Source organism: Delphinapterus leucas, chromosome X, assembly GCF_059928025.1.
Source record: "Delphinapterus leucas isolate spDelLeu-1000000601 "Yukka" chromosome X, BTC_Dleu_Yukka2, whole genome shotgun sequence".
In the NCBI taxonomy this organism is placed as follows: domain Eukaryota; kingdom Metazoa; phylum Chordata; class Mammalia; order Artiodactyla; family Monodontidae; genus Delphinapterus; species Delphinapterus leucas.
In genome coordinates this window covers 31,988,735-32,060,823 of record NC_143150.1, presented here as the reverse complement: position 1 = coordinate 32,060,823, position 72,089 = coordinate 31,988,735, and positions in this window count along the sequence as shown.

Sequence of the window (72,089 nt, the reverse complement as noted above, 5' to 3'; positions counted from 1 at the left end):
TGGTCCGGGAAGATCCCACATGTCGCGGAACAGCTGAGCCTGTGTGCCACAACTACTGAGCTTGCGCTCTAGACCCCGGGAGCCACAATAACTGAGCCCACGTGCCACAACTACTGAAGCCTGCACACTCTAGGTCCCTTGTGCCACAACTACTGAGCCAGTGTGCTGCAACTACTGAAGCCCGTGTGCCTAGAGCCCGTGCTCTGCAACAAGAGAAGCCACTGCAATGAGAAGCCCACGCACCAAAACGAAGAGTAGCCCCCGCTCGCCACAACTAGAGAAAGCCCGTGCACAGCAACAAAGACCCAATGCACCAAAAATAAAATAAATAAAATAATTAAAAAGAAAAAAGAGGGCTTCCCTGGTGGCACAGTGGTTGAGAGTCTGCCTGCGGATGCAGGGGACACGGGTTCATGCCCCGGTCCGGGAGGATCCCACATGCTGCGGAGCAGCTGGGCCCGTGAGCCATGGCCACTGAGCCTGCGCGTCCAGAGCCTGTGCTCCCGCAACGGGAGAGGCCACAGCAGTGAGAGGCCCGCGTACCATAAAAAAAAAAAGAAAAGAAAAGAAAAGAAAAAAGAATAGTCGAATTGTGACATATAATTGCAAAGTGACAAAAACATCTAACAAATTTCATCTTCCCCAGAAGCACAGAAATACGGACTTGGCTGGGATCACCTATATAAATCAAGTAGAAAAATGATGCTTTACAAAATGTTGATGACTGAACTGCACTTTGGCTATGCTGAAAGGGCATTGTGACCCACTTTCCTATCAACAAATCCACCTGGGTATCTACTACAGCCTGCCTTTCCTTGGCATGGTAAATAGAAGTATACCTTTAATAAGGAGGCAGCCCCCATTCAAAGACCGTATGTACTAATTTTGATCACAGTAGATATTTTATGACCAGTTGGCTTTACACTCATGGACAGTGAAGACAAAGTATTCCCCTTTCTTATTCTATCATTTTACAAATGAGGATTTTGAGCCTTTAAGAATTTAAGTATGTTCTTGCCCAAGATCATACATATATTTCAGTTAAATTTTTTAATGTTTATTTACTATTTTTATTTTCCTTTTAATGACTGTCTCTTTATGTGCCTTGCCCTCTTTCTATTGGGTAGTGATATTTATATTTCTCTAAATCATTTTTTAGTACTTATATTTCCAAAATGATAATAGGTTTCAATTATAAAAATCAAGTTGGGAGAAATAATCACCTATGTTTTTCTCTGGCTTTTTTTTTTTTTTTTTGATGTGGACCATTTTTTTTTTTAAGTCTTTATTGAATTTGTTACAATATTGCTTCTGTTTTATGTTTTGGTTTTTTGGCCATGAGGCATGTAGGATCTTAACTCCATGACCAGGGTTCAAACCCAAACCTCTTGCATTGGAAGGTGAAGTCTTAACCACTGGACCACCAGGGAAGTCCCTCTGGCTTTATAACGTATTTGTTGTTTTACAGTTTATTTTTTAGTCTACCTATTATATAGTTTAGTGCTATGAAATCAGATTGAGTTCAAACATAATATTATTTTCCAAATCAGTTGTATCAGGAAAATTAATTGAAGAATTCATCATTTTACTCTTATTTGAAATAACATATTTACTTTATTCCACATTATTTTTATATTAAAGTTTTTTTCAGGCGTTCTAGTCTGTTCTATTGATTAGATATTCTACTTTTGCAATAATGTTACGATATTCATTTTCTTAGATTTGTGATGTGTGTTTTATCTGATAGGATAAATCTTTCCTTACTACTCTTTTTCCACATTTTCCACAGATATTCTCACCCTTTTATTCATCTTGGTACCCACTTATCAATTCAAAAAAACTGAATTTACTGAGTGTATACACAAAACAGAAACAGGCTCACAGATATAGAAAACAGATTTGTGGTTACCAAAGGGGAGAGGGAAGGTAGGAGGGAAATATTAGGGGCATGGGATTAATAGATACAAGCTACTATATATAAAATAGATAAGCAACAAGGATATACTGTATAGCACAGGGAATTATATCCATTATCTTGTAATAACCTATAATAGAGTATAATCTGCAAAAATATGGAATCACAATGCTGTACACCTGAAACTAACTCAGTATGGTAAATCAACTGTACTTCAATAAAAAAATAATAATAATTGAATTTAGTTGATTGGAGTTGATTTACATATATTAATTAGTTTGGCAAGAATTAACAAATTTACAATTTTGAATACATAAAATGTATGTCTCAATGTATTCGTCTGTTTTTCTTTTCTGCTGTACAACTATGTCTTTTTAAAAAAGATCTGGCCAACATAACTGAACTCTCTGTTCTACTTGAAATGTATTTTCTTTGATTTTTAGGCATATAATACTATTGTTCACAAATAATGTTAATTTTGCATATTTTTTTCTATATATCATATCTACTCAAAATCTCAATTTCTTTATCTGTAAAATGGAGATAAAATAGAACTCATTTATTGTGAAGACTGCTGTGAAAATTAAAGGGAATAAGTCACATAAAATAAACCATTGTCTTACATATGGTAAATCCTCTATAAATGTTTCTATGGCTGTTCTTACTATTATTGATGTTGTTACATTTTTTGGCAACTTGAAGAAAGATATTGAAAACACTGGGATAATCCATTTTAGGGGGTGTTTACAGTAGATAAATTACATCATCTTGAGAAATCATGCCTCTATACCTAGTTTATTTGGAAATTTCAAAGTCAGTAATAGGCCTTTAATTTTATCAAATACTTTATTTTTCCATCTTTGATGATATTTATCTCATTTTTCTCATTCAGCTTTTTAATTTAATGGATTAATCCTTGGGATCTATATTTCCCTGGGATTGTCATGGTACGTTTTGCTTTTAATATACCAATAAATTTGTTTTATCATTATTTTAATTAGGACTCACATCTATATCAACAGTGAGATTTATCTCTAGCTTTCTTTCTTTGAGCTATCTTTATCAGATTTTATGCATTATATTCTCTTCAAAAAATCATATGGGAAGCTGTTCATATTTTTCTGTGCTTTGAAATAGTTTATGTACATGACAAAATTTTTGTCTCTGTGTCATGTAAAAGAACTTCAATATATTTCCACAGAGCAGTTATACTTTTCTTTTGAAAAGTAAATCAGATTCTACCCCTCCTCAATTTAAAACTTACTGCTCTTGGAATAAACCCGCAAACCATTGCTACAGACTATAAGAACCCGGATGATGTGGCTGCTCCTGCCTATCTCGTTAGCATCAAGTCTCAATCATGCTTTCTCAGGCTCACTCTGAGAGAAGATAGTGAGGCTGTAGCTTGGTTCTCCCAATGTGCCATGTTCCTTCCCACCACAAGGGCTTGTGCGCCTGTCATGACCTTCACCCATAGCGCACTCTGCTCCTCTCACTCCCTACTCATCCTTCAGGTATTTCAGCTTCAATGAAACATCCTAGGAAAGTTATTCCATGAAAGTAGGTTACCCAGTTATTTTCCATCACAGCATCCTATTTCTTTCCTTCATAGTATTAATAGCATTTATAATGATTTCTTTTGTTTATTTATGTATTTGTTTATTTATGTGCTCAATCATTTCCTTATTAATTGTCCATCTCCCTCCATTAGAGTTTAAGATCTAGTGTTTTGGTATGCCATTATGTTTTTCTCATCATCGATCTCTTATAATACAACTTTTTACCATTTGCATTCAAGTTTTACAATCATATCTATATCCTTTGGGAGGCTCTGTGCTTTATTCCATTCAGTGAGCAATGACAGTTCTCTTAAGGTAGGAATAGCCTTTGCTTGACTTATCCATCGAGCTTCATTGCTAGGTGGTCTGGAGCACCATGTGGTCAAGTATTTTGCTTGTTTGCTTGTTTTAAGAAAGGCTTTTGGTTGGTGCATTTTTCAGGCTCTTTCATATCTGATATGAATAAATGACACCTTGTCTGAGTATACAGTTCTTGTTGCAGAATGTTTCTTCCTCAGAATTCTGTATATATTGCACAATTATTAACATGTTCTTCTGAGTGTATCAAGGAAGACTTGTGACATCTGAAATGGCTGATTTTTATTTCTATGTAGATAATTATGTCCCTACCCATGCATGCCTCAAAATTTGTAGGATATTTTTAATTATTGTTAATAAAGTCAAATCAAATATTTGTGAGAATATGTGTAGCTGTAGATCTTTTTATTAAAAAAAAACCAAAAAACTTCTTTTGCTGGTATTCAGGAAACCCTGAGAATTTTGGACTCTGGTATATATTCAGCTCAGAGAAGTTTTCAATTATTATACTCCTTGTTATTATATCTGTTCCATTTATTCTAGTCTTTTGCTCTGGAATGACAATTATCTGTGGTTGAATCTCTCTTTTTATTTTTCCCATTGTTTTTGACTGTCTTCTCCTCGCTGCTACAGTTTCTCAGCTTGCCCTCTGTTTCATGGAGTTTCCTTAGTGTCAGTTCTGTTGTTTTCTGCTTGTAGAGTGTGTTTTATTCATTGTTTGCTATTTTAGTTTCTTCAGAATCGTTTCCCCACAGAACTTCTTTTCAGCTTATCTAGATGATTTTGCATAGCATTGTCTTATCTTTTATTCATTTTTCTCTGTTCTTATTTCATAGAGACCACGTCTTGTTGAATTCTATTTAGAATGCTAAGAAGTTTAATTTCTTTTCTCTGTTTCCTGGGACAAATAATTGTCAAAATCCGCTTCTCCACTAAGCCTTCAAAAACATCACCTTTCCTCTGTTCTGCAGTATCCTTTCATAGACCCCATGTTCATCATTTGTTCTCCTTCTCCTGGAACAAGAAGAGCTTTAGTCTGTCCCAATGTCATGAGGTATGAGAGGCATCCCTTTTCCCCTCATCTTTTCCAATATATATACAGAGATAAAATCTTATTCTCAAATTCAGTTGATATTTCTGTTCCTCTCTCAATTTACATTGCTAGCAGGCATTTATCTATTTCAGGGTTCCTCAGCTTCTTTGGGCCAGATAATTCTTTTTTGTGTTTTTGGGGGGAGTGGTCCTGTACATTATAGGATATTTAGCAGCATCCCTGGCCTCTACCCACTAGATGACAGTGTGACCACCAAAGATGATGTCCTCCCCTAGTATAACCACCAAAAATGTCTCCAAACTGACTAATAGCCTTTGGAGGCCAAAATTGCCCCTGGGCTGAGAACCATTTATCTAAGCAGATTTTGTTAGAATGATGTGGGATCCCCATTTATGTTTTAGTTTTCTCTCCATGCTCATTTCTCTGACACTGAACTAAAGAAGAAAATGAAAAACTCTAAGCTTCAGCATCCACCAGTGCTGGTTACGCTTCCACCCCTTCCTCCAACTACAGCCTTTTACTTCCTGGGACCCTTCAGAGCTGCTGAGTGTGGTTGTGCAGGTTTGGCTCTACACAGGGTCATCTGGTTTAATGCAGGGTGTAACCCAGCATGTACTTCATTCTCCAAGATGTGCGTGTATAAGGCTGGATCCACTAAGAGGGAGTGTCTCTTCCTAATTCAAACAAAGCTAGTGAACTTGGGTCTATTCCTTGCAGAATGCAGTATATCACTGCCAGTTCCTAGTTCACTTCATGTTTTCTGTCACATTGTTTTCTTGAGTTATAGGCACTGAATGAATGAGAAAGGTAAGACCTGATAGGAGAGTTTAATAGTACCTTGGTCACCTAAAAAAAATACCTGCCTTGTATTGGTTGGCCTGCCTGTTTTTCTGAATGGTACCTACCCTGGGGCCAGGCAGTGTGGGAGGGATGACGCCTCTCCCCAGTGCTAGCAGGACAACAGGTGTTTTTCATTTCTGCTTGCAAAGCATCTGCCAACTTCCACTTGCCATTGCCAATTTCATTGTGGATGTCCTATAATTAGACAAAACCTATTCCAGGTTCTGACAATTACTTGCTTGTCAATCTTTTTTTTTTTTTTTTTTGGTCTTTTTTCCTGTCTTCATAGGTATTATTGTAGGAAAGTGGGTGCGTGTGAAACAGAAACTACTAGCCCGCATCACTTTAAACCTGAAGTTCTGAATCAACTTTTCAACTTGGAAGACAAACTCTCAATCAAACACATAACTTTTATAGTATCTACTCTGTGGTGAGAGCGATAAAAAGATGAGCACATGATCCCTGCCCTTGAAGAGTTTATAATCTCTTAAAGGCAAGCTAATTATACAAGAGAAAGGAAAAAGGCAAAGTAAGATAAATGTCATAAAAGAATTACAGGCAGAATACTCTGGGGGATTAAAGGAGGAACGATCTTTTCCATCTCCATCAGGAAATGTTTCCTAGAAGCTATGATATTTGACCCGGTTTTTAAAGGATGAGAAGTGGCACCTCAACAGGAAAATATGCATTACAGGCAGGGCTAACAGCATAGAAATAAGCAGAGTGTGTCAGCCCCTGCTTCTCCCATCCCTGTTTAGCTGTAGGCACTGAATGGCTTCAGCCTACAAGCTTGGACCCATGCATATGGGTCCATATGTGACAAGTCAGTCGGGTGTTTATGATCGTATTCATTATCCAGGTTCTAGTATTGGCTGTGAACAACTATGACACTTCAAGTTGCCTAAGCTGCAGCCTTCTCCCAATACTATTATATTTGTCAAGTCTGTATCATGTGATGTCTGTCTTGATTCCCTAATTTGTACACCAAGCTCCTTCTGGAACTCCTAGACTAATCGAGAGGGTCCTAGATTCCCTGACTATCTCTTGATAGCTCCATTTTGTTTGAGGCTGGGTGTTGATGCCCTTCTCACCTTACACTAGCTATGATTGTTCTCTTATTGGATAAAAATGGAACATTAGATAAAAATGGAAGGCGATGCTACCCATCTGGTTCTGAGCATTGTTTCGGTTTATGAAGACTGCTGCTACGATAAATAGGTCTTCTCCTTAGCTAGTTAGACCAACCTATATTAGCCCAGTTTTACCCATCTTTTTTATATTGGACTTTACACAGCAGACCATTTCATTTACTTCTTTTTTCCTTTGGATCTAGTTCATTAGTAGGGTGAATCCTCTTAGCTTCATCATGACCCTTCTTACACTTGCTGACAGAAGTTATCCTGATGGAATGTAGGAAGAGGACACCGAAGGATTTTTTTTCAACCTTTCCCTAAGTGTGGACTGAGGAAGAAAAATCAACTATTTTTTTCTTAAAGACTGTGGTATATATTATAGAATAGATCCATCTGCCATTCTCTCTTTTTAATGAGATTTAGGCAGGAGACACTAAAATGGTTACAATGGAAGGTTTGATAATGAAATATTAAGCCAAATTTTATTTTCTTATTGATAAACTTCAGGCTGAAGTCTTGAGGGTCTTACCATGAAAAATTTCAAACATACATGAAAGTTGAGTGAATAGTATAACAAATCCTCATACACCCATCATTCAGCTTCAACAGTTATCAATTCATAGCTGATCTTATTTCATTTACACCCCAGCCACAGACTCAGGATTATTTTAAAACAAATGTTAGACATAATATTATTTTATTTGAAAAATATTTTGGAACATGTCTTTAAAGTTAAGGGCTCTTTAAAAATTATTCCTAAAAATAAATGAGAATTATTCTTTAATATCATCAAATAGCCATTCCTCAGTAGTTATCTTTTTATAGTTTGTTTGAATAGGAATCCAAATAAGGTCCACCTAACATATATAAATTGTTTGATTTAAACATAAAGGATAAAGAAAAGATCCTAAAATATTCCACCAAGGGAAAAAAACAGGTAATCAACAAATAAAATTAGTCTGACATCAGATTTTTTTCATTGACGAAACTAACTACTAGAAAATAATGAAGGAATGCCTTCAGAGTTCTGAAAGCAAATGATTTTCAAAGATTCTATTTTCAGCTAAATAAATGGACCAGTTAAGCATAAAAGTAGAATAAAAACATTTCTGGTTTAAAAAAAAACCCAGAAAATAATAAAGTCCATATATTAGAATTAATGGATATAGCTCTTCAGTCTCTTTTAATCTCTAGGTACTCAAATAACTGATTTTTCTTTGTAATTTTTTTTGCTGAGAAACTAATTTTTTGTCTGTGGAAGTACTCACAGTTTGGTTTTGCTGCCTGCATCCTCATGGTGTCATTAACGTATTTCTCTGTCCCTTGTATTTCCTGTAAATTGGTCATTAGATCTACAGGCTTGATCAGATATGTATTCAATTTGGGGGGTCAAGACTACATCATAGATGGTGCAGCATGCTTCCCTTAGAAGTACCTGATATCTGGTTGTCCTTTTTTGTGATGTTGTCAGTCATTGATGATTATTGCCCAGAACCATCACTTTAATAGGGATTACCAAATGCTGATATTCTCATTCAATTATATTTTCTTCATTTATTAGCTGGGATACTTCCACAAAGAGAAACTTTCCCTAATCTGCTCTTTAGTAACCATGATGTGTAGGTCATATAGGAAAAGCAAGAAAAATGATTATTTCTCCTCATTTACCAGTTTTCAAAATAATGGATTTCTTTCCTGGCATCCTCCAAAAGTGAGCCATGATTCTTTTTAGTATCACTATGAAGTTATGGATACCAACATATTTAAAGTATGTAAATTTACTTAAATTTTTTGTAACTCATATCCTTATTGATGCTCATATGATCCCACCTTAAGCCATTCTGAGTTTATTCAGATTTTTTCTTGAGTTCTTTTGACATGACTCCAGAAGTTTTTGATGGTGTTCTTGTTTTATGGTATTAACACATGTTCCAGGCTTATTTTGTACATTCCCTGCACCATTGTTGAAATTAGTCATTTACCCAAAGAGCTGTGGTTTCTTTTAAGTAAGAAGTTGTATTTTGAAACCATAATTTAGACACTGGAGTGCTTAGTGCTAGTGGAATAGTCACTGTTTCTAGTCCCTTAAGTGTTCAGAGCTAGGGAATATGTGTTGTTTTCATTTATTTTTAAGGTAAAATGTATTACAAATTCATGCTAATACTTTCTATTCCTATTCTAATTAACCTTATTGATCTTATACATGTATCTCCTTTTAACTACACTGAAAAGCATGCTTCTCAATGACCACTCTATGAATGCCCATTTGATTGAACCTCAGGATAATAATGCCAATATTACTAATATGATATGATTACTGGAAAAAAAACAAACTGTAAGATGCTTTCTGCAGTTTATCCATAGGCCACATCCCAGTAAGTCAATACCACCAAATTACTGTGATTTACAGTTGCTCAGAATTCTTCCTCCTTATGTGATTATGTCATGGATACATGGTTAGGTTCATTTGTTTACATTGTTTTTTATTTTAGGATTGCTTTTCTAAATGGAATTTTGTTTTATAATTATAAAAAATATTTGCATTGTTTTAAAGTCAAAGCTACAACATAAGGTATATTCAAACACAAGGTGTATTCTACTAAGCAAATCTACAAACCAAGAAGCCTAACTTCTATCACTGTTCATTTCTCCCTACTCCTTCTCTTCTGCTAGTAACCATTACTTTTTCATTTTGTAATTTATCCTTTCATTTTTCTTTTTAATACAGCAAATACATTTTAGATAAATAGTAGATAAATGCTAGAATATTATGCAGCCGTTTCTCCACCTTGCTACTTTTCATTAAAAAAAATCCTCATGATTACTTGACAATTGGATGTACAAATACTTTCCAACCCCGTTTCAAACTGCATAATACTTCATTTTGTAGATGTACTGTAGTCTGTTCATTCAGTCTTCTTTTGGTGAAGATTTGAGTGATTTTCCAGTCTTTCGCTGTTACAAATGGTGCTACGGTGAACAGTACTATGCTCACATCTTTCCATACTTTTGCCAGCATGTCATTGAGATCAATTCCTACAAGTGAGATTGCTGGGTCAAAAGCTAAATACGTATGTAATTTTCCTAGATATTGCCAAATTCTCCTCCACTGAAGTTATTGTTTTCTGCATTCTCAGCAGCAATGATTTTGATGGCTCTTTCCCCATGGCCTCACCAACAAAAGGTATATTGTTAGATTTAGAGATTATTTCCAGTTGGGTAGGTGAAAATGGTATCTTAGTACAGTTTTAATTTGAAAGTTGAGGCTAATATTTTAAATCCAACTTTATTTCACAAACAGTTGATGTGTACCTATTTTGTGCCAGGTGTAGTTCTGTACATAAAGAGTCAGAGTTGAACAAGACCCAGCTCTTGCTCTCAAGAAATCCACAGTCCAAGAGCATAAACATAAGAAAATCAACTCTATCTGTACATCATGATGAATGCTGCAATAAAAGTATGCACAGAGTATTATGGTAATATAAAAGAAGAAAACAGAGAGGGGAAAGCAAGCTAGGTGAGTGAGGAGAGGTGTTTAGGAAACTGTAAGGTTGAAGAGATGCCCAAATTCATATAGACCTATGAAACAGTAAAAGTTAGAAGCATAGACAGAAATACTACAGGAAACCTGAGTTCTAGGGGCCACATTTCTCATGATTATTAATTGTGACTTTTGATAAGTAATTTATTTTTTGTGACATTTAGTTTCCATATATGTAAAATGAGGGTGTAGAATAGATAATTTTTTTTAATTGAAATATATTTGATTTACAATGTTGTGTTAGTTTCTGGTGTACAGCAAGGTGATTCAGTTATATATGTATGTGTATATGTGTGTGTGTTATACATATATATATGTGCTTTTTCAGATTCTTTTCCATTATAGATTATTGCAAGATATTGAATATAGTTCCCTGCGCTATATAGTAGGTCCTCGTTGTTTGTGTATTTTATATGTAATGGTATCTTTCAGTCCCAAGCTCCTAATTTATCCCTCCCCCTTCTTTCCCCTTTGGTAACCATAAGTCTGTTTTCTATGTCTGTGAGTCTATTTCTGTTTCGTAAATAAGTTCATTTGTATCATTTTTTTAGATTCCACATATAAGGGATATCATATGATATTTGTCTTTCTCTGTCTGATTTACTTCACTTACTATGATAATCTCTAGGTCCATCCATGTTGCTGCAAATGGCATTATTTCATTCTTTACTATGATTGAGTAATATTCCATAGTTTATATATACCACATCTTCTTTATCCATTCACCTGTTGATGGACATTTAGGTTACTTCTATGTCCTGGCTATTGGAAATAGTGCTGCAATGAACATTGGGGTGCATGTATCTTTTCAAATTAGAGTTTTCTCTGGATATATGCCCAGGAGTGGGATTGCAGGGTTATATGGTAGCTCTGTTTTAGTTTTTTAAGGAACTTCCATACTGTTCTCCATTACATTCCCACCAACAGTGTAGAAGGGTTCCCTTTTCTCCACACCGTCTCCAGCATTTATTGTTTGTAGACTTTTTGATGATGGCCATTCTGACTGTAGACCAGATAATTTCTAAAGCCCCTTTAATCCTTTCTGATTTATAAGTGCTTCTGCTTCTGCTTCTCTCTGTGTGTTAGCTTCACTCTCCACCTCTCACCAAGTTGATGGACAAATTAAAATAAATCATTAACACAATGTGGTTAATCTATATGTAGTGATTTCAGTTGTCAGGAAAGGATTACAGAGGTGAAACTTGGGTCTAGTGAAAAAATGTTAGACATATGAAGGAAAGGTCACCAATTTAAGAGTGGCCAGAATGGGTCGGCATATGACAGAAGCTCATAAGGATGTGGTTGGATATAAAGTCAGTAAAAATTTGAGTCAAAATTGAAAATCTTTTTACTTGGGAAACTGAAGAGTTAGCATGCATTCTTGTGGGTCAGTTATCCAAGTTGCAAAATAAGACCTTGTTACAGGTAGATCAGTTGAAATGAAAAGTTTCAGTAATGGTAAAATTCTGGAACAGAAAATGACACTTGCAAAAGGTTTCCCATAGTTAGCAGGTCATCACACCTTTTTTTAGGTGACACACCTCTAAGGACAATGAAGTCTACTAAATGCCCTTGATCTTCAGAGAAAGACACTTGAACATATTTACTGAAACAGCCACGGTACATCAAACAGAACTTTATTCCAATAATGAAAGGATGTAATTAGTGAGATGGTATTTTCATTTTCCAGCTGGGACAGCTTTCTATAGTCTGGGTAAATGTAAAGCTTCTTTGAAATGTGTTCTTTGCAAATAAAATCCCCCAAAAGCCTTTTAGGGACCCTCATTTATACAGATACAAAATAATCTCTTTAAAATAGATGACCCATTTTTTCCCAGGCAACATTCATAAGCAAATACATAATACTTGACTAAAGTTGAGTAGGCAAATTTTCGTTTGATTCTGCACAGGAGACCAGAGCAGACATTAGCTTAAAGATTCACAAAGAAATGTCAGCTTGTAGATCAGGTGCACCCTGGGAATTATGTGGAAGTAAAATCAGCATACATCATTTATGGGGATTGGGAGAGATGCACAATTCTGCCTAGAAAATTCTCACCGATATTTGCTTCATAACATCCATATTCTTTCTCTAATGGAAAAATAAATGAAGAATGATGGTTATTCTGAGCTCTGTTTTTTGTTGTCATGTAACTTTGGACGTGATTGCTGCTTTTCTTTTCCCAGTTAAAAGTTAGGATTGGAAATTATTATAGAGCATACTCAGCAGATAAAGCTTCTTTATGTTGCACGAGACAAACAGAACAAATGTCAGTAAGCACAGTCCATTGGGAAAGCACGTTGGCATTTCTGCTTCGTTGCCACGCTTCTGTCTGACCAGCTTTGCAGAGCTGCATCTGTTGACAGCCTTCACCTCTAGGTTCAGGTTTAACATAGCTCCTGAGGAGCTGATTAAGGCATGAAGAAATTTAAAAGCTTCCGCGGCGGCGGGGAGTGAGGAGAGGAGAACTCAGCTTTGAGCAGAGCTTGAAATTATCATGTCTCGTGATCTGACATTTAGTGGTTTATAATAATCACTGTTCTGCTTCTATGTTTCTTCCACTTCCCTGAGTTTCCATCATTGCCAGCAAGATCCAGCACTGAAAGTAGCTGTCTATGAGACCTTGGGCCAGTCACTTAATAGTTTTCTAAAAATTTGTAGGTAACAATGATTTTTTTATATAACAGCTTTATTGAGATAGAATTCACATGCCACTCCATTTGCCTATTTAAAGTGTAACGATTCAATGGCTTTTAGTATATTTGCTGAGTTGCAGTCACCTAATTTCAACCTCAGTGCCCTCCTCTGCCCATGGGGTTAATACAACCTGAACCTCCTACGGTACAGGTTTCTAGGAAGAATAGAATGAGAAGATACAATAAAGTAACACTGGATGGTTAAAATACCTCTGGAAATATGAGTTGCTATAGTCATTTATTAATGAGATGCTAGATGTGAGTAGAGCCTTGAAGAAGACCTGGAATCCATTGAAGGGAGTGGGGCAACGATAATAGTACCTTCCATTTATATATCGATTTAGAGTTTCAAGGTGCTTTCATATATGAGCTCTCATTTGAGACATTATTGTTGATGATCTTGGAGTGTCACAGAACCAGTCTCGTTCCCCAGGATAGGAGGAGGGGGCCCATTTACTTTAAAACTCCGAGAGACTCTTCTGTAAGTGAGGAAAAATATCTGGCCAGCAGTGTTTTTGTAGTCCCCAAATTCGTCTGACATTAAATACTTTTAAAAAATGGGCTCACCTCTTTGCAATTCCTGTTATAGCCCCTATTTTCCAGGACCCTGTAGAGGGATTTGTAAATGCCAGTGTTAACAGGACCATCTGAAGGCTTTGTTCTCCCAGCCAGCTGCATAATGTTGCCCAGTACTCAGAATTTTTAATGTTAATCACCATACTCTACGAAATGGATGTTGTTAAAGATAAACAGGATGCTCATAAAATATTCTATTGAACATTGCTGCCATTAAAGCATATTCTAGTTTGGCCTATGAAGGCTTAATGATCATTTTTACCTAAGAGTTAACAAATGTTCAATAAAGGAAAAGTCAAATCTAGCAATATGAGTATCAGCAGAAACTTCTTAATATGACAACTGGCTTTGCTGCTGTAAAAAAAATTACCCCAAACTTACTGGCTTTTAAAACAACACAAATTTATTATCTTATAGTTCTGTAACTTAGGAATCTCACCTGGGTGTCACTGGGCTAAAATCAAAATGTCACCCTGGCTGTGTTCCTTCTGAAGGTTCTAGAAGGCTTCTACAAACCATCTACATTCCTTGGCTCATGGCCCTCTTCCTTCGTCTTGAAAACCAGCAATGTTGCAGCTCTCTGACCCTGATTCCATCATCACATCTCTCTCTCAACACCGGAAAATGTTCTCTGCTTTTAAGGACTTGTGTGAATAGATTGGCCACCCTCGGATAATCCAGGATAATCTCCCCATCTGAATGTCTGTAACCTTAATCACATCTGCAAAATCCCTTTTGCCATGTAAGGTAACAGCTTATATTCACAGGTTTTGGGGATTAGGGCATGCACATCTTTGGGGGGTCATTATTCAGCCTACCAAATTTCTACAGAATATTCGCTTCACATTGATGTTTTCTTCAGAACTAAAATCTGTGCAAAGTGTTGATTGGTGATTTGTGGGTTACATATAAGGATACTTCCTGGCATGGTTTTCATACTTCATTACCATGAATACCGGCTAGTTCTGATTTAACTCACTGGAGGGAGGGGTGGCAAATGTCTGTGTCAGATGGATGTATTTATTCATTAATTTATTCAACAAATATTTAGTGAGCATCTACTATGTGCCAAGCACTGTGCTTGACATCATGCAGATTGAAATGAATAAGAGTGTCCTCAGCACTCAGTCTAGTAGAGGAGATGGACAATAGGACTATGATAGAGTTTTATAGTGGGTGCAATTGCACATAAGAATATAGTCACCTCATAACAAACCTATGGTTATCAAAGGGGAAGCAAGGAGGGATAAATTAGTAGTTTGGGATGAACATAAACATACTACTATATATAAAATAGATAACCAACAAGATTCTACTGTATACCACAAGGAACTATACTCAATATTTTGTAATAACCTATAAGGGAAAAGAGTCTGAAAAAATATATATGTATAACTGAATGACTTTGTTGTACACCTGAAACTAACACAACGTTGTAAATCAACTATACTTCAATTAAAAAATTAAAAATAAAAAACATTAACATGTCAGTGAAAAGAATAAAGAATGTAGTCACTTAATTCCTTTTAATTTCAACTGTTGATAGTGGGAAACCGGCAACCACTAGAGCAGTAAGTATTTCAGGAAGCAATGTCTTCCAAACAGGACTTAACCTGGAAGATGTTCTTTTCCTTCCCTACAGTCAGAGAAGTTACAGAGAAGTCAGAGAAGTTACAGCTCCAAAAGCTATTTTGCAGAAGCCATTAGCAGAGACGACTGTTATTCTGAGGTCATGGCACTCTGCATTTCAGCACTGACCACATTGAACGGTAGTAAATAGGGAAAGAAATAGCTAGAACAACAGATACCCAGCAGATTTTCTTTATAGTGCAAGACAGCGTTTTAAATTTTAAAAGCTGAACGTTGAGCAAGAGCTAATACTAATCCAAAGATTAGTATGAGCTATTAATATTAAGTAAGATACATTGACTGATAAGAGAAGTAGCATGTAGGATGTGAATTCATAGGGTCTAGATTAGCGCCGGATATGGACATAAATGTGCCAATAAGGCCGGTGGAAGAAGTAATACAGATGAGAGCTGGGACAGACACCATCCTAGCCACTTCAGACCAAGTGCTTCTGCTAATATCCTGTAGAGGAGGGTTGGCAGCCAGAACAGGATCCAAACTGGCCAACAACGGGCCACATTTGACTTACAGACATCGGGTGATTTCAAAATTGGGAAACTAATACAAATCCAAATTGCCAACTTCTTTTGAAAACTCAGAAAATCTGGCACACCCGTGTTTGCATTTCCACGTGGCCACAACCTGTGTTAGATAAATAATAGCTTCCCTATTTAGAGTGAGCGTGTATTCCCCAATTTCCCAGTTTCTACCACTCTGTTTGTTTATAGCTGGCCCACTTACTTGTGTTAACTTCCTGGGCTTTGCAGGCAATCTATGCTTTAAAAAGTTCTATCAATATTTTATAATTCACTCTATGTTTATGATACAACACAGGCTTATGCTTATGAAAACTGTTGAACGTCCAACATATAGTTTGTTCCACAAGGTGGATACAATTTTATCTTTATGATGTCTTGAGTTTCAGCCCTATGCAGGTATTGTTAAGGAGACATGCAGCACTGGGTGGACCTAACCTGTATTGGTAAGTGCTCTTTTGTTGCCCAGATGAAGCAGATCTAGTAATAACTGGCACCTCTTAACAGAATAAAGTGAACAAAGTCAATTTCTGTTCGGTGGCCATCTCTTACAAAAAGTACTTGCTTCCTATATGGACACTATTGTCTATAGCCCCACTATCCCCCAAAGGAAAATAATAACAGACCATAGAAAATTAGGTTTGTTTGTTTGTTTTTTCCAACCAGGACATTCTTTGAATTTTAAAAGGCTATTGTTACGTGTCATTTGTAGAGCTCTCTTTATACACAGGCAGAGTGGCTACTGCTTACCTGGTACGATTCATCAAAACACTAGAAAGTAAGACCTCTTCATTATTGACGTGTACCTCCCCTACCTCCAGAGGCCTGAAATTCCTATAACAGGGACAGTGTTCTTTTTTTTTTTTTTTTAGGCACAGTGTTCTTATCTAAACTCTTAAATACGAGAATCATCCAGAAGGGAAACAATCATAAGTATTTCGAGTATCTCTCAGAATGAGAACATACTTAAATTCATTAAAAAATATAATTATTGGTAACAGATATGATAACTATTCTAAATTATAAAACAAAGGGGTATTTTTTCTTCTGCTACATATGCAGATTAAAATATTGGCACGCACGGTTTCTGGTGGTGGTAGTTGATGTCCTAGTAATGGTTTACTAAAGCAAAAAACATTTCCTTCCATCACATTTTTCTTCTCTTTTACAAAGATAAACTAAGAAGTTAGGCAAGGTCAAGTTTATCCAATTCAAAAGATTCCAAAACAGAAGAAACAATGGCGTATGTTGAATACTCTTTTGAAACACCAAACAAGGTAGTCCCTGGGTCCAGAGTAAAATCTGATTTGGCTAATCAAATAGAGGAAAAATGAGATCAGAATTAACTATAATAGTCTCACCAGCTTTCCAAAAGTCAGGCCCTTCTTTGTCTATCAGCAAGAGGTGGTCTGACATTTTTTCCTGCTAATCAGTGTTAGTTGCCTATTTTCACAAACTCAGCTGAAATTAGTTACATGCTTTTAAGATGTGCTGCAGTTTACTGGCACTATATAATCTTTGTTCCTAGTGCAGTGCCTGAGGCCTCTGAATGCAGGTTTTAGAGGTTTTCTTCCTGAGGGCTGGTGAGAGGTGGGAGAAAAAAAAAAAAATACTGTATCTGCAAGTCACTATTTCCTTATCTAGGGTGTTAGTCTCTTGACATACCCACCAATGTTCTATTTTTTGGGTATTATTATTCCTGGACTGAGAAATGAGTGTTTTCCACCTTCAGCCATATTCTTGACAAGGTTTCTAATGAAAGCTCTACTTTCCACTGGAAAATTCTTAGGGGAATGAAGCCTTGAATAAAAAGGGCTAATGAAATCCAGCATTTCCTCCTAGCCCAAAGCTACCCTGGGCCATACCTCACATGAGCCTCCTGCCTCCTACTTTCATAGTTCCAGATGCAAGTATCCTAGCTATGTTTACTGTAGCCATCTTCGTAGCAAGGCATCAATGATTCAAAAATGGTCTAAGTGTCAAGTTTACATGTTATCAAGAAACTTGTGTTATTTGCCAAATTATGAATTGCCCAATCAGTGTTTCCCAAAGTATATTCTGTGCAAATGAAGTACTGGAAGGTGTTTAGAGGAGTCTGGAATAGTGTTTATTGATCAAATATATTCAGCAAAATCTGGATTTAAAAGTTCAACAGACTACTGTAGAATTTCTCAGGCCTTCAGTATGAATCCAAGATAGTCAAGAAAAAGGATAAGCAGTGCTCTCCAAACATCTTTTACCATAGAATTCTTTTCTTGAGGAGAATTTTTTATAGTATATCTTAGGAGTAAATTTGAGAAATGCCCATCATTTCAAATTGCCTTATTTTTTGTGTCTATTTCCTATTTGCCCTTTGTTAGCCTTTATTAGTAGATGATCCTAGGATTCTATTTCGTGACCAAATCCAGTAAGGAAAGCTTTGCCATTTATTTTCAAGGATCAGTAGGATGAAAAGGCCTGCTTATTATTCTTTCAAGGAGAACAGATATGATTCAAAATCAGAAGCATTCGATTCATTTAAATTGTCATATTTCCGAGGGCAGGACATTTGCCATTATCTTCTAAATTGATTCCTGTCTTCATTTTAAAGTACATATTGCTATGTTCATAGACTAAGGACATAAAAACCACAGAAAGCAGTAACAATTTGGTTTTAGACAACTGATGTAAGATTTTACTAAATTATTTTTTGCAATCCACTTCTATTTAATACCACATTATATACTCACAAGGTTGTACAATGGTCACCACTAATTCCAGAACATTTGACCACTCTAAACAGAAACTCTGTACCGATTAGCAGTCACTCCTTGTTACCCTCTCCTCCAAACCTCTAGAATCACTTATCTACTCTCTGACTTTATGGATTTGTCTATTCTAGAAATTGCATATAGATGGTTTCATATAATATGTGTTCTTTTTATGTCTGGCTTATTTTACTTAGCATAATGTTTTCAAGTTTCACCCATGTCATTACATGCATCAGTACTTCATTCCTTTATAGGGATGAAAATATTCTACTGTATGGATATATCACAATTTGTTTATGCATTAATTGATGGATATTTAGGTTGTTTCCCCTTTTTGTACTATTATGAAAAATGATGTTTATATACATTTTTGTACACGTTCTTTGTGGACATACGCTTTCAGTTCTCTTGGGTATATGCATATGAGTGGAATTGCTAGGCAATATGGTATACTCTGTGTCTAACCAGTTGAGAAACTGCCAAACTGTTTTCAAAAGTGGTTACACCATTTTAGCATTATTAATATTGTTAAAAATATCGTTATTACCAAAGTGATCTACAAATTCAGTGCAATCCCTATCAAAATCCCAATGGTATTCTTTACAGAAATAGAAAAAAAATCCTAAAATTCATATGGAACCATACACACACACATACAAACCTCCAAATAGCCAAAGTAATCTTGAGCATGAAAAACAAAGCTGAAGGGATTACACTTATTGATCTCCAAATATATTACAAAGCTACAATAATCAAAACAGTATGGTACTGGCCTTAAAACAGGCATATAGACCAATGGAACAGAATGGAGAGCCCAGACATAAATTCACACATGTACAGTAAACTGATTTTCAACAAGGGTACCCAGAACACACAATAGGAAAAGTATAGTCTCTTCAATGAATGGGTGTTAGGATAACTGGATATCCATATGTAGAAGATTGAAGAATGAAATTGGACCTCTATATCACACCATAAACAAAATCAACTCAAAATGGATTAAAGACTTAAATATAAGACTTGAAACTATAAAAATACTCAAAGAAACATAGAGGGAAAGCTTTTTTACATTGGTCTGGGCAAAAATTTTTTGGCTGTGACACTAAAAGCACAGTCAACAAAAGCAAAAATAGACAAGCAGGACTGCATCAAATTAAAAAGCTTCAGCACAGCAAAGGAAATAATCAACTGAGTGAAAGGCGACCTCCATAATGGGACAAAACATTTGCAAACCATGTATCTGGTAAGGGGTTACTATCGAAAATATATAAAGTACTCATACTTCTCAATAGCAAATATATAAATAACTTGATCTAAAAATGGACAAAGGACCTGAATAGACATTTTTGCAAAGGAGATAAAATGGGTAACAGGTGTATGAAAAGGTATTCAATATCACTAATTCTTAGGGAAATGCAAATCAAAGCCCCAAACAGATATTACCTTATATGTGTTAGGATGGCTATTATCAAAAAGACAGCTATCACAAGTGTTGGTAAGGATGTGGAGAAAAGAGAACACTTGTGCACTGTTGGTGAGAATGTGAATTGGTACAACCATATTTAAAAGAGTATGGAGGCGCCTCAAAAAATTAAAAATAGAACAACCATACAATCCAACAATACCACTTCTGGGTAAATAGCCAAAAAAATGAAATCACTATCTCAAAGAGATATCTGTCCTCCTATGTTCATTGCATCATTATTCACAATAGTAAAGACATGGAAACAACCTAAGTATCTGTCAACAGATGAACAGATAAAGAAGATGTAGTTAACAGTTTCAGCAGAAACTCTACAGGTCAGAAGGGAGTGACAAGATATATTTAAAGTGATGAAAGGGAGCAACGTACAACCAAGACTACTCTACCCAGTAAGGATATCATTCAGATTCGAGGGAGAAATCAAAAGCGTTACAGACAAGCAAAATTTAACAGAATACAGCACCGCCCAACCAGCTTTACAACAAATGCTAAAGGAACTTCTCTAGGCAGGAAACACAAGAGAAGGAAAAAACTTACAAAAACAGACCCAAAACAATTAAGAAAAGGGAAATAGGAACATACATATCAATAATTACCTTAGGGCTTCCCTGGTGGCGCAGTGGTTGAGAGTCCGCCTGCCGATGCAGGGGACAGGGGTTCGTGCCCCGGTCCGGGAAGATCCCACATGCCGTGGAGCAGCTAGGCCCGTGAACCATGGCCGCTGAGCCTGCACGTGCGGAGCCTGCACGTGCGGGAGAGGCCACAACAGTGGGCACGCGTACTGCAAAAAAAAAAAAAAAAAAAAAAAGATATTCCATGCAAATGGAAATCAAAAGAAAGCTGGAGTAGCAATTCTCATATCAGACAAAATATACTTTAAAATAAAGACTATTACAAGAGACAAAGAAGGACAGTATATAATGATCAAGGGATCAATCCAAGAAGAAGACATAGCAATTGTAAATATCTATGCACCCAACATAGGAGCACCTCAATACATAAGGCAACTGCTAACAACCATAAAACGGGAAATCAACAGTAACACAATTATAGTAGGTGACTTGAACACCCCACTTACACCAATGGGCAGATAATCCAAACAGAAAATAAGGAAATGCAAGCTTTAAATGACACATTAGTCCAGATGGACTTAACTGATATTTATAGGACATTCCATCAAAAAACAACAGAATACACTTTCTTCTCAAGTGCACATGGAACATTCTCCAGAATAGATCAGATCTTGGGTCACAAATGAAGCCTTGGTAATTTAAGAAAATTGAAATTGTATCAAGCATCAATTCTGAACACAACGCTATGAGACTAGATATCAATTACAGGAAAGAAACTGTAAAAAATACAAACACATGGAGGATAACCAGTATGCTACTAAACAACCAAGAGATCACTGAAAAAATCAAAGAGGAAATCAAAAAATACCTAGAAACAAATGATAACGAAAACACAACGACCCAAAACCTATGGGATACAGCAAAAGCAGTTCTAAGAGAGAAATTTATAGCAATACAATCCTACCTTAAGAAACAAGAAAAATCTCAAACAGCCTAATCTTACACCTAAAGCAATTAGAGAAACAAGAACAAGAAAACCCAAAGTTAGCAGAAGGAAAGAAATCATAAAGATCAGATCAGAAATAAATGAAAAAGAAATGAAGGAAACAATAGCAAAGATCAATAAAACTAAAAGCTGGTTCTTTGAGAAGATAAACAAAATTGATAAACCACTAGCCAGCCTCATCAAGAAAAAAAGAGAGAAGACTCAAATCAACAGAATTAGAAATAAAGAAGAAGTAACAACTGACCCTGCAGAAATACAAAGTTTCATGAGAAAATACTACAAGCAACTATATGCCAATAAAACGGACAACCTGCAAGAAATTAATGCACAAATTCTTAGAAAAGCATAAGCTTCCGAGACTGAACCAGGAAGAAATATAAACAGACCAATCACAAGCGCTGAAATTGAGACTGTGATTAAAAATCTTCCAACAGACAAAAGCCCAGGACCACATGGTTTCACAGGTGAATTCTATCAAACATTTAGAGAAGAGCTAACACCTATCCTTCTCAAACTCTTGCAAAATATAGCAGAGGTAGGAACACTCCCAAACTCATTCTGTGAGACCACCATCACCCTGATACCAAAGCCAGACAAAGATATCAGAAAAAAAGAAAACTACAGGCCAATATCACTGATGAACAAAGATGCAAAAATAAAAATCCTCAACAAAATACTAGCAAACAGAATCCAACAGCACATTAAAAGGATCATAAACCATAATCAAACTGGGTTTATCCCAGGAATGCAAGGATTCTTCAATATACTCAAATCAATCAATGTGCTACACCATATTAACAAACTGAAGGATAAAACAATATGGTAATCTCAATAGATGCAGGAAAAGCTTTTAACAAAATTCAACACCCATTTATAATAAAAACTCTCCAGAAAGTGGGCATAGAGGGAAACTACCTCAACATAATAAAAGCCATATATGACAAACCCACAGCCAACATCATTCTCAATGGTGAAAAACTGAAAGCATTTCCTCCAAGATCAGGAAAAAGACAAGGTTGCCCACTCTCACCACTATTATTCAACATAGTTTTGGAAGTTTTAGCCACAGCAATCAGAGAAGAAAAAGAAATTAAAGGAAGCCAAATCAGAAAAGAAGTAAAATTGTCACTGTTTGCAGATGACATGATACTATACATAGAAAATCCTAAAGATGCTACTAGAAAAATACTAGAGCTAATCAATGAATTTGGTAAAGTAGCAGGATACAAAATTAATGCACAGAAATCTCTTGCATTCCCATACACTAACAACGAAAAATCAGAAAGAGAAATCAAGGAAACACTCCCAATTACCATTGCAACAAAAAGAATAAAATGCGTAGGAATAAACCCATCTAAGGAGGCAAAAGACCTGTATGCAGAAAATTATAAGACACTGATGAAAGAAATCAAAGACAATACACACAGATGGAAAGATATGCCATGTTCTTGGATTGGAAGAATCAACATTGTGAAAATGAGTATACTACCCAAAGCAATCTACAGATTCAATGCAATCCCTATCAAATTACCAATATTATTCCACTTATAAAAATGTCTCCATGTAGTTAAATATTACTACTTTATATGATTTAATAGTTGCATAATATAGACAGCTCTCTATTGTTCAACATTTGTCTATTTTTCAACCACAATAAAAATGCTTTACTGAATATCCTTGTCTCATTTGTTATGAAGTGCAGTTTGTAGGTCAAAGGCCATTAACCTTTAAGATTATGTGATGCAAATTTTCCACATGCCTTCCCCAAAGTATGTTTACTTGCCCTTGACCTCTATTAGACTGGGATCTTCAAATATGTAGATCCAACACTTAACCTGGTACCCGTCACACAATAGATGCTTAATAAATATTTGTTGAATGATCAGGTAGACAGATCATGAGAAAAGAGAAAAAAGAAGACTGAGAAAAAGAGAGAGGGAAGGATGCATGCCCGACCTTGAACTGTGCTGAGAGTTGGCCCCCAGGCTACCTCTATGGTATCTTTTTTTTTTCAGTTTTAATTTTTTTTTTATTGAAGTATAGTTGATTTACAATGTTTTGTTAATTTCTGCTGTACAGCAAAGTGAGTGGTTATACATACATATATTCTTTTTTTTATATTCTTGTGGCATCTTTACCTACTAATGTACGAAGAAATGAGTGCTTCATTTAGTAGATCCTTTCTGGCACGCGTGGAAACAAACAAAACTTGTTTCTCTGGGTCTGATTTCCTCCTACAATCAACCCTTATCTTATTCTTCCCCATGGATGCCACTCCAAACCTCCAAATTCCTCTCCCATATTAACTCTCAAGTTTTGTCCCTGACTAGACCTACTTTTGCGTAAACAAAAAGACCTGATAATGAGCATTTTCAAACAAGAGCCATTTGCCTCAGGACTGTATCTTTAGCAGCTCAAAGGACAAATGGAAATTTGAAATGATGGTTTTTCTTTAAGTAGAACTAGATAAGTATTTCAGGTATGGCTTTCTAGCCCATGGCTACGACAAATCTTAGGAATATTGTTTTCTTTTCCTTCCACTTACATGCAAAAACACCCAACGCTTTATTAAACAAGCAAGGTAGAGCAAGGTATATTCATCTTTGCAGTCAACCATGTCAAAAATTCTGTGCAATTTCTACTTGTCCCACTTAGAAGAGGTAAATAGGAATAATTAGTGTTCAGCATCTGTAGCCTCCTTTTCTGTTTTTTTTTCGGTACATGGCCTCTCCCATTGTGGAGCACAGGCTCCCTCTCACTGTCGCGGCCTCTCCCATTGTGGAGCACAGGCTCCAGACGCGCAGGCTCAGCGGCCATGGCTCACGGGCCCAGCTGCTCCGCGGCATGTGGGATCCTCCTGGACCGGGGCACGAACCCGTGTCCCCTGCATCGGCAGGCGGACTCTCAACAACTGCGCCACCAGGGAAGCCCTGTAGCCTCCTTTCCTTGCATCCTTTTCTCTGCCCAATGTCTTCCTGCTCTTCTCTCCCTCTCTCCCCAACTGGATCAAGAAAGGTTTCAGTGATGGTACTGACCCTTGATTATTTGAATGGCTGATTTCCATTTTAGCTCCTTTGCTGCCTCAATCAGGCATTCAAATTTTAAGTCACTTAGCTCCATTTGTGGCCTATCAGGTTTTTCCACATTAAAGGAATGTCAGGCCTCAGCAAGCAGATGAAGAGATGCATTTTAGATAATTGGGGACCCATAGACTCAATGAGGCCTACCTCTTAGGCTGGCTCTGTAATGGGTCCTCTTAGAGAACTAGTGTAGGGGAAAGAATTCAGAAATGATCACTTATGATCTCTCTCAGTATGCCACACCCAGGAGGGAATGAGCTCTTTGTCAGCCCAACCTAGAACCCTCTGCCTGGTAGGTGCTGGCGCCAGAGAAGCTTGCAGCTTTTTGTCCTTGGCGTTCAGACCAGTAGCCTGCCTGAGGATATTTCTATCTGATAGCATCTGGGTGAAAGTCAATTATCCCTTATTGCCCTCTTCTCTAAGACTCCCAGACACATATTTCATATTTTCTGGCATTTTGATATTTAGTAAGTATTTAACAAGAGATTTATACTAGAACATTCTTACCTGATATCTTTAAAGGAAACCTTCACTTTGTATATGTTACATGCACGTCTGAGAATGCAGTTTCTGACAAACTGAGCTATAATCTTTCTAATTAGATTTGTGGCCATAGTTTTGCTCCTTAAATGGTGGGATGAGTGTATGCAGCTCTAGTGGTTTCTGGAGGTAGATGGGCACTGAGAAATAGTCAAAAGTGGGGCTTGGGCCAAGGTTGTGGACTCCAGAAAAGAACCATTTTATTGTTCCTTGAGTGGTACCAGGTTGCGGACGAAAACTGCTGCTTTCTGTTTGAAAGGACCATTGCGTGTGATCTTTGAAACTTACTCTGCAGCCCGCTGCTGAGGTGGGAGAGGTGGCCAGGGGAGCTAGTCACCCATGGGATTTTTCTGGAAAAAAAAATTACTGGCGATGCCTTTGAAATGTTTCCTGTGCTGCTTTGTATTCTTTTCTTCACACTAGATTATCATAAACGGATAGATGGGAGTGTTTTATTGTCTTGCTGCTGCATGCATTTTTTTACCTGTAGGAATAAAGATAAAATCTAAACCATTAGGCTGTCTTTTATATGCTTCTGGTCTGAGTACTAGGACTGGGGTGTGGGAAGGTAGACACAACACTAACACTTCAACCACGTGTTTCTCAGAAATGTTTTTCAGTGTCCTCTGAAATTCTAATTAAAAGGCCACTGAGCTAAGAGTCAGACAGCTTACAGGGGTAAAATTATGCTCCTCGCAACAATGGTATTAAGATCTACCATGTTGGGCTTCCCTGGTGGCACAGTGGTTGAGAGTCCGCCTGCAGATGTAGGGGACACGGGTTCGTGCCCCAGTCCGGGAAGATCCCACTGTGCTGCAGAGCGGCTGGGCCCGTGAGCCATGGCCACTGAGCCTGCGCGTCCGGAGCCTGTGCTCCGCAACGGGAGAGGCCACAACAGTGAGAGGCCCGCGTACCGCAAAAAAAAAAAAAAAGATCTACCTTGTTGATTAGGAGTTTCGGATTAACAGATATACGCTACAATATGTAAAATAGATAACCAGCAAGGACCTACTGTATAGCACAGAAAACTATACTCAATATTTTGTAATAAATAACCTGTAAGGGAAAAGAATCTGAAAAAGGATATATATATATATATATATATATATATATACACACATATATATATGTATAACCGAATCACTTTGCTGTACACCTGAAACTAACACAACATTGTAAATCAGCCATACTTCAAAAGAAAGACAGATCTACAATACTGACCAAATATCTTAGTGGAATCCTCCACCAACATAGCAATTACTGCCTTTGTTCATTCATTCAGCAGATGAATTGAACACCCAGTGTGTGCCAGGCACTGTGCTCGGGATTCAAAGTGAGAGGAGGACAGTGCCCATGTTCGTTTTCTATGACTGCTGTAACAAATTCCTACAAACTTAGTGACTTCAAACAACACGGATTTATTATCTTATGGTTCTGGAGATCAAAAGTCCTAAAAAATCTGTTGGCAGGGTTATGTTCCTTCTGGAGGCCCTAGGGGAGAATCTGTTCTCTTGCCTTTCCCACCTTCTAGAGGCCACCTATATTCCTCGGCTCATGGCGTCTTCCTCCATCTTCAGACCTAGCAGCAACACATATTCTCTCCTACCTGACCTCTGCTTCTATCCTTACACCTTCTATTTATTTATTTATTTTTGGCGGCATTGGGTCCTCATTGCTGCACACGGGCTTTTCTCTAGTTGCGGCGAGCGGGGGCTACTCTTCATTGCTGTGTGCGGGCTTCTCACTGTGGCAGCTTCTCTTGTTGCGGAGCATGGGCTTCAGTAGTTGTGGCACGAGGGCTCAGTAGTTGTGGCGCATGGGCTTAGTTGCTCCGTGGCATGTGGGATCTTCCCAGACCAGGGCTCGAACCCGTGTCGCCTGCATTGACAGGCGGATTCTTAACCACTGCGCCACAGGGGAAGTCCCCTTACACCTTCTTTCTATCTATATCTGACCATCCTGTCTCCTTCTTGTAAGGATGCTTGGTCCCACTTGGATAATTCAGGATAATCTCCCCATCTCAAGGCCCATAACCTTAAATGTATCTACAAAGTCCCTTTTGCCAGGTAAGGTAACATATTCAAAGGTTCTGGGGATTAGCCTATGGACATCTTGCTCTTGAGTTAGTTCATAATATAGCATAAGATGATAGACACTAAACAGATTTTCATAATTAAATGTGATAAATTATAAGATAATCTCTATACAAGTTACTATGGGAACACAGAAGAGAAAACATCAGACTGCCCTGAGGAAGTGCTTTACACAGGAGGAGATGTTTATATTGAGTCTTAAAAGAAGATAAGGAGGGCTTCCCTGGTGGCGCAGTGGTTGAGAATCTGCCTGCTAATGCAGGGGACACGGGTTCGAGCCCTGGTCTGGGAAGATCCCACATGCCGCAGAGCAACTAGGCCCGTGAGCCACAACTACTGAGCCTGAGCGCCTGGAGCCTGTGCTCCGCAACGAGAGGCCACAACAGTGAGAGGCCCGCGCACCGCGATGAAGAGTGACCCCCGCTTGCCACAACTAGAGAAAGCCCTTGCACAGAAATGAAGACCCAACACAGCCAAAAATAAATAAATAAACAAATGTGGGGTTTAAAGAAAAAAGAATATTAAAAAAAAAAAAGATAAGGAGTTCAGTAAATGAAGGAGGAAAGGCTATGGGAGGCGGAGTGAGAACCAGGTTTGAAAGAGCATGACTTTCTCAGGCAGCGAAGACCAATTCAGTGTGACTGAGGTGTAGGAGGCAATGACAAAGGATGGGGCCAGAAAGGAAAGAGTTGGGGCTAGATGAAGAAGGAATTTGCACCCATCTGCCATAATAACAGGTTTGTATGTTATTTTCCTTTAGGCAGCAGGGAGCCATGGAAATAATAAGTGTTTCAGAAAGACCACACTGAATGTAATGTGGACAGTGCTTGGCTGGAGGAGGAAAGGAATCACTGAAGGCAGGGAGGTTACTGTTCTTTGTAGTAAGATGTCTGTGAATAAATTGGCTATATCACCAGTATAAACATGGTTAAGGGCTTCCCTGGTGGTGCAGTGGTTGAGAATCCACCTGCCAATGCAGGGGACACGGGTTCGATCCCTGGGCCAGGAAGATCCCACATGCCGCAGAGCAACTAAGCCCGTGCGCCACAACTACTGAGCCTGTGCTCTAGAGCCCGCGAGCCACAACTACTGAGCCCACATGCTGCAACTACTGAAGCCCATGCGCCTAGAGCCCATGCTGTGCAACAAGAGAAGCCACCACAGTGAGAAGCCCACACACCGCAACAAAGGGCAGCCCCCGCTCGCTGCAACTAGAGAAAGCCTGTGTGAAGCAACGAAGACCCAATGCAGCCAAAAATAAATAAATTAAATAAATAAATTTAAAAAAAAACAAACATGGTTAAATCAACAAGCTGCCTTATTTGACTACTTTTCTATCTGTGGTAGGTTGAATAATGGCCCCCAAAGTTATAAAGTCCTGATACCTAGAACCTATAAATGTCACCTGATTTGGAAAAAAAGGGTCCCTGCAAATATGATTGAATTAAGGATCTTGAGATGGAGAGATTTTCCTGAACTATCTGGGTGGACCCTAGATGAAATCACATGTACCCTTATAACAGGGAAGTAGAGGAAGATGACAGACAGAAGAGGAGGAGACAATGTGACCATGGGGGCAGAGATTGGAGTGATGTGGCCACAAGTCAAGGGACGCCAGCAGCCACCCGAAGCTGGAGGAGGCAAGGAACAGATTCTACCCTAGATGCTCCAGGGGCCGCATGACCCTGCTGACACCTTGATTTTGGCTCAGTGAAACTGATTTTGGACTTCTGGTCTTCAGAGTTGTTAGAGAATACATTGAGGGTTTTTTTAGCTACAAAATTTGTGGTACTTTACTCTGAATGGACACATCCCCTGATGCCCTAGATAGTCTTAGGGCACCATCACGCTCAGAAGTTTATCCCAACTTTAGTTTAAATGATGTACCTCTCCCAAATAGCTACCCTTTAAGTCTTCATAGCTAAGAGGTTAACGGGGGGATATATGTTTCTATTTTACACAAATGGAGAAATTATTTTTTAGCTTTTAGTACAAGCCTTGTTATGCTCTATTTAAATATGTATTTTTAGAGTTTTATCTTAAGAAATCGAGATGATGTGTGAAGCAAAAACAAACAAAAGTATTAGCTGAGGTTGACGGATCAGCAAGCTTTCCCTGAAGGGTGGCACCATTCTGAGCTGACACTTTATTAGGAGAATATTTTGAAAAAGAACTTTAGCTCTCATCGTCCTTTGAAGAAGTTGCCGTTCTTACAGGGGCAGCTATAGTGCCATTCAGAAGAGAATCTTTCATGTGTGTGAAGTTTTCATGTATGCAAATCAGATTCCTGCTATATTTTATCTAATGGGTTGTAATTTTTTTTTTTTTCTTATTAAAGTAGCACTGAATGGAGTTAAACTGTGAACGAGAGGCAGGGAAGCAGATTATAAGGAGCCAGCGTCGTCAAGTCAAACAGAAGTTTTTCCAACTTCAGGGCTACTATTAACAAGTTGAGAACCTCAATTTATTCATCTGTGAAATGAGATTAATAACAGTACCTGCTTCACTAGGTTGTTGCAATAGTTAGGTGAAAAATAACATACACAGCACCTGCCATAGCTTTCGACACACACGAAACACTCAATGAATATTTGAGGTTATTAAAATTAGAGTCATAATGATGGTGATAGCCTTATGTTTGTTATCTGGCTAAGTGGGAAGATGACCGTTAGGAGCAGCATCTTGTAGAAAATTCTGGAAAAGTACAGATACTATGTTAGTAACTCAGTTTTTTTTTTCTCGATTCAAACTTTATATTATATATATATAGATAGATAGATATAGATATAGATATTTTTTTTCTTGCGGTACGCGGGCCTCTCACTGTTGTGCCCTCTCCCGTTGTGGAGCACAGGCTCCGGATGCGCAGGCTCAGCGGCCATGGCTCACGGGCCTAGCCGCTCCGCGGCATGTGGGATCTTACCGGACCAGGGCATGAACCCGTGTCCCCTGCATCGGCAGGCGGACTCAACCACAGCGCCACCAGGGAAGCCCCTATATTTTATATTTTTAAATGAGGACATATAGGCATTGTTGTATAGAATTCAAATTACTGTGGTGACAGCAATCCTCGTGCATTTACTGGCAATTCAGAAACTCTGAGCCACTTTACCAGGAGATTTGATTTTCCAAAATGTCAGAGAATTCTTGGTAAAGTTCTGAATAACTGTGAGAACAAGCTTTCCTAGAAATCACATCGTTGTTCTATTCCTGCAAAGTTCAGCATATCTTAAAGCCATATAGAAATAACTTGTGTGTAAAACAGAACAGAGTCAGATTCTCAGCTCTGAAAATCAGGAGCAGGTCCTTCCCAGGAAAGGCAGGCAGGCACAGGACAGTGTCTAAAACAATTGTCAAATACATAGTTCTATAAGATGAGTGATTGTAATAGTATAACTCTAGACATGGGAAGATGCTACAAGAGGGAACCATTTCCTGGACCATAACAGACTAGTAGGACAGATGACCCAGAGGCTTTGGGCTAACTGAGTAACTCAGTTTTTTTTTGTTTTTTTTTTTTTTTTGCGGTACGCGGGCCTCTCACTGTTGTGGCCTCTCCCGTTGCGGAGCACAGGCTCCGGGCGCGCAGGCTCAGCGGCCATGGCTCACGGGCCCAGCCGCTCCGCGGCATGTGGGATCCTCGTGGACCGGGGCACGAACCCGTGTCCCCTGCATCGGCAGGCGGACGCTCAACCACTGCGCCACCAGGGAAGCCCAGTAACTCAGTTTTGAAGGTGGTGTTAAGCCCTGAGCTGATAGCCCTTGTGACTGCTTTGGTTCCAGGGGGATGCAGACCAGTCAGTAAGAACACCCTGTCCCTGATAACAAGAAACACATGAAAAGAAGTAGGCCTGGCCTTTAATGATTAAGTTAACTTTACCTTGGAGGTGGTAAAAGCCAGCCAGCAGGGACTTGGTATGTTCATGACCAGTATAACAGGTATAACTATGAACAATACAAGACAGTTGTTCATGAAGTGCTAAATGCTAAACACATATTAAAGGCTATGATTGATCAGAGAAGGCCTGGAGTCATCAAAGGAAACCTAAGGAAATAAAAAATTAAGCTGATTATTGAAGGAAGGGGAGGAATTGAGTGGAGCAGGGGAGTTTAGAAGGAAGGGGAACACTTCAGCCAGGGACCATGACATGAGTCAAAGTAAAGCATCACAATGGTCCTGACACCACTAGCTTGTACAGGTACTCCACTAACTCCCTCCAACCCAATTCCTTTCTAGCCAAAATAGTCATTAGTCTCTGAATTCACCCTTAGCTTTCCTGCCTCTATATGTTTGCCAACACTACTCTGAAATCCTGTCCATCTCTCAAAGTCTGTTGTCAGTCCTGCTTCTTTTGTGAAGGCTTTCCTTATCACAAGATGATGTGTTCTTACTATCCTTACTATGAGGTCCCCATAGTATCTTGGGTGGTCCTGTCTAATGCTACTAATAACACTTGGCTTCAAATTAGAGCTCTTTGTATAATTGTTTATGAGTTCCTTGAGGGCAGGGATTGGAACTTGTTCATCTTCATACACTTTGGAGCAACATGCAGAGAGCTTGGGCATACTGATGCTCTCAAATTTTTAATACTGAACCGAAGGGTGTTGATCTCTATGTTCCTTGAGAACTCCCCAAACTGGAGTGGAAATGATACTCACTACATATATCTGAATAATGTTGGAACTGGAGAGCCCTGTAATTTACCCAAATATTTTATGTCTTCTACCCTACTTCCAGGTTTGCTTGTTTATGATGAAGTGTAGCTCATCGCTGGGTATATAGTAGGTGCTTTAATAATATAATGAAAAAGTGATAATTCTCAACTGATCTATTTACAAACTGCTACCAAACATGACATGTACAAACACAGATAAAAATTCTTTATTCAGTGATTCAAATTATGATGGCAATTAGAATTTTGTACTAAAAAATCACTTTTTGTATTAAGCTCTAAAACTTCCTTTCTTTACACTTAAGCAGGTGTTGATTAGAAATTTACAGATCTTCTTTAGAAGCAGGTTAGGTTCTCCATATGGGCAGTAATACATACATTTATATATTTCTGGCATGATTGTTTTTATTCATTTTTCTTTCTCATTGATTATAAAAGCTATCAGGGCAACCGATCCATCCTCCACTTTTTTATAACCAGCTATACTCAGGTGTATAGCGACCCACCTGCTCGTTCTCAGCACTCAGTAAATACTAACTTACTAAAACACAGTGACCTTAAGAGGGTTATGGTGACAGAAACATTTGGTGAGAATTGTTAGGCAGTAGAGCCTGGTTCTTTTAAAGAGAGAAAGTAAAGAGCGAGACAATTTTAGAGGATTGATTCTGAAGCCTAGTTGTCTGTGTTGTAGATAAACTGGCAATTTTCTTTTAATCTCATTAGATTCTATCAAATAAAAACATATTTCTCACAGTTCTTCGTGTTTGTTAATGAGAGTTAAGTAGAATCATCTCCAGTCCCTCTCCCTGATTGCTGCTGTTTTCAGGCTACATAAATCCTGCATTGATTACTTGTCTATGGCTTGGTCCACAATTATGGAAGTTTTTATCTTGCATAATAAGTCTAGAAAAGGGCCTTAGTTTTCTTTATGCATTGGATTCTAAATGACTAAGCAGATTATCCCTCAATGATAGTTATTTCACATAGTTGACTATATTATTTTTCAAGGATCTGCTGTTTTGCCCCTCAGCAAAATACATAATCCCTGCCACCCAATAAAAAACTTAATGGGCAAAGTACAAATTCCATTTTATCTTTGGAGACTTCTAACGCTGAATACATGAAGCTTAAGAGAAAGGTCAGTAAGAAAATATCTATCTCAAAAAAAAAAAGACAATTGCTGTGTCTATATAGAAAAGCATCATATGAACCAATTTCACTGAAAAGTGAGCTATTTAATAAGCCAGAAGATGTATCCTCAGTAAAAGAAAACACACACTTACTCACAGCTGTTCATTGTCATCAGTTCTTAAACTGGAGTATCATTCGTGACTCTCCATGTTTTACAGATTAGTTAGATAATAAAAGATTCCTGCTGATATCTTCCCAAGTATTTCTTTTTACTTATATCCCTAACTATGGTTAAACTAAATGAAAATAATACATTTGAAACTGAAGTTTTATTAATTGATTTTTAATAAAGGCAATTTCTGGATGATACCAAATGCAAAGACCTAAATCTCATCTCACATCTCTCTCTCTTTCTCTCTCTCTCACACACACATACGCACACACACACCGTGAGTCTATATATTTTGTCTAACTAAGACTAACCACCAAATTTTCTAATTGGAGTTTTCAGGTGACAACTGAAATCTGAATTGTGTAGAACCAGCATTTGCCAGTGAACTGTATTCATTTTTACTTTGCAACGGACAGACCCGTGGAGTGAGCGTTGAGGCATATTTAGAAGAGCATACTAGTCTCTACTCCACTTTCTGCCTCTTGGCATTTCTTACTATAGGTTTTAAGGGCTCCAAGTATTCAAAGTGGTGAAAGAAGGCCAGAATCCACCTAGGAATAATACAATAGGACTCCGATTCCAATTTTTTAGGATTTGGGGATGGGAGCTGTGATTGAAAGGATTAGCACTCTAGACCATGCTTCTAGAGTTTCTTCAGTGACTACAGACCTTCCTACTCTTACCAAACAGAAATTGCCCTTGCTCTCCACGGGGACTCTGAGCTCCTGAATTGCCACCCTGGTCTTTTCCTTTGGAAGGTAACATACCAGGCTTACTGAGAAATAATCACATCAGTCTGGTAGCAGAAGAAGCTGTCATTACTCACTATGCTAATGAAAATTATGATGACACCAAGACAGACTTCCTGGAAAACCGAATTATGCAACAGCAGTATAGCAGAAAGCAATTTGAAGGATAATGTTTACTGTCAAGCATCAGGAAACAAACGGTTTCAGCAGGTGATTGAATGCTCCCTAAGAACTGGAAACATTTGATCACCATAAAAGCACCTTATTGTAAATATTCTCAACTCTGAATGGTATTACATCCCATGACACAAAAAAGAGCATGCAATAAAATACACTTAAACCTTTCTTTCAGTCCATTCATGATCCAAGGTTGAGTTCTATTTTCTCAACCCTGGCTCACGAGTCACTGACTAGCTATAAAAACTTGGGCAAATTGGTTTGAGTCTCAGCTTCATTATCTGTAAAATGAGGATAATAACAATGGTTCTACCTAGCTGGCAGTTTTATTTTTAGCATCAAATAAAAGAATTGATGTAAAGGTACTTCGTAATAATACCATGATGGAATTACTTTCTTTACAGCTGAGCCTCATATCTGTGGCTGTGAACCCTCCTTTATGGAGAAGGTGAGGGAAAGGAGGCTTATTCCCCCTCTCCGCTGATATCCCCATTTTCAAGTTTATAACTGCCTGCGCAAAGGAATAGAATGAGAATACCTTGCGAAATCTGATTGTAATAATCAGCAAATCAAGAAGAATTGGTTCGTCACTTAATCTGAGATAGCTCTATGGAAATAAAGAACAATGGTAAAATACAATCTCTATTCTTAAGACGTTTGCAGTCTCCATGGGGCGGGGCAAAAGGAACGCATGCTAAGCTAGTGGTTCTCAAAGTAGGGTCTAAGGACCCCTGGAAACCTCCAAGAACATTTTAGGGTATCTAAAATGTCCATGCAATTTTCATTATAATACTAAGACATTATCTGCATTTTTCAATCTTGATCTTTCACGAGCGTACAGTGTAGTTTTCCAGAGGCTACATGACGTGCAATATAGATTGCATGCAGAAACATATATAAAAATCCAGCTGCGTTCTATTAAGCCAGATGTCAGAGATTTTTTTAAAAATGTAAAACAATGCCATTCTTCTCACTAACTTTCTTTCTTTTGGAAAATGTTTTCATAAAAGATATGTTATTTATGTTAACATGTAATGTGTTTATTATTGTTACTTGAAATAAACATCTTTTAAAATTCCAGTTTTAATTATAAATATGGTAAATATTAAAAGATTCAACCCATATAAACAAATCTTTTTTTATCACATTTTTAAAATTAATTTGTACTGGAGTATAGCTGATTTACAATGTTGTGTTAGTTTCTGCTTTACAGCAAAGTGGATCAGTTATACATATTCATATATCAACTCCTTTTTAGATTCGTTTCCCATATAGGCCATTACAGAGTATTGAGTAGAGTTCCCTGTGCTATATGGTAGGTTCTCATTAGTTACCTATTTTATATAGTGTGTATATGTCAATTCCAATCTCCCAATTTAATCCCTTCCCCCTTTCCCCCTTGGTAACCATAAGTTTGTTTTCTACATCTGTGACTCTATTTCTGTTTTGTAAATAGGTTCATTTGTATAATTTTTTTAGATTCCACATATAAGCGATATCATATGATATTTGTCTTTCTCCGTTTGCCTTACTTTACTTGGTTTGACAATCTCTAGGTCTGTCCATGTCACTGCAAATGGCATTATTTTGTTCTTTTTTATGGTTGAATAATATTCCATTTGTACCACATCAGCAAAGCTTTACTGCGGGGACGGGGCTCTATAATTTTAAGAGTTCTGAGGGGTCCTGAGACTAAAATATTTGAACACTACTACACTAAACAATACAATCTAAGCACTAATCTATGCGCTGCTGACTGTGAGAGTCCCTTAGGACATTGCTATTCAAAGTATGGTCCATGGACCACAGAGTTAGCCTCACCCAGGAGCTTATTAGAATACGAATTTCAAGTTATCTGCCTTTTAACAAGAGCCACCATCCTCCCAATGATTCATGTACACATTTAAAGTTTGAGGAGTATTGGGCTAGATGATACAGGGAAAGTTTCAAAGAAGAAGTGGCTTTGCATAAACACAGGCAGAGGATCAAGTCTACAAATTCAAGCTTTGCACACTAGCCAATAGTCTAGACCACTGGTCTCTAATCCTGTCTGATCATTTGCATCACTTGGGGGATTTTGTAAAAATCTACAATTCCTAATGAGAATTGGCATGTTTTTTGTAGAAGGGTGTTTGGCAATATTCATTCAAATAAAAAATTCACATACCTTTTGATCAGAAAATTCAATTTCTAGGGATTTATACTATGTAGACACTTGCACATGTGCAAATATCTTAAGTATGAGAATATTCACTGTAGCATTTTGTAATTGCAAAAACATGGGGAAGAAAATCTAAATCTCCGGCAGTGGAAAGCTTTTTAAATATATTGTTGCTTATCCAAACAATGGAATGCAGTGCAACTGTAAAAAAAAAAAAAAAGTGGTATTCCTTTATGTAATAATATGGAACAATTTCAAAACATGATGGGAAGAGATAAAGTGCAAAGTGGTATGTATAGCTTGTTACTCTGTAAAAAAAATGATATATACCCGCATATTTCCTTGAATATACAGAAGTTGTTTTCATAAAATACTCAAGAAACCGGTACCCGTATACTCACTAAACTGGTAACTGTGGTTTCCTCAGGATAGGGGGGCTAGAGGAGAGGAGTGGACAAGATTACTTTTTATTGGATACCAACAATTGTATTTGTATCTTGTGAATTTAGAACCATATTTATGCATTGCCAATTACAAATAAATAAACAAATCCCTAGGTGATTAAATTCTGATTTAGCAGGGCAAGGTGGGGCTCATAAATGTGTATTTGGAGGAAAAATACAAGCTCCTGGAGTGATTCTGAGGGACAGTTCGGTTTGGGAAGTCTTAAACTTATTGACAGTCACTCAGAACTCTCCTCCCCATGAGCACATCACTGTGGGAAATAAAAGGGAATGTGCATACTTTTCCCTTCTCTCCCTATCAATGGTAATGCCCATCTCTCCCAGAAAATAAGAATTTTAGCCCAACCCACTTTGAAAACAGGGACTGGTGGAGGGTAGGAAGTAACCACCAGATGTGTTCTATTTGAATTTGTACAAGCTTTTATTGCAATTTTTTGGCCCCTATCTTCAGGTGTAAAACAAAATATACTATTTTGTAAAAGTTGTTTTCTAATAAAAAAATCTAATATTTATTACGCGTAGAGATGTAAAGACTTGGGAGGAAAGAGGTTACTTTTTCAATAAATTGTCATTGTACAAAACATTTTTCAGATGTTTTTCCCCTCCCTCCCAGTCCTTACATTATTCATTTCACCCACCTAGGAAGAAGGATACCAATGTACTTTTATTGAGACAGAGGATGAATGTATGGGGAATTGGCTTAAGTCTATGCACCTATGTGTTTTTATGTGTATATAAGCATATGCATGTCAAAGTTTATAACTTTCAACTCAGAGGTACAAGATGTAGCTTTATTTTCTATAGCACCCCTTCTTGCTCTGGAAGCCCCATCCCTATAACTATAAAGAGAATGACTTCATTTGGAATCAAGGGTGGTAGACTGTTGTCCTCCCTCAAACCGTAGGAGTCCAGATGCAAACTTGCTCAGTTTAGCAAAGCTTCCCCATTGTTCCCTAAGCTTGGGTCACGTTATAGCTCATCAAGATTTTCCTATTTCATTAAGTTGAGCGGCTATCAGTAGACATACTTTATTATCACTTTAAAATGCCTCTCACTTTTCTCCCAGTTTATAAGTAGGATCTTTTTAATCTGGGAGTATTTGTCTGATCTATTGATTCTTGACAAATGAGAGAAATGCAAATGGAAGGATGTTCAGCAGATTGTTAACAAGGTGCTCTGAGTGCACAAGGAGATAAGAAGGGTCCCCCTCAGGACTGACTGTCCAGATTGAGGTCATAGTGGAAGGTCATAAATTCTCATTACCTCTCTGGTTGTTATGGTGATAAGAAGGTGCTGACCTGGAAAGGGGTTATGCAATTTTACAATGGGAACATGAAGTTTTCTCTAAGCCTTTTGAAAATTTTGTTTTGTTTTTTTATTTAAGTATAGTTGATTTACAGTATTTCAGGTATACAGCAAAGTGATTCAGTTTTATATATATATATATATATATATATATATATATATATATATTCTTTTTCAGATTCCTTTCCATTATAGTTTATTACAGGATATTGAGTATAGTTCCCTGTGCTATGTAGTAGGACCTTGTTGTTTATCTGTTTTATATATAGTAGTGTGTATCTGTTAATCCCAAATTCCCAATTTACCCCTCCCTCCCCCCCTTTCCCCTTTGGTAACCATAGTTTGTTTTCTATGTCTGTGAGTCTGTTTCTGTTTTGTATCATTCTTTAAGATTCCACATATAAATGATATCATATGATATTTTTCTTTCTCTGTCTGACTTCCTTCACTTAGTGTGATCATGTCTAGGTCTATCCATGTTGCTGCAAATGGCATTATTTCATTCTTTTTTTTATTAAGCCTTTTTTTTTTTTTTTTTTTTTTTGCGGTATACGGGCCTCTCACTGTTGTGGCCTCTCCCGTTGCAGAGCACAGGCTCCGGACGCGCAGGCTCAGCGGCCATGGCCCACGGGCCCAGCGGCTCCGCGGCATGTGGGATCTTCCCGGACCGGGCCATGAACCCGTGTCCCCTGCATCGGCAGGCGGACTCTCAACCACTGCGCCACCAGGGAAGCCCTCAAAGTATTTTAAGTTGAGTTCAGATGAATAAAAATTGAGGCACAGAGAATTAAATATATTGTCTCAGTCAAATAAATAGCAGATGGTGGAGCAGGTATGTGAATTCAGGAAGTCTTGGCTCTGAAATCTGTCCTCTTAATCATTACTTTCTACACAGGTTCATAAAACTTTTTCTGTGAGGACCAGATAGTAAATATTTTAGGCCTTTCTGGCCACACAGTGCCTGTCAAAACTATTCAACTTTGCTGTCGTAGTGAGAAAGCAGCCAGAGATATTATGTGAAAGAATGGATGTGGCTGTGTTCCAATAAAGCTTTATTTATGGACATGGAAATTTGAATTTCATGGAATTTCCATGTGTCATGAAATATTCTGCTTCTTTGGGTATTTTTACCAGTGATGCAAAAATATAAAAAACATTCATTTTTTTTTTTTCTTGGCCCTACTGCACGGCATGTGGGATCTTAGTTCCCTGATCAGGGACTGAACCTGAGCCCCCTGCAGTGGAAGCATGGAGTCTTAACCACTGGACCACCAGGGAAGTCCCTAAAAACCATTCTTACTTGCAGACCATACAACATCAGAGGGCACTAGGCCAAGTTTGGCACATTGGCTGATTCTGGCCCATAACCTGTAATTGGCTGACCCTATTTCTCTACCACCACTCAGTAGAGTTCATATAAATGATCAATAAACACATGGAAATATGTTTCATGTGTTTATTAGAAATAAAAGGAGTGTCAACAAAAAACAAGATATCATGAAATACTCATCAAATTGAAACAGATTAAAGGAGGAGATGTAATTAGCATAAGCTTTCTGGTGGGGGCAGGAAACACTTTGACAGTATGATAAAAACTGTGAATGTGTGTACACTTTGACCTAGCAGTTCCACGTCTAAGTGTTATCCCAAAGAAGGAATTAGGTGCACAAAGATGTGTGTAAAAGTATGTTTTGTGGATCTTTGTTTATAATAGAGAAAAAGCAGGAGCAGGAGATATCCTAAACATTCCTTATACAAGATTATTTAAATAAATTATGGTACAACGTTACAGTGGAATAATATCTATTTTATTTATTTATTTATTTATTTATCTATGTGGCTCCGCCGGGTGTTCATGCAGCACACAGGATCTTCATTGCTGTGTGCGGGATCTTCGTTGCAGCATACGGGATCTTTAGTTGTGGCATGTGGGATCTAGTTCCCTGACCAGGGATCGAACCCAGGTCCCCTGCATTGGGAGCGCGGAGTCTTAGCCACTGGACCACCAGGGAAGTCTCAGTAATATCTATTTTAAATGATCAATATTTACTGATATAAAAAAAATTTCCATATTATATATATATTATTGCAGGAAACATCAGGTTACAAAAGAACACGTATAGGGTAATCTTTTTTTGTTCATGGCTTTTTATACATGCCAATAGAGATGTTGGCAGGTCTGTTCATTGAAATGTTCACAGTGATCATCTCTAGGCAGTTAAGTTTGGGGTGATTGTGTTTTTTGGAGGGAGCAGGGTGAATTTTTTTCCGTAAACTGTTTTGTGTTGCTTCAGTTTTTAACCATAATATCTATTATCTTTATCTTTAGAGAAAAATCAAGGTAAACTTATTTTTGTTTGGAACAATAGTAGTAAGGTTGGATATGAAACATCTGTTATACATTTTTTGATGCATAACTTACAACCTATAGTCACATCATGCACCTCATTTCTGCCTCCAGGCTTTAGTGGTCCTCTCTTCTCCGTCATTTGTTTCACTGCTTTACTAAGAAGCCTTAAAGCCATGTTGTGTTTTCCCATCCGTCTTCATTGTCTCACTACTTCCATGCTCATAAACTAATTTATTGGCTCCTTCTACTGGCCGGGTAGAAATCCCTCCCCCTGCCAGTTCTCTGGTGCTGGGGCAAGATTGCAAAGACTTTTTCTTATAGATATAGGGAATAAAAGAGAGAGGATCTGATCATCATTACTCTCCAATGTTACTTCTAGAATCCTCTCTATCTGCCTTACAATTCTTTTTAAGTCATTTTGCTACTGTCTTTTGGCCCCCAGAAATGATCATACCCTCCCCAAGGGCTTCAGCACTTGGCTCAGATATTTCTCCTCCATTCTGAAACACAGCTTCACCTCGGATGCCCTGGAAATTTCTGTGCTGGTTCCTAAAGATTGATTCCTTAAACATTGCCATGGTTTTGCATCCTCCCCAAGTAGCAGATACATTTGAGGTTTCCATTGGCCCAGGATACTCTAAGGCTGGGCTAGGTCTATTCCAGAGTGAAACTTAACACTCTCCCCTAAGGTGGATTCTGTATTGAACTACCCTTTCACCTTAGGATCCTTGGGCTCCAGTAGTGACTTGGTGTATCCTGGATTTCTGCTGGCTTCTGCAGATCATTGGGAGGTACCAATCTCTGTTTTGGTTCAAGCCTGATTGGTGTCTGAAGGAGTATGATAAAGACAGGTGAGGAGAGTGGTGGTGAGAGAACTTGCCCTGTACTTGACCGTATTTGATTTGCCACAAAACATGCCAACTGTGAGATTTGGTTTCCAACTCCATCTTGTCTTAACTTTCCCTACATTGTCCCTGTTCTCATTTAGCATTATCTTTGATGCCCTTAAAATCCATTTCAATGAAGTATCATAGATTTTTCTGTGCTTATCATTGATCCTTGTTTGCTTCTGTAAAAAATATGTATATGACAAAACCAAACCAGAAAGACTGGCTGCTGTGGAAGGCCTACTATATAATAATATAACGTCACTGTAGAAAATGTTTCATGGAAAATGTAGTTGGAAAATTCCTGAGAACTGTAAAAGCTAATGACTCCAACATGATTTGCTTTCCTTACATGAAATGGTGATGCACAAGGATTGGTAATCCATGCTGAAAGTGATTGTGTACAGCAGTGGGGAAATGACAGTGACCACCTAGCACTGTTCTTTGGTGACCTCCTGTCTTCTATCAGCTGTTAATGGCCATTCAGAAAGAGAGATGAAATTGCACCAGTGCGAGATCACCTGGGCTTTGTCACAAGCTCAGGAGGAAGCACTGGGGAGATCCTGAGTCTGAGCCATTTGAAAGAGGTTATACATGCTTGTCATGTCCTACCTGCTGGAGCTGAGAAGGAATGTGTAATCTGACATAGGAGCCTGTTTTCTCCTGTGCTCTTACATTTACACCCCAGGAGAATAAGTATGTGTGTTAATGGTATCATATGATAAGACCCTGAGGATCAAAATCTTCCCTACTGGTGCCTAGAATTCCACCATTAGTGATCCATTTCTTTGTTTTAAACAATCATTTCCATGCAGAGTTCATTTTAAATAAAATTGTTCCTGGGAAGGAAAACGCACAACATCATAAATACTTATTTTTTTGTTTCTTTGTTTGTTTGTTTTTGCGGTACGTGGGCCTCTCACTGTTGTGGCCTCTCCCGTTGCAGAGCACAGGCTCCTGACGTGCAGGTTCACCGGCCATGGCTCACGGGCCCAGCTGCTCCGTGGCATGTGGGATCTTCCCGGACCGGGGCACGAACCCGTGTCCCCTGCATCGGCAGGCGGACTCTCAACCACTGCGCCACCAGGGAAACACCATAAATACTTATTTTGAATTTACTAATTAATGTATCCAAACAGTCATCCCTTAAAAATGGGGAGAAAAATAGAGGCTTGCTGCTATATGTTAGACACTGTTAGTTACCTGGGGTAGAATGATTACCCAATCTGTAACCTCAAGGAACACAGTCCTGTGAAGAAAGAGAGAGAATGACTAATTCAACATAGGGTGTTAAGGACGAGATTAATATGGGTTCACAGTCATTTTTACTTAAAATAATATTAATAAGCAAAGATAATCTTTGCCTTCTTCAGTTTTGCTCATTTCCCAATGGCTTGAGGACAGTCATCTATTCCCCGACTGCATACACATTCGTAGCAACGTGATGCTTTCCTGCTCCTTAATAACTAAACTGATTCTCTCATTTGCCGGGATTTATGAAAAGAGACATTGTAGAGTCCAAGACTTGGAAGGGATTTCAGAGGTCACTTAGTAAAATTTATAATCCCATGCAAGGATTCCATTTAAGACATCTTCAAAAAGCACCTTTGCTTGAATAATTTTAGTGATTGGAAACCCCCTTCTTCCAAAAACAAAAAACAAAAACAAACAAACAAAACCCTTATGACCCACCTTTATTCTTTAGATCAGGACAGGTTAATTTTTTTAAAACTTAAAAAAGTTAATGATTACATGTAAATAATAATTTAATTCACTTATATAACCTAGAAGCAAAAACATAAAAAATTAGACGGACAGGATACGGTTAAAAAATTCCCATCTTAAACCTTCCTTATAGGCAAAGAACATAATAAATTTCTTTTCCATTAGACTATTTGAAAAGCAAAAGAACTCAAACTTGGTATCCTGAGTTCAAATAATGAAAACATTCCAGTGTAGGCATATGTACATAGTTACATGTAAAAGGATTTGAAATGCATCATTATTTGTCTCTTGTTAGTTTCATCTTGTGTTGCACCTCAGCATCTTCAGGGCCCCAAACATTGTAGACAGAGCTATTTTTAAATGATCTACTGTGCCTCAGATAAATAATGGGTTTGGAGGACAGTCTGATTTTCACCATGAAATTTGGAAGATAGGGAACTGAAAGCGTGGTCATTTCTTTGAAATGCTATGTGGAATCTCTCAACCCTTGAGCAAGGTACCCACTCCAAGAGAAAACAAAAACCCATTTTAACTAATCCTAATAAAAAAAAAAAAGTATTTATCTTTGGCAGATGCAGAAAGCATTATATTCTGTTTCACAAGGATTTTTTTTACAATGACTCAATTATGTAATTATATGTTATAGCTGATTACATGCACTTACACTAATTACATAATAAAGCATAATTACACTAATTATATAAACAGATGATCAACTAAAAATCAATTTTATCCTAGAACCCAAGGATATGCTCAGATAACAAAGATAAGAGACTATTTTCGCGAAACTACCAATTCACAAGTCTTTAATATTCTCTGACCATTAACATTATAGGGGCTTAGTGTGTAACTTTTTTTGGCCTTTCCAAACCTATTCATCCTATTCTAACTTTTGAAACTCCAGACCTCTTGGTAACAGCCAAGAAGGTGCTCTGTATTCAGATATGTGTTCAAAGTAAAATGAGCAGAGAATTTGCATGAAATCTTGCTGTGGAGAATGGAGCTAAGTCAGGAAAAGAACTCCAGATGTACTCAGCTTTATGAAATCACTATGTTCCTAAAAAGTTACATAGATATTTATTTTCCTTAAGGACAAAATGGCTTTGGAATAACACTGCTGGCTGATTTTCAACTGGCAATGCTGGCCATACTCTAACTGTTCCATGGGAGAAACTTACAGAGGATAAGACAGGTAGATGGACTTTTCAGCTTAAAATTTCTCTGTAAAGAAATAGATAAACATACTGAACAGTATTTGTTATTTAAGGAAATCTGCAACAAAGTTTTTCATAAAGTGATTACTCCCTCAGTGATATCAGCCTTTCTTAGTGTAAGGACACATGTAAAAGGTTAAAATCAGAGGGTTCATGTTTATGTGACAAAAATAAGAAGTAGTAAAGTCCTTGCCAGATTAGGCCCTTTTTCCGGCATGACCGCAGGAGCCCGAGGAGAAAAAACATTTTCGAGCTTCACATTCATCAATCATGCTACCAAAATTGCCAGATCTGTCATAGTTCTTTTAAGAATAAAACTCTTTTGGGGACTTCCCTGGTGGTCCAATGCTTAGGACTCTGTGCTTTCACTGCAGGGGGCACGGCACGGGTTCGATCCCCGGTTGGAGAACTAAGATCTCACATGCCGTGCAACGTGGCAAAAAAAAAAAAAAAGAATAAAACTTTTCCCCTATATTTCGTAGTTTCCCTCAAAGACAGATTCCCTGAAGTAAAAGCTACAGGGCCAAAGACATCTTAAGGCTCTTGATACATATACTGCAAAATTGTTCTCCAAAGGGGCTGTATCAATTTCCACTGTCATTAGCAATCATGAGATCGTCAGGGAGGCACTCCCCCGACTATCAACACTTTTCCAAACACATCTCGTTCCCTCTTTCCCTTTAGTCTCTCAAGAACCAAGTGATCATTCTTCTCTTCAGAACTTAACACGGCTCCACCTGTGTTCATGTGCCCTTCTCTTTTGATCCATATTGAATGGTTGGGTTTTTTTAAATTGAAGAACAGCTGATTTACAATGCTGTGTTAATTTCTGCTGTATAGCAAAGTGATTCAGTTATACATATATACATTCTTTTTCATATTCTTTTCCATTATAGTTTTTCTCAGGATATTGAATATAGTTCCCTGTGCTATATACAGTAGGACCTTCTTTATTCATTCTATATGTAATAGTTTGCATCTGCTAACCCCAAACTCCCAATCCATCCCTCCCCCATCCCTCCATCCCCCTTGGCAACCACAAGTCTGTTCTCTGTCTGTGAGTTTGAATGGTTTTTTAAAAGCCATTCCCAGCAGAGGGGTAGAGGGTTAGATACTTTGGACTTGCCAATAATTCTTCCTTCATTAACTCACTTTGCCTCCCAGGGTGGACCATGCTCAAAAAGCCCAGTAGGTGTGTGGTCCTCTAAAGAAGGCAAAGAAGAAAGAAGCTGTTGGTTTAGTCAGTAGTCTCTGGGCTACTCTTGAAGTTGATCTTGTGGGGATGGCTGTTTGATTTAGAATCCTGCTGTGGCTTCTAATTTTAGGCTTATAACTTGGACCGTAGTTTAGTTAATTTTGATACACTTGGACTAAAGCAGACTGACAAATGGTTATACCCTCGTTCACATTCTCTATCCTGTCCTCATGCCCAAATCCAGATTCCTCTCTAACGTTCCATGTTACTTACCCTGTGAAGTGGTGTTATATGGTAAGAAGGCAGACTGAGTTCTAAACTTGGTTCTGTACAAATTAACTGTATGGCTTTAGGTGAGTTATTACTTCACATTTCTTTATCTGAAAGTAGATACAATACTATTTGTCTTGCTTTTGTGAGGATAAAGTGACAGAGACAACGTGATTATGAAAATAACAAGAAGCACAGTAACGATAATATTAAGGGCTATCATTTGTTGTGCACTGACTATGGAATGCTTTACCTACATTACCACATTTAAATTACATTTCATATAAGAAGTTCAAAGAAGTTGAGTGACTTTCCCAAGATTACAAAGCTAGTAAGTGGTAGAGACAGAATTTCAACTTCAGAGCCCATGTGAACAACTACATCAAAAATAACTAAAATATGGGGCTTCCCTGGTGGTGCAGTGGTTGAGAATCTGCCTGCCGATGCAGGAGACACGGGTTCGAGCCCTGGTCTGGGAAGATCCCACATGCTGCAGAGCAACTGGGCCTGTGAGCCACAACTACTGAGTCTGCGCGTCTGGAGCCTGTGCTCCACAACAGGAGAGGCTGCGATAGTGAGAGGCCCGCGCACCGCGATGAAGAGTGGCCCCCGCCTGCCGCAACTAGAGAAAGCCCTCGCACAGAAACAAAGACCCAACACAGCCAAAAATAAAAATAAATAAATAAATACTTACTCCCAATTTCTGACAATATATTAAAAAAAAAACAAAACTAAAATATGAAGTAGAACGTGACACGATTGAGTGCAGAGAATAAATATGTGATAGAGTACAAAATCTGTTAGGAATCTCCATATATTGGGCAGTGTGTTGTTCTTTAAAATGGACCTTCAAACCTTAAAAACTAGGAGTGATGGAACGGAGTTGGGCCAAGACAGCAGAAGAAAGCCAGATGGTCTTATGGTGACAAAGAGGCCCGTGGTGGGCTCTGGTACTGAAGGCATAGAGCCAGGCAAACTAGAAATAACTATCATGCTTACTTCTCAGGATGGTGGTGAGGAGAAAGTGAGAAAGAAGGTCAAGAATATCCTAATAACAGTGACTTCTGATATATGAATACTTACTATGAAACAGGCACTGTGCTGAATGCTTAGCGTATGAGAATTTTGTTTAAACTGAAGATTTTGATTCAGTAAGTCTGGGGAGGGGCCTGAGACTCTGCATTTCTATCATGCTCCCAGGCGATGCTGATGCTGCTGGTCTGTGGACTACACTTAGTATAACAAGGACGTGCATTACCTCATTTAGTCCTCAAAACAAATGCATTTTACAGAGGGGAAGATTGAGCAAGGGAAAGGTCAATTTGCCCCATTGTCATACAGTGGCAGAATGAAGACTCAAACCCTATCTCATCCTCATAACCGTAACACTCTACCGCTCCTCATGTATACTTGGAAGAAAACAATACTTTTACATTTATATGACAGTTTTCCATACTTCTCTGAAGGGTCAGTTGTACAGATGAATTATCACTGAACATGCCAGGTGATCTTCCTACAGTAGTGGTCACCAGGAAAGTCTGGGAAGGATTTGGCTGGTCTCTGTGTTGGCCTGTCATGGACATAAATGGTCAGAAAACTTCATCTGTAATTGATTAACAATCCAGACTGAGAAGTCAGGGAAGTGGTGGAGGTAGATTTTCCTCTCAACTCAGGGACTGGCCTTTGGCAGAACCCTCACTTGGAACTGTGGCCTTGGGCAAAGTCCAGCTGGGCTGATTCTCCGTCGGCGGGGGAGTAAAAACCCATTGGGTTCACCAGACTTGAAAGGCCAGCAAATGAATGCTGCCTGTATGGAAACCTGGCGTGGTTTAGTTATCCACCTTAAAGTAACTTTAGATTTTCCTTCAACCTAAAGAAATTATGGCATCTCTTAGATTTAAGGAAAAAATGGCTAAACCAGAGATTTCAAAGGGGAGAAAATCATCTGCATTGGCCAAGTGTTTCATAAGAGGAGAGAAAAAAGTGTGAGTGCTACAGTAGAACTTAGAGATCAACTATTTCTTTTTTTTAATTAAAAATATTTTTAATTGAATTATAGTTAATTTACAATGTTGTCTTATTTTCTGGTATACAGCAAAGTGATTCAGCTTTCTCTCTCTCTCTCTCTCTCTCTCTCTCTCTCTCTATATATATATATATATATACACACACACACATACATACATTCTTTTTCAGATTCTTTTCCATTATAGTTTATTACAGGATATTGAATATGGTTCCCTGTGTTATATAGTAGGTCCTTATTACTTATCTACTTTACATATAATAGTGTGTATATGCTAATTCCAAACTCCTAACTTATCCCTCCTACCCCCCTTTCCCCACTGGTAACCATAAGTTTGTTTTCTATGTCAGCGAGTCTGTTTCTATTTTGTAAATAACTTCATTTGTATCATTTTTTAGATTCCTCATATAAGTAATATCATATGATATTTGTCTTCCTCTGTCTGACCTACTTCACTTAATATGAGAATCTCTAGGTCCATCCATATTGCTGCATGTGGCATTATTTCAAGATCAACTATTTCAAATCCTTTCTTTTGGACCAAAGAAAAAGGAGGCTAACAGACTGCCTAAGTTCCCACGCATAGAGCTAGTTAAGGTAGAGTCCATGCTATAAACTCAGGATTCCTGACACCAAATCCAGGGCTCTTTTTCCTAGAGCTCTATGCAAAACTGGGATAGCAATTTTGTTACTTTTAAATCATCTGGCTGTATTACCTTTTAGATATTTTGACATATTTCCTCAGTTTTTGAATTGTGTGCACGTCTTACTTTATTCATTAGATATATTATTTTTATTTATACTTTTGGCAATTTGATATTTTCCCATTTTTTAATGTCTTTCCTAGTCCCAGAAAGGATATAACTTGTAACAATAATATAATAAACAAGGAAAATACAAATTACAAGCATTATGTGTTATCATAAAATCAAAACCTGAACTCAGATTTCTTCACTTTCTTACGACATAAAAAAATGTGATCCAAGAAACATCAGCCTCAGCCTCACATGGGAGCTTTTCAGAAATGTGGAATCTCAGGCCCTGCCCCAGAACTCCTGTATTAGAATCTGTGCTTTGACAATTTCCCCCAAGTGATCTGCATGCATATGAATGTTTGAGATGCGCTGCTTTATAGCATGCCATTGTTCGTTGCTCATCGTGTCTCTAAATTTCCCCATGGCACATATGCACCACTATTTCTATATTTCCAATTATGTAGGCTGTTCTGAGATATAACAGGAGTGTGTAGGTAAGGGATTATTTTGTGTAGAGCATACCTTAACCGCTTTTGCAATCCTGATGTAAGAAGAATAAAACTGCTCCAACAACTATAGCTAAGTGCAAATGAGATTTATTGACCCATTTCTACTTCTGTTTCATTATTAAGCCAAAGAAGAGGCATTTTTCCCCATATTTGCAAGACTGAAAGGCAATTTAGTTAAAAGGATTCTGTACTTGTAAATATCTAATTACAAAAGCAATTTTCCCTCTTGTTTATAAGAAACTGGAATAGTAGGCCAGTTTATTCCTTTAGGTGGTATCTGTTAAATGAGTGATCCCCGAAAATGTATGTAGCTTTCTTAATATCAATTCTCAGTTTTCCAATAGTCAATTATTTGGTAAGTGGATTTGCTTCTCTCTTTGTTAGCTCTTTTATCAGAAGATAACTATGTGAAAGAAACCTAAGGATTTGGTCAAATATTTGTTAAGGGGGGTTGAAACCCTGTCCAAACAAAGATTATTTTTTCTTTCATGCATGCTGCATCCTTGCAAGAATAACAGAGTGTGCTCTAACATCACACAGTTAGTGTTGGATTAATTAACTCAGACCATCATGCAATGGAGGCCAGTGTTGTGGGTTCTATTCCTCTCAGACCAATTAAGTTTATCCCTTTTCCTGACAGCTATGTTCCATTTATCATGAAGAAACGGGATCTGGAAGTACAGATAAACAGGTGTAGATTCATCACGTTACTGTATTAACAAGCTTTATGTTGCATTGGCAGCATCATTTCAGTAGAGAGAGGATAGTATTTAGCAGGTATGTGAGAGAGAGATCTTTCATAAGACTGTCCCATTAGTAACTTTGCTACCATTCTTGGATTATATTTAATATTCTAAATACATCATTAATATCTTCTCTTTTTGATCTGGTGTAGAGACAAAAAGGTAAAGCTTACTACCAGAGTTTGGAAGAGTCAAGTCACACAAGCACACTGAAAAATAATTGCCACAAATGTGAACCACTGTACAACTTCTGGATGGTGGAGTAAAGACCTCTGTAAATGTGCCCCTCTATAAAAACAACGAAAACACTGTGAAAGTCATCAAAATTAACTTTTTCAAAACCAACTCTGGAAATTAACCAAAGTCTTTCAACAATCTGATGATCATTTGTTTTAAGAAAAACTGCTGAATGTTGGTAAGGAAAGCAGGGTTTATGGTCTTGTAGCTTAATCTACTCCCCATCTCCCTCTTTGCAGCTCTGCAGTAGCCTTGAAAGTCAGAAGCCTCACAAATATTGGTCACTATGAAAATGAGACCACTTGCAGTTACAGGAAGGAGCAGATTGTGTATAAAGTTCCTCAGAAAGTCCCATCCCTGGAGCATTCCCATTTCTAGAGCTTTGACACTATATGACGTGTCTCACAGCTCCCTGGAAAAGCCCCACTCCAAGCGTATTATCATTATTAGGACCTGACTCAGCGCTCACTTTGCAGAACAGCCCTATCCCCAGGTCATTTGTCAAAAACAATCAGTGGCAATTGTTTAACATCTCAGTTGCCTGAGGCAGCAATAACAGTTGGAGCCAAGAAGAGGCAGACCAAAAAACTTTTTAAAAATGATGTGGGGAAAAAAGACATTTATAAGGAAATTTGAAAAGCTGTGAAATATTCCCAGGTAATCTAAAAGGCCCCGTGCACATGCAGAGCTGTGTGTATGCGCAGGAAATACCTGAGAGGAAGCCAGTCTTTCATCTTTGGCTGGTTTTGAGGCCTTGTACAAGCAGGATATGCAGACTTGTAAACTACCTGGCTGAGTGTTGAAGACATGCTCCAATATACACAGAACCCCTTGGCAAATTCTGGGAGACTTACTGGATCCAAGCTTTTAAGGAAGTCTTAGCCCAATCATTAGTTGACCAGTAACCTAACAAAGCAAAACTTACACTGGCCACACACTCACATACAACAAAGAATTCAGACTTTACAGGATTAGCCCAGGAAAGTCATTAAATAAAGAGCAGCAAAAACAACAAAAACAGAGTAGTAAGGACAAAACGTGAGAGAGAGTGAGATCTTATTTCAAGAGTTGCCACATTATCTGAAAGGTCTAGTTTTCAACAAAGAATTGTGAGATACACTAGAAACAGGAAAATAGGTTCCATACACAGGAAAGAAAAAAGCAGTTAATAGAAACTATCCCTGAGGAGGTTCAGATGTTGACCTTGCTATACAAAAACTTTAAATCATCTACTATGAATATATTCAAAGGACCAAAATAAATCATGTCTAAATAATTAAACCAAGTATGACAATGATGTTTCAACAAAGGGATACTATTAACAGAAATTATTTTAAAAAGAAACCAGATAGAAGTTCTAGAGTTGAAAATTGCAATATTTGAAATAAGAAATGCACAAAAGGTACCACACTCTCACCAACACTTGTTATATTTTGCCATCTTGATAATAGTCATCTTAAAGGGTATAGGTAACATCTCACTGATGTTTTAATTTGCATTTCCCTAGTGATTAGTGACAATGGGCATCTTTTCATATACCTGTTGGCCATGTGTATTTATTCTTCAGAAAGAAGTCTATTCAGCTTATTGGTACTTTGGTCCTGAATTGTATGTTTCTTATCTATTTTAGATATTAACCCCTTATCAGATCTATGAGTTACCCTGTACCAAATCCATATAAAAACATCACAAGAAAAACATAGCCCTATATCTCCTGTAAATATAGATGTAAAAACCCTCAACAAAATACCAGCAAACTAAATTCAGCAGCATATTAAGTAGATTATGCAGCATGAAAAAGTGAGATTTATCCCAGGAATCCAAGGGTGGTTCAATATACAAAAATAAAGTAATATGCTACATTAACAAAATGAAGGAAACAAATCACATGATCATCTCAAGTGATGCAGAAAAGGCATTTGAGAAATCCAATACTCTCATGATAGAAATCAAATTAGGAATAGAAGAGAACTTCCTCAGTATGATAAAGGATAATTTATGAAAAACCCATAGCTGACAACCTTACTCAATGGTGAAAACTAAAAATTTTTCTTCTAAGAGCAGGACTGAGAAAACAATGCCCCCTTTTACCACTTCTATTGAATATTGTACTGAAGTGCTAACTAGAGCAATTAGGCAATAAAAAAATTAAATGCATCCAAATTGGAAAGGAAGAATTAAAATTATCTCTATTTGCATATGACATGATCTCATATATAGCAATACTAAAAAATCCACACACACCAAGAAAATACTTATGGCTAATAAATGAATACAGCATATTTGCAGAATACAAGTTCAACATATACAAAAAAAATAGTTTTATTTAGTAAAATATAGTTTTATTTCTATACACTAGCAATGAACATTCCAAACTTCTTCCAAATGAAGTTTAGAAGAAACTTCATTTATATTAATATCAAAAAGAATAAAATACTGGGGATAAATTGAACTAGGGAAGTGTAAGACTTGTTAACTGAAAACTACAAAACATTGCTGAAAGAAACTAAAGAAGGCCTAAACAAATAGAAGGTCATCTATTTTCATTTATTCAAAGATTTAATATTGTTAAGATGGCAACACTACCCAAGATGATCTACAGATTCAGTGCAATCTCTATCAAATTCTCAATGATAATTTTCACAGAAATGAAGAAACTGACCATAAAATTCATATGGGATTGCAAGGAACCCAAAATAGACAAAACAGTCTTGAAAAAGAGAAACAAATTTGGAGGACTCACACTTCCTGGTTTCAAAAGTTACTCCAAATCTACAGTAATCAGAAAAGTGTGATACTGACACAACAAAAGACATATGGATAAAATGGAGTGGAATCGAGAGTCCAGAAATAATCACATACATCTATTGACAATTGATTTTCAACAAGGGGACCAAGACCATTCAATGGGGAAAATAGTCTTTTCAACAAATGGTGCAGGGGTACCTTGATATCCACATGCAAAGTGAGAAGCAGACCCCTACCTTACACCATATACAAAAATTAACTCGAAATGGATCAAGGATCTAAATGTAAAAAGCTAAAACTATAAAATTCTTAGAAGAAAACATAGGGATGAATCTTCATATCCTTTGAATTGGTAATCATTTCTTAGATATGATGACAAAAGCACAAGCAACAAAAAGAAAAAATAAGACAAATTGGACTTCATCAAAATAAAAAAAGAATGTGCTTCAAAGGATACTATTACAAAAGTGAAACGGCAACCTATGGAATGAAAGAAAAGATTTGCAAATAACATTTCTGGTATAGGCCTATTATACAGAATATAATAATGACTTCTAACAACAAAAGGACATACAATCCAATTAAACAATGAAAAAAGTACTTGAATAGACATTTCTTCAAAGAAGACATACAAATGATGAAAAATCACATGAAAAGATGCTCAAGGTCATTAGTATTAGGGAAATGCAAGTCAAAACCAGGAGGTGTCACTCTACATCCAGTAGGATGACTATAATAAACAAAATTGAATATAACAAGTGTTGGCAAGGATGTGGAGCAATTGGAACTCTTGTATATTGCTTTTGGGGATGTAAAATGGTGCAGCAATTTTGTAAAACAGACTGATGATTCCTCAAAAAGTTAAACATAAAATTACCATATGACCCAGCAATTCCACTCCTAGGTAAATATTCAAAATAATTGAAAACAGGTATTCAGACAAAAACTTATACATAAATGTTCATAGCAGCACTATTTACAGTAGCCTCAAAGTGGAAATAACCCCAAATTTCATCAAATGATAAATGAACAAAATGTGGTATATCCATACAATGGAATGTCATTCAGCAATAAAAAAGAACTGATACATGTTATAGTATGAATGGACCTCAGAACACTAGGCTAAGTGAAAGGAACCAGATACAAAAGGTCTCCTATTATTTGATTCTATTTATATGAAGTGTCCAGGATAGATAGATTCATAGGAGACAGAAAATGAACTGAAGTTTTCTGGAGATGGTAGGAGGGAGTAATGGGGTGTGACTGTTTAATGGGTGTGGGGTTTTCTATAGGAGTGATGAATAGATGGAGGTCATGGTTGTACAGCATTTGGAATGTAGTAAGTGCCACTGAATTGTACATTTTAGAATGATTAATTTTATGTGATGTAAATTTTATCACAATAAAAAAAAATTAATAAAACAGCAGGCATCCTTGTGGTATGCACCATAGATGAAAGGCAAAGTCATTCCGCTTCCTGCTCGCTACTTGGCTTAGGCTTATTGTCCTGGTCATCCTTCAGGTGATTGACGTGTTCTTTTGCTTTCTCTCAGCAGTGCATCCTTTCTGGGTTTACCAGGGACATAGGTGTGAAGGGTTTGAAAACAGCGAGGCATGGTGGTGCAAGCGGCCATATCTTCTCACTCTTCAGCAGCTTTGTTATGGCGGGTCAGTTGGTGAAGGTGTCAGGAGAGGCAGAGTTGGCTTTAGAAGAAAGCCTGGGGAACAATGCTTGAATGCAGAGGCACCAAGGATGTGGCTGATCCTTTCTTTAGCAATGTTCATTTAAAATCTGTATGCCGTTTTATAAATCATGTTACTGTAAATTAAACCCATTGTAAGCTATTAGAAGAAAGACCCCTGCTCTGAGCACTCTGGCAAGACAAAACTGACTCTTTTAGTTACCTTGTAAGTTGTATTTACGGAGAACAAACTGGACTGATCATTTGGTGGCATGGTTGTAACGGGGAAAAGGTGCATTTCAGAAATTGCTGTAAAATTTAAACTAGTCGAGCTGAGACTGGAAATTTTAGACTTAAGCTCTACCCTCGGGCTTTTAAATTCATTTATATTTTTAACAGTTGAGAAAATGTTACTGTGCCCATCTGAGACCAATATTCTGTTATTTTATAAATTTAGCTTAGCAAGCACCTGAGTTCATCCAGCAAATCAAATCTGGAATTAGAAATTTATCCTCAAGAGAAAACATGAGATAGTGGAAGGGACAACTAATCCTGCCTTGGAGGCTGACCACAAGATGATTCACTTCACTTCTCTGGACTTATTTTCCCCAAGTATAAGATACAGGGGTTAGACTTGTGAGTCCAAAGGACTCTTGCAGATCTTTTATTATGTTTTATTCCATTGTGTAGCGTTTTGAAAGATGTTCCCCTAATTGCAATCACCTTCCTCATGCTTCTGAAGTATCCACTGGAAACAACCTCTGTCCAAAAACATTTTTTTCCGCTTGAGCTTATCCTAATTAAGGTTAGGGTAACAAGACACTAAATTCGAACTGTCATGTAAAATTAAATCCAGGAAATGGCAGCATCTGGATGCTCACTGGTGTAACTGCCAAGTTCAACCACTGTTCTTCAAAGGGCTTTAAAGGGAATTATGGCTTAATTGAGGAATTAGTGAATTTTTTAAAAAGGTATTACAAAATGTTTAACTTTTTCTGATTCTTCTGGGAGAATTTGTGAAATTCAAACATATTTTGTTTCGAAAATATTTTCAAAATAACAGTATTTATCTTAAATACTATTTAATTTGCTTAAAACTTCGTAAGAGAAATCATTTTCCTGGGTACAGATATTCAAAAGATAAATTTAGAAGTGTGACAGTCAACTCAGAATATGTATAATGTTAAAGTTTAGCATTCTAAACATCACGTTTTAAAACCCAATCTGTCCCCTGAATTTGTAATATGTGATTTGTCGCAGGGTTATCCTCATTTATACTTCAACTGCAATTTTTAAATGCAAAACAATTTTTAAAATTTTATTTAATTTTAATTTAAAAAGTTTTTTTTTTTGCGGTACGCGGACCTCTCTGTTGCGGCCTCTCCCGTTGCGGAGCACAGGCTCCGGACGCGCAGGCTCAGCGGCCATGGCTCACGGGCCCAGCTGCTCCGCAGCATGTGGGATCTTCCCGGACCGGGGCACGAACCCGTGTCCCCTGCAACAGCAGGCAGACTCTCAACCACTGTGCCACCAGGGAAGCCCTAAAAACATTTTTTTATTTAAGTGCTAAGCAAATTCTGTGTGTGTGTGTGTGTGTGTGTCTGTGTATTGGAGATAATCTAGTAAGTGTAAATAGACAAGTTCTGATTTTTAATCATACATAAAAATTGTATGCATAACTTTTTTCCAGGTCTCTGATCACAATTTATAATAATTATAATTATAATGACACCATAAAATATATTTTGACACAAGTTTTTTTCTGACAAATACAGCAATATCTTTAAACAACATGTGCAATTCTGCTACTCAGCCAAACTTGGCATTTGAGTTGGTTTCACTCACGCTAGCACCAAAACATTGCTTGACATGGTTGGTCTTACTGCCTTTGAAGGAATTATTACAATGCTTTAAATCAGTAGCATCTGTAGCCACTAAAAGCTGTGTATGGTCTACTTTGTCATTGATCTGAGATGGAAAATTTCTTCAAGTAGTTCTCACATCACAGACTTTCCACTGTGGTAAAGATCGGAATCTTTTTCACACATTGGAATTTGGAACTCTTAGGAGGAACCAGCTAGACAAAGAATTTGTATCTTTTTCCCAACATAAATCCTTCTTGCAGAATTGTTTGGTTTTTGCATGTGTGGGGAAAAAGTCCCAAACTTCTGGGACCAATTTCTTCCAGTAGAAGAGTTAAGTGATGAGGAGATTAACGGGATTGAACTTCTACCCTTGCTCAGCACACAGAAAGTTCACAAACTGCCCAGTGGTACCTCAGGTCAGGAGGTGAGATTGGCTGTCGGTGGCTTAATCCAGTATCGTTCAGTCTTTGATTTATTTAACAAATACTTGAGCAATATGTTTGGTTTTGAGAGGATTGCAAAGACTTTCTCTCAGCCCTTAAGGGGTTTAAACCTAATTAAGGAGAAAGGATATGTACTGCTTGGTATGATTATTTGTCTTTTCACATAGATAGACTGGCGCCAAATGAAAAAATGAGGACAATTTACCTTGGCAGAAGGAAAAGGGAAAACTTGTGACGTACTTCATGACTGTGAGATACAAATGTGTCTAGACTGCTCTTTTAGGAAATGGGGAATCATCAGAAGTCTTTGAGCAGGTTTGTGTTTTCGCCAATCTTGTCTGGTGGCAGTGCATAAGAATTGTGGGAAAGAGTGAGATGAGAATAAAGGGAGCAGTTAGTAGGTCATTGTAATAATCCAGCCATAAAATGATGGACGTTCAAACTGTGGTCTTTAGAAGTAAAGCTGAAAAGAAAGACATACGAAAGAAATATTTAAAAATGGAATAAGGAAGTTGTGTGTGTGGAGGTGGGAGCAGCTCTTGAAATATAGGAGCCAATGGCTCAAAGAAGAAGAATAAGATGTGTTTGAAATTTTCAGCTTGAATTTCGGGGAGAAGAGTTTCTTCTTCCAGCTAAAAATTGCTAAGCCCTCCTTTTTTATTAAAGTATAGTTGATTTACAATGTTGTGTTAGTTTCCGGTATACAGCAAAGTGATTCAGTTTTATATATATACATATATATTCTTTTTCATGTTCTTTTCCATCATGGTTTATCACAGGACATTGAATATAGTTCCCTGTGCTACACAGTCAGATCTTGTTGTTTATCCATTCTCTATATAATAGTTTGCACCTGCTAACCCCAAACTCCCACTCCATCCCTCCCCCACTTCCATCCCCGTTGGCAACTACAAATCTGTTCTCTATGTCTGTGAGTCTGTTTTTGTTTTGTAGATATGTTCATTTGTATCATTTTTTTTAGACTCCATATATAAGTGATATCATATGGTATTTATCCTTCTCTTTCTGACTTACTTCACTTAGTATGGTAATCTCTAGGCCCATGCATGTAGCTGAAGATGGCATTATTTCATTCTTTTTGATGGCTGAGTAATATTCCTCTGTGTGTGTGTGTGTGTGTGTGTGTGTGTGTGTGTGTGTGTGTGTGTGTGTGTACCAGATCTTCTTTATCCATTTGTCTGTCAGTGGACATTTAAGTTGTTTCCATGTCTTGACTACTGTCAATAGTGTTGCTGCGAACATAGGGGTGCATGCTAAGCCCCTTTAAAAGCACTAGGATTTCATGATTTAGGGGCCAATTAGTTTTAAAAAGCAGACCTCTTCCAGCCCCTACAGTCCCTAGGGTTGCTTTCACTTTTTCTCAGAGCTGCTTTAGGTCCTATTCCACAGTGGAACTCTTCTGGAAGACTTATTTCTGAACTGTAGCCCCTTTAGAATCCTTGGGGTACCCTAAGTGAGTGAATTTCTGAGAAAGGTCTTGGGTTCTTTTGGTAAAATAGAGGCGATAAGGGGTGAATTTAAAGACCAAACTGGGGTCCTAAATTCACTTGAATGAAACAGCATTTAGGTTGTCCTAGGGCGGTGATGCTTATACTGCAAGTGAGCCCGCAGTCACTGAGGATCCATGGGCCTCACCCCAGAGCATCTGGAGCTTACTGATCCAGACTATCAGTAATATAGATATCAGTATGTGGATATCCAGATTTGGATATCTTTTGACAAGCACCCCAGGATATTCTAATGCAAGCAGTTCAAGGACTTCACTGAGAAATACCATCTTATACTGATTACAGATTTCTTAGCTTAATCTTGTCCCTGCGGTTAAGAATTTTAAATTTTTTGCAGGCACAGTGTTTGAGTTTTTAGTCCACTGGTGTGTGCGTGTGTATGTGTGTGTGTGTGTGTGTGTGCACATACTCACATGTGTACCACGATGTGTAATAAGCAAACACCAGGAGGTCTGCTATTCCTTTGAGATGCACCCCTGCTCCAGCCTGCTCTTAGAATCACTAGCATGTTACTACTAAGTGGGGGACATGAAATGAAAATAGAGACTTGAAATGAAAAGCTTAATGTAAGAGAAGAAATCTTTCTTTGGCTTCCCATCTGTGTTTTCTTTGTCTTAAAAATCACTTTCCTCCTCCTTTGTATTTTGACCAAAGCCTCAAGCAGTCCTACCTGTAAGATCCATGAGCACTGAGCTTTGTTATACACAGAAAGAAAACTTTTACCTTCAGACTTCACAGGTGATAGAATCAGCAACTGTCTATTAGCAAAAGGGAGGTGGGGGAATCATTTGGTAACCTTGAAAGATACCTCAGTGACATCCTTTAAAAATAAATGCCATATGGTCCTGGTTTCCAATCTGGAGGAAATGGCTGATTTCTCCACCACTGTGAAAAGGTGTATGACATGCCTTTTCAGTGCTGACAGCACCCTGGCTGGAACTCCCTTTTTATGGTGACACCTGCCAGGGAAGCCTGCAGCAGGCAAACATCTGGGAGTTCTCTGATGTAAGGCAGACTGTGATTGTTTCCAGACCAGCTTGGCTTGTTCTCTCACTGAGTGAGTACCGTTCCAAGATGATTAACATATGTCTAGAATGGATACCTAAATCTCTGTATTTCAGAAGCTTAAACGGTGTCAATGGAATGCCAACTAATTTTGGACCAGCTTAAAAGTGTAGCTAGGTGCCCACAATTTTAATATAGAGAGCACTTCTTTTTATACATGGGCTGATTAGGTATACATCTTTGTCCTGGTCTGTATGCTTAAGGCTAGCCCTATCTGCCATCAAGGAAGGGGATGAGCCAGGCCCCCATGTGGCTGTTTTGGTTGACATGATGCCCAAACTGCTTTCACGCTGTTAGTGATGGTATCGATGGTTTTGAGGCATGAATGAATACTATCTTAGTTGCTCAAAAGACCACTGATGCCTTTCAGAGGGCACTGTAGGGAAGTGACCATTAAACTATCTTGCCTCTGCTCAGAATTTCCTCATTGGAGTCATTGCATACAGGAATCTTTCACGCGATTGCTTGCTAAGATAGCACGTGGAGCTGGGGAAAATGAGACACATCTGCTGTTTTTTAGTTATGATTTTATAGATGATATTAGTGAGGGAAAATAATTTTTTTTTTTTTTTTGCGGTACGCGGGCCTCTCACTGTTGTGGCCTTTCCCGTTGCAGAGCACAGGCTCCGGGCATGCAGGCTCAGCGGCCATGGCTCACGGGCCTAGCCGCTCCGCGGCATGTGGGATCTTCCCGGACCGGGGCAAGAACCTGTGTCCACTGCATTGGCAGGCGGACTCTCAACCGCTGCGCCACCAGGGAAGCCCGGAAAATAATTTTTGACAAATGAATATTGCCTTGTAATTCTGCAACAAAAATAAGCCATGTGCTCACTAGGAGCAACATAATCAGGTGGTTGTATGACAAGATAGCCACCTGCATTTTTTTTTTTCTTGTAATATTCTCACCTTTATTTAGTTCGAAAATGAAATTATTATTTTTCCAATCATAAATGTAGTATATGCTAGTCATAAAAAGCAAATACTATAGATATACACACTATATATAAAATATATAATAAACATACAAAGTAGAAAGCAAAGTTACCCTTCTGTAGTCACCTGTATTTTAATAACCCCCTATGGTGCATGTGGCCATCATGCAGCTTCTTCCCCAGCATTCTCACTTAAGCCTCAAAATGATCTTGTGCTATACTCCATCATAAGTAATGGGATTAAGTGACGAGATGTCTTTCTCCAAAAAAGTAAATGTAGAGTTTTATTTCCCAAGGAAAAGAATTACTAAAGCCAGGCAGTTCTTTTGTATTTTTCCTATGTTATCAATTCACCCGCAACTCTACCCACTTCTGCTCATTACTTAACTGCAACCCTGTTATGTGTCATTTTTCAAAATATGAGTCATTTTTCAGAGGCAATAGGAGCCTAGATGGATACCATGAGGCAAAAATCCGGTAATAGGTAAATTTATCTCAATGTATTGAGGGCAGAAGTAGCCAAGAATTTCTGATGAATATGAAGCAAATCAGTTAGATAAAATTTTAGAGAAAGATAAAATGCAATAGTGCCACAGAATTAACTATAGAGGACTAAGAAAAGTGATTTATCAAATTAGAATATTATTGCTTTGGTCACAACATTTCCTTTATTTTGTATGCTAACAGTTGATAGACATCTAAATAATTTAATACACACAGATTACACATGTAATGAATGTGCATCTTTAGTGTGGTATGGCATATTGAAAGATTATATGGTTGGTATAATCATCTACGTACAGTTGCAAAGATGATTTTGAGACCAAGAGACTTTTGTGCATTACTTACAGATCCTTAAATTTAAGTACAATGGGAAACCATCTTGACGTATTCCAACAAACAACATGCAAAAAGAAGCCTGTTAGAAATTGGGAGACCTTTCCAAGTAGCAAATCAATAAGCTTAAGTGTTCATTGGAAATTACAATTTTAAATAAAAATAGGCCTTAAGGACAGCAAAAGTCTTGTAGCAAAAATTACAATAGGAATATGTAATCATGGTATAAATTTGCATTTATGATATTTCTTTTGCTGTTTTTGTTTATTTGTTTTAAAAAGGGAGGGGCATCAAAAGACAATCTCCTCCTGAGGCTATGAGGCTTTGAGAGGAGTGTTGATAACAACAGATCTTTATCTTGGGGTTAGAGCAGCACTTGAACCTGAAGAACTGAGGTAGGAGGCTTGGGCACTCGTATATACGTTTGTTTAGGTCCACAGTCCCTTACTATCTGAAGCAATATCAGCAAAGGGTTCAGGGCTGGAACTCTGAGCAATGAAACTCAGTGAGTGCTATGGACTGAATGTTTGTGTCCTTCCAGAATTCGTGCATTGAATCCCTAGCTCCCACTGTGATGGTATTTGGAAATGAACCTTTGGGAGGTAATTAGGTTTAGGTGAGGTCATAAGGGTGGGGTTCTTATGATAGGATTAGTGCCATTATAAGAAGAGATCAGAATGCTCCCCTTCCACCTCTCTTTCACATGCATGCATGCATGCTCTCTCTTTCTCTCTCTTGCCCCCCACCTCCCCACTCAGTCTCCCTCTCCTCTCCTTCTCCCCGCCCCCCCCTCTCTATCCCTCTGTGACCCTCCAACCCTCATCATGTGAGGATACAAAAAGAAGTCTGCTCTCTGCAAACCAGGAAGAGGGCTCTCATCTGGAACAGAATCAGCCAGCACCTTGACCTTGGACTTCCCAGCCTCCAGAACCATGAGAAAAAAATTTGTTTTTTATAAACATCTTTATTGGAGTATAATTGCTTTACAATGTTGTGTTAGTTTCTGGTGTATAACAAAGTGAATCAGCTATATGTATACATATATCCCCATATCTCCTCCCTCTTGCATCTCCCTCCTACCCTCCCTATCCCACCTGGCTAGGTGGTCACAAAGCACCGAGCTGATCCCTCCGTGTGAATCAGCTGCTTCCCACTAGCTAGCTATCTTACATTTGGTAGTCTATATATGTCAATGCTACTGTCTCACTTCGTCCCAGCTTACCCTTCCCCTCCCCATGTCCTCAAGTCCATTCTGCACGTCTGTGTCCTTATTCCTGTCCTGCCCCTAGGTTCATCGGAACCACTTTTTTTTTTTTAGATTCCATATATATGTGTTAGCATACGGTATTTGTTTTCCTCTTTCTGACTTACTTCACTCTGTATAGCAGACTCTAGGTCCATCCACCCCATTACAAATAACTCAATTTCATTTCTTTTTACGGCTCAGTAATATTCCATTTTATATATGTACCACATCTTCTTTATCCATTCATCTGTTGATGGACACCTAGGTTGCTTCCATGTCCTGGCTATGGTAAATAGTGCTGCAATGAACATTCTCATACATGACTCTTTTTGAATTATGGTCTTCTGAGGGTGTATGCCCAGTACTGGTATTTCTGGGTTGTATGGTAGTTATATTTTTAGATTTTAAGGAACCTCCATACTGTTCTCCATAGTGGCTGTATCAAGTTACATTCCCACCAACAATGCAAGAGGGTTGCCTTTTCTCCACACCCTCTCCAGCATTTGTTGTTTGTAGATTTTCTTTTGAATTTTTGAATTTTTTCTTTTATACATCAGGTGCTTATTAGTTATCCATTTTATACATATTAGTGTATATATGTCAATCCCAATCTCCCAATTCATAACACCACCATTCTGCCCCCGCCCCCCACAACTTCTCCCCTTGGTGTCCATACGTTTGTTTTCTTCATCTGTGTCTCCATTTCTGCCTGTTTGTAGATTTCTGATGATGGCCATTCTGACCAGTGTGAGGTGATACCTCATTGTAGTTTTGATTTGCATTTCTCTAATGATTAATGATGTTGAGCATCCTTTCATGTATTTATTGGCAATCTGTATATCTTCTTTGGAGAAATGTCTATTTAGATCTTCTGCCCATTTTTTGGGTTGGGTTGGTTGATTTTTTGATATTGAGCTGCATGAACTGCTTGTATATTTTGGAGATTAATCCTTTGTCCGTTGCTTCGTTTGCAAATAGTTTCTCCCATTCTGAGGGTTGTCTTTTGGTCTTGTTTATGGTTTCCTTTACTGTGCAAAAGCTTTTAAGTTTCATTAGGTCCCATTTGTTTATTTTTCTTTTTATTTCCGTTTCTCTAGGAGGTGGGTCAAAAAGGATCTTACGGTGATTTATGTCAAAGAGTGTTCTTCCTAAGTTTTCCTTTAAGAGTTTTACAGTGTCCGGCCTTACATTTAGGTCTTTAATCCATTTTGAGTTTATTTTTGTGTATGGTGTTAAGAAGTGTTCTAATTTTATTCTTTTACATGTAGCTGTCCAGTTTTCCTAGCACAACTTATTGAAGAGGCTGTCTTTTCTCCATGCATGTTCTTGCCCCCTTTATCAAAGATAAGGTGACCATACATGCGTGGATTTATCTCTGGACTTTCTATCCTGTTCCATCGATCTGTATTTCCATTTTTGTGCCTGTACTATACTGTCTTGATTACTCTAGCTTGGTAGTATAGTCTGAAATCAGGGAGCCTGATTCCTCTAGCTCCGTTTTTCTTTCTCAAGACTGCTTTGGCTATTCGAGGTCTTTTGTGTTTCCATGCAAACAGTACAATTTTTTGTTCTAGTTCTGTGAAAAATGCCATTGGTAGTTTGATAGGGATTGCAATGAATCTGTAGATTGCTTTGGGTAGTAGAGTCATTTTCATAATGTTGATTCTTCCAATCCCAGAACATGATAAATCTCTCCATCTGTTTGTATCATCTTGAATTTCTTTCATCAGTGTCTTATAGTTTTCTGCATAGAGGTCTTTTGTCTCCTTAGGCAGGTTTATTCCTAGGTAATTTATTCTTTTTTTGCAATGGTAAATTGGAGTGTTTCCTTAATCTCTCTGTCAGATTTTTCATCATTAGTGCAGAGGAATGCAAGAGATTTCTGTGTGTTAATCTTGTATCCTGCTACTTTACCAAATTCATTGATTAGCTCTAGTAGTTTTCTGGTAGCATCTTTCAGATTCTCTAGGTATAGTATCATGTCAGCAGCAAACAGTGACAGTTTTACTTCTTCTTTTCTGATTTGGATTCCTTTCATTTCTTTTTGTTCTCTGATTGCTGTGGCTAAAACTTCCAAAACTATGTTGATTAATAGTGGTGAGAGTGGGCAACCTTGCCTTGTTCCTGATCTTAGTAGAAATGCTTTCGATTTTTCACCATTGAGAATGATGTTGGCTGTGGGTTTGTCACATATGTCCATTGTTATGGTGAGATAAGTTCCCTCTATGCCTAGTTTCTGGAGAGTTTTTATCATAAATGGGTGTTGAATTTTGTCAAAAGCTTTTTCTGCATCTATTGCGATTATCATATGTTTTTTATCTTTCAGTGTGTTAATATGGTGTATCACATTGATTGATTTGCATATGTTGAAGAATCCTTGCATTTCTGGGATAAACGCAGTTTGATTATGGTTTATGATCCTGTAATGTGGTGTTGGATTCTGTTTGCTAGTATTTTGTTGAGGATTTTTGCATCTATGTTCATCAATGATATTGGCCTGTAGTTTTCTTTTTTTTGTGACATCTTTGTCTGGTTTTGGTATCAGGATGATGGTGGCCTTGTGGAATGAGTTTGAGAGTGTTCCTCCCTCTGCTATATTTTGGAAGAGCTTGAGAAGGATAGTTGTTAACTCTTCTCTAAATGTTTGATAGAATTGCCTGTGATGCCATCTGGTCCTGGGCTTTTGTTTTTTGGAAGATTTTTAACCAGAGTCTCAATTTCAATGCTTGTGATTGGTCTGTTTTTATTTTCTCTTTCTTCCTGGTTCAGTCTTGGAAGGTTGTGCTTTTCTAAGCATTTGTCCATTTCTTCCAGGTTGTCCATTTTATTGGCATAAAATTGCTTGTAGTAATCCCTCATGATTCTTTGTATTTCTGCAGGGTCAGTTGTTACTTCTCCTTTTTCATTTCTAATTCTGTTGATTTGATTCTTCTCCCTTTTTTCTTGATGAGTCTGGATAGTGGTTTATCAATTTTATTTACCTTCTCAAAGAACCAGCTTTTAGTTTTATTGATCTTTGCTATTGTTTCCTTCATTTCTTTTTCATTTATTTCTGGTCTGATGTTTATGATTTCTTTCCTTCTGCTAACTTTGGGGGGTTTTTGTCCTTCTTTCTCTAATTGTTTTACATGCAAGTTTAGGTTGTTTATTTGAGATTTTTCTTGTTTCTTGAGAGAATTGTATTGCTATAAACTTCCCTCTTAGAACTGCTTTTGCTGCATCCTATAGGTTTTGGGTCATCATGTTTTCATTTTCATTTGTTTCTAGGTATTTTTTTATTTCCTCTTTCATTTCTTCAGTGATGTATTGGTTGTTTAATAGCGTGTTGTTTAACTTCCATGTGTTTGTATTTTTTACAGTTTTTTTCCTGTAATGGATATCTAGTCTCATAGCATTGTGATCAGAAAAGATACTTGATATGATTTCAATTTACTTAAAATTACCAAGGCTTGATTTGTGACCCAAGATATGATCTCTCCTGGTGAATGTTCCATGAGCACTTGAGAAGAAAGTGTATTCTGTTGTTTTTGGATGGAATGTCCTATAAATATCGATTAAGTCCATCACGTTTAATGTTTCATTTAAAGCTTGTGTTTCCTTATTTATGTTCATTTTGGATGATCTGTCCATTGGTGAAAGTGGGTTGTTAAAGTCCCCTACTATGATTGTGTTACTGTCGATTTCCCCTTTTATGGCTGTTAGTATTTGCCTTATCTATTGATGTGCTCCTATGTTGGGTGCATATATATTTACAATTGTTATATCTTCTTCGTGGATTGATCCCTTGATCATTATATAGTGTCCTTCTTTGTCTCTTGTAATAATCTTTATTTTAAAGTCTATTTTGTCTGATATGAGAATTGCTACTCCAGCTTTCTTTTGATTTCCATTTGCATGGAATATCTTTTTCCATCCCCTCACTTTCAGTCTGTATGTGTCCCTAGGCCTGAAATGGGTCTCTTGTAGACAGCTTATATATGGGTCTTGTTCTTGTAGCCATTCAGCCAGTCTATGTCTTTTGGTTGGAGCATTTAATCCATTTACATTTAAGGAAATTATCAATATGTATGTTCCTATTACCATTTTCTTAATTGTTTTGTATTTGTTATTGTAGGTCTTTTCCTTCTCTTGTGTTTCCTGCTGAGAGCAGTTCCTTTAGCATTTGTTGTAAAGCTGGTTTGGTGGTGCTGATTTCTCTTAGCATTTGCTTGTCTGTAACGGTTTTAATTTCTCTGTGAAATCTGAATGAGAACCTTGCTTGTTAGAGTAATTTTGGTTGTACATTTTTCCCTTTCATCCCTTTAAATATGTGCTGCTGCTCCCTTCTGGCTTGCAGAGTTTCTGCTGAAAGCTCAGCTGTTAACCTTATGGGGATTCCCTTGTATGTTATTTGTTGCTTTTTCCTTGCTCCTTTTAAGATTTTTTTTCTTTGTATTTAATTTTTGATAGTTTGATTAATATGTGTCTTTGTGTGTTTCTCCTTGGATTTTTCCTCGTTCGGACTCTCTGTGCTTCTTGGACTTGATTGACTATTTCCTTTTCCATGTTAGGGAAGTTTTCCACTATAATCTCTTCAGATATTTTCTCAGACCCTTTTTCTTTGTCTTCTTCTTCTAGGACCCCTATAATTCGAATGTTGGTGCCTTTTTTTGTGTGTGTGTGTGTGGTACGCGGGCCTCTCCCTGTTGTGGCCTCTCCCATTGCGGAGCACAGGCTCTGGACATGCAGGCTCAGTGGCCATGGCTCACGGGCCCAGCCGCTCCGCGACATGTGGGATCTTCCCAGACCAAGGCACGCACCCATGTCCCCTGCATTGGCAGGCGGACTCTCAACCACTGTGCCACCAGGGAAGCCCTGTTGGTGCCTTTAATGTTGTCCCAGCGGTCTCTGAGATTGTCCTCAATTCTCTCATTCTTTTTTCTTTATTCTAGTCTGCGGTAGTTATTTCCACTATTTTATCTTCCAGGTCACTTATCCGTTATTCTGCCTCCATTATTCTTCTATTGATTCCTTCTACAGTATTTTTAATTTCATGAATGTGTTGTTCATCATTGTTTGTTTGCTCTTCAGTTTTTCTAGGTCCTAGTTAAACGTTTCTTGTATTTTCTCCATTCTATTTCCAAGATTTTGGATCTTTACTATCATTGCTCTGGATTCTTTTTCAGGTAGACTGCGTATTTCCTCTTCATTTGTTTGGCCTGGGGGGTGTTTTACCTCACTCCTTCATCTTCTGCATATTTCTCTGTCTTTTCATTTTGTTTAACTTACTGTGTTTGGGGTCTCCTTTTGGCAGGCTGCAGGTGTTTAGTTCCTGTTGTTCTTGGTGTCTGCTCCCAGTGGGTAAGGTTGGTTCAGTGGCTTGTGTAGGCTTCCTGGTGGAGGGGACTGGTGCCTGTGTTCTGGTGGGTGGGCCTGAGTCTTGTCTTTCTGGTGGGCAGGGCTGTGTCTGGTGGTGTGTTTTGGGGTTTCTGTGACCTTATTATGATTTTAGGCAGCCTGTCTGCTAATGGGTGGGGTTGTGTTCCTTTCTTGCTAGTTGTTTGGCATGGGACGTACAACACTGGAGCTTGCTGACCGTTGGGTGGTGCTGTGTCTTAGAGCTGAGATGGATATCTCTGGGAGAGCTCTCACCAACTGATATTATGTGGGGCTGGGTGGTCTCTGGTCATCCAATGTCCTGAACTCGGCTCTCCCACCTCGGAGGGTCAGGCCTGACACCCGGCCAGAGCACCAAGACACTTTCAGCCACGTGGCTCAGAAGAAAAGGTAGAAAAGAACAATGAAAAATAATTAATTGATTAATTAATTAATTAAAATTTTAAAAAATAATAAAAAAATAAGAGAGCAACCAAACCAGTAAATAAATCCACCAATGATAACAAGCACTTAAAACTAAACTAATATAAACATAAAAATCAGAAACAAATCAGTCACAGACAGAAAACCTCTGGTCTACAGTTGCTCCCAAAATCAACCACCTCAATTTTGGGACAATTCGTTGTCTATTCAGGTATTCCACAGATGCAGGGTAGATTGTGGAGATTTAATCTGTTGCTCCTGAGGCTGCTGGGAGAAACTTCCCTTTCACTTCTTTGTTCGCACAGCTCCTGGGGTTCAGCTTTGGATTTGGCCCCGCCTCTGCGTGTAGGTCACCCGCTGGCATCTGTTCTTTGCCCAGACAGGAGGTGGTTAAAGGAGCAGCTGATTCGGGGGCTCTGGCTCGCTCAGGCTGGGGAGAGTGAGGGGTACACAATGCAGGGCGAGCCTGCAGTGGCAGAGGCTGACATGATGTTGCAACAACCTGAGGCTCACCGTGTGTTCTGCCGGGAGGCTGTCCCTGGATCATGGGACCCTGGCAGTGGTGGGCTGTATAGGCTCCCGGGAAGATGTGGATAGTGACCTGTGCTTGCACACAGGCTTCTTGGTGACTGCAGCAGCAGCCTCAGCATTTCATGCCCGTTTCTGTTGTCCGCGCTGATAGCCGCGACTCGCGCCCGTTTCTTGAGCTCATTTTGGTGGCACTCTGAATCCCCTCTCCTCACACACCCCGAAACAATGGTCTCTTGCCTCTTAGGCAGGTCCAGACTTTTCCCCGGACTCCCTCCTGGCTAGCTGTGGTGCACTAGCCCCCTTCAGGCTGTGTTCATGCAGCCAACCCCAGTCCTCTCCCTGGGATCTGACCTCCGAAGCCAGAGCCTCAGCTCCCAGCCCCGCCTGCCCCGGCGGGTGAGCAGAAAGCCTCTCAGGCTGGTGAGTGATCGTTGGCACCGATCCTCTTTGCGGGAATCTCTCTGCTTTGCCCTCCGCACCCCTGTTACTGCTCTCTCCTCCGTGGCTCTGAAGCTTCCCCCCTCTGCCACCCGCAGTCTCGGCCTGCGAAGGGGCTTCTAGTGTGTGGAAACTCTTCCTCCTTCACAGCTCCCTCCCAGAGCTGCAGGTCCCATCCCTATTCTTTTGTCTCTGTTTTTTCTTTTTTCTTTTGCCCTACCCAGGTACGTGGGGAGTTTCTTGCCTTTTGAAAGTCTGAGGTCTTCTGCCAGTGTTCAGTAGGTGTCCTGTAGGACTTCTTCCACATGTAGATGTATTTTTAATGTATTTGTGGGGAGGAAGGTGATCTCCACGTCTTACTCCTCTGCCATCTTTAAGGTCCCTCCAAAATTTGTTTTAAAGCCACATGGTCTATGCTATTTTGTTGTAGTAGCCAAAGCTAAGACAGTGAGGTTAGATGAAACAGAGCTAAAAATTTAAGTGGGGTGAGGAAGCTGATTTTGCCTCAGGGCCCATTTCTATCAGTCTCTAAATTTTATAATTCTTAAAGTAGATGGCATGATTATAATAGGACTTGATTTACAAAAACTTACTTATGGGGGCAAGTATTACATATGTACAGTTTTTACTCTGTTTGCCCACTTCTGATGATATGAAAATGATGTTGTATCACCCTTTACCTACTGGCATTTTCTGTGAATCTCAAGCAGTGAGGTCAGGAAGAAACAAAAGACCCTCAAAAGGCAAATATTGCAAACCAAGGTCTAAGCAGTGACTGCAAATATCCCTGGACTGATGATTGCCTTCTGAATTATTTTAGTATTCCCAATCAGCATGAAAGTAGTTATTATATGCCCTCTGACCTTTTACATATCCTTTACCTGAAGGCTTAAGCCAAAGTTATAAAGGGACACTGATTTAGTGGTATAATTATGCTGTTGCATACACCTTATGATTGTTTTAAACTTAAAAATAGCACAAAAAGTGTAGATTTTAAAGTCTCTGGTGGCAGTTGCATTAAATAAGTAAAAATTTGAATGGATTCAGTTGCGAGGCACTCTGGGACTTTTGAAGTGGACACAAGGAGGGGAATTATTTGTGGGGTGCTTATCATAACGTAAGAGGGAGAGGGAGGACCGTGCCATTGTAGGTATCAGTACCTAATTGTTAAATGGGGTTGGGTTAAGCAGACACAAGAATGAAACAAATATTTCCCAGCTTTATCAAACACCACCCATCCAGGGTAAGACACAAAACTGCTTCCTTTTAAGGATTTCTCAGTAGCAATGTAGTTTATCAGACAATAATTTAGGCTGGGAATAAAGACAGAGAGTGTTTTCATTCGTTTTTTTTTTTTTTTTAACAATATCAAAAATGTATTAGGTACTTGTAACATGGGAACGTATGTGTATGTTGGAAGTGTGAGCACAGTGGACTGGGATGGGGAAAATGTAGTCACAACACATCTGACCATAGCAGAGTTGCTGAGCACAGGAACTGTTTTCCTTTGCTACTTCTGGTGGCTTGGGCACCCTGTTTCATCCCAGCTTTGGCTCCTCTGGTTCCTACATCCGGCTCTCAGAAGTCTGGCCACTCTACCCAGAGGTAGCCTCTGTTCTCTGACTCCAGCAGTTTCCCTCACCCTATGGGTGGTTAGTTTCTTAAGACGGGAACCTCTGCATTCTCAGGCCAGGTCGCGAGCCCTTGTTGTGTGTTTATTCCCTCATGGAGCATCTGTCACCTTCCACTTCCCTGCAAGGTTGCAGATTCCCATCTGCCAGAGCAAGGGTCATGTGATGCTGCAGGATTTTCCAGGGACTCTGGCTTCATTGTTGCCCTGCATGACAGAGAGTTTTGTGGCTGCCTCTGGGCTCCAATACCTGCACTATCTCCAGTACCTCTTCCCTACTCTGCTTCCAGTGGTTTCTTGCCATGTGTCACCAGGGCCCTTCTTCCTGAACCTGGCTGCCCTGAAAGTTGTAAGCATAAGACTTGGCCCAGAGTTGCCAGTGCATCTTCCTCCTTAGCCCCAGCCATTGTTGTACATTATCTTCCCAAGCCTCTCTGAGACCATCAGCTCTCCAATCTCTCATGTTATCTAACGTATGTCAAATGTATCAGAGGCATCTTGGCATCATTCATAATGATCTGTCTGCTAAAGAGTAGATGACAACCAAACTCCTAAGTGCCTAACTTGAATTCAAGATAAGAACAAGAAACTGAAGTGAAATGAAAACAAGTACTGAGTTTCAGATAAATATTTCTTTAGCACAGGAGGTAGTCATTTCCAAAAGATCTCTCGATGGTTATAAAAAAGATGATTATTAAGGAAAATAATTAGGAAGTGGAGAAAGTCATTGTATTCTTTCTTTTTTTTTTTTTTTTTTTTTCCGTGGTACGCGGGCCTCTCACTGCTGTGGCCTCTCCCGTTGCAGAGCACAGGCTCCGGACGCGCAGGCCCAGAGGCCATGGCTCACGGGCTCAGCCGCTCCGCGGGATGTGGGATCCTCCCGGACCGGGGCACGAACCCGTGTCCACTGCATCGGCAGGCAGACTCTCAACCACTGCGCCACCAGGGAAGCCCTGTATTCTTTCTTAACATCACCTTTTAGTTCCAAACTGTATGAACTCTCTGCTGTGAAAAAGTGAGGAAATTAACACCCTAACACTTCTTTCTCAGCCTGCCTTGAAATTTTTATCATTTTTACTTTTTCAAGATTGACAACATTATGTTCTAAAACCATAATACCCACATGTGTTTAGTCTATGCAAATAGACTCAGTCCTCACCACTAGTACTCTTTCAAGAGCTCCTGTACGTTTTTTTAAAGCTCACCATGTGATTCTGATGCACAGTGAGGGTTCAGAACTGCTGCTGCTTTAGGGTCATTGAGTGAAGACTTTAAAAAT